This window comes from Pieris napi, chromosome 15, assembly GCF_905475465.1.
Source record: "Pieris napi chromosome 15, ilPieNapi1.2, whole genome shotgun sequence".
Classification (NCBI taxonomy): Eukaryota; Metazoa; Arthropoda; class Insecta; order Lepidoptera; family Pieridae; genus Pieris; species Pieris napi.
Genome location: NC_062248.1, coordinates 2,408,360 through 2,480,448, shown reverse-complemented (window position 1 = coordinate 2,480,448; position 72,089 = coordinate 2,408,360). Strand labels below are relative to the sequence as shown.

Here is a 72,089-nt window from a genome sequence, read left to right as displayed (position 1 = left end):
TGACTAGCGGTTGTTTGAAAAGAAACAATATACAAACAATTTCAACGGTCACAGCGAAACCAATGAAAACAGTTATATAAGCTCTGTTTACACACATTTAAAAACCTGATTTCTTAAATAAAAATGGCGCCAGAACCATTTAGGTCTGGCCTCAGATTTCAATATCAGTTTCAATATCGTTTAATAGGCAAGTAGGTGATCAGCCCTCAGGCTTCGTTTCATCACCATGTTTTCCTTCAGAGTACGAAGTGTTCAATGATAGTAGTAATGATGTAGATAGTCATTAGTACAGGTTCGAACCTACCGACCTCAGTGATGAGAGTCGCACGCCTAATCCATTTCGACAACACTTCTTTATTTCAGAACTACTTACAAGCACAAAACTTACTGCTCATACTATTAAAAAAAATTATACTATTTAAAACTAAACAAAAGGTCCAACGGCGAGCGTGCTGTTTGATCTCTCATCAGAAAGAGAAGTTGAAACAACTGGTTTACATTTAATGATAAGACATATGTAACTGCTTAGTATTATTACGAGTTAGGGGATCGGATAGAAAACGCCGTAAATCTCTTCAAGGGTTTATTTTTAAAATATCTGAAATACTCTCTTGAAACGCTTATAAATCACATTTCAGCCTACTGAAAACGTCTCTAGCTTTTGAAAAAGTCGAGAAACTTTTCAATTAACCCATCTTCGTAATAGTAATTTGTTTATTCTTCAAGAAATTTAATTAAATAAAAACAGCCTGTATTCGAGTACTACATAATTAGGATGCCATTACGTCCATATCATTCATTTAACATTAGTACACGACCTTCGATGTGAAGGCCTCCTCCAAATTCTTCCTTGCCACCATTTTCCTATGCTTCAAAAAAAATATAATACAAAAAAAATGAAAATAAATCTTAACTTAATATTAACACAACCAAAAACGTATATTAAAAACGCTAAGAGAGAGTAAAAAAACACGTTTTTGAACGATTATAATGTTACATACGAAGAATACAGATTATAGCAAATATGTTTTGTGAAATTGCTTAACCAATAAAATGCGGTGCACGATGCATTTACGGTGATATGAGACATAAGTGTTTTAATTTATAAAAGGGTTTTCTCTTTATAATTCAAAATATATTTAAAGCTATTCTCTGTTATGACCACCTTCTGTATGCAAATAAAACAGATGTTGATTTATACACCACCAATGGAAAGTTACAGAAGCATTCCTTTTTAAAATTTAGATTCTTACTAGTAGTTACTCGTTCTTATTGAATATCAATTGTCTTTGTAGTGGAATAGAGCTGGAACAATATTGAGATTAGCCCTAAGGTCAACAACCTCTTACATCGGATGTCATCATGGATAGAAGAACTGTCAGACGTCAATGCCAAATCCAATTTTGACGTCATATTTGGAAGCAGAAGTGCATAGCGAAGTTCAAGAGTTTAAATAGGTTTTTAAATATATGAAGTGAATGTGAAGTTTATGTATCTTCATCCACAATATTACTATTTTTGTTGTATATATCATCATATCCGTATCACATGATAGTAATAATTCTATTACAATTAATGAAATTTTGTAATAATCTTAGTAGTACAAAGTAGTACAGTAATAAGGTAAAATGAAATAACTGTATTTGTATTCATGTCTATGATAATAAAAGCCTTTTGTTAAACTTTATCTAATTTAACTTTATTTAACCAATTTCTGTAAAGTTGCATATAGTAGATAATTTTTCGAAAAATAAGGTCATAAAGAAGTTTCACTTCTTACGTGTGTACACCTATAGTCGTATTTTTAATTAGACGAAGCCAACTGACAGTATAGGTCTACCAGGATCTGATGGCAAAAAGGGAAAAAAGAAATTGACGCTAGCAATACCGGGGAAATTGGAGTAAAACGTTTTGATACTTTTTTTTCCTTATAGCGGCTGATTCTGTGTGTGATACATGCAAAATATATAAAAAATTATCCAATGATAATTTTTGAAAATGTGGCGAATGTGGGGTTTGAAATTTAGATGAAATCTCCAATTACTCTGTTCATGAGTTTATTAATTAAGAACTTGAAATTGGTTCCAAATACTGCACATCCATAAAAAAGTCTTCAACGCAGTATTTATAATAAACCTTTCGTCGTGCATCTCAATTATCCGATCTTGTTCTATGAACTTATTTTCAATTTTTATTACATGTTCACAAGATTTTCGCTATTCATCGATCCCTATTTGAGAGAAAGAAACAGTGTAAAACTCATTTATCTTGTTTCTGATCAATTCTAAATCTAAATTCTATCCAAGTTTATTTGTAGTATAAGAAACCCCTGAAATAAACCAAAGTTTAGTATAAGTACATAATATAATACACACGAAAAATCCCATAAACCAAAGTATCAAGACGTGTCATTCCTACTAACCAGTCAACGCTTGCACATGACTCAATATCGATGATTGTGTATGTTCTGCATCTTGTTGATCAAGTATTCTTTGATAAACATTGAAAACAATATGTCTTGCTTGCGATCGAAGAGGTTTCTTCGACATTTTCATCACTTTTTAAAGGAAATTTGAAGCCAAACCAAAAACAATTCCTCGAAATTTCAGTTGACAGATGAAATTTTTCTTTTATTGCCATATGAAAATCGCTAATTTTTAATTTTTTTTTTTGCCATCAGATTCTGGTAGACCTATAGCTAATGTCACTTTGTAAAATAATGTTGCCATATTTAAAGTAATAGTGATGCGTTCAGTTCATGTTTTTTTTCATTAAAAACTGACAACACCGTAAACGTCAGTTGACTTCGTCTAATTAAAAATTCGACTATAGTACACGCACACATTTTTTTATATTCTGATAACCTATATTACGTTTTAATTTTCTTTTATCTTGTCTCTCTGGTTGTAAATAAACAGCTTATCTTATGTTATTTTTCGTTTAATACCAATATATACTTTGGCTAGTCAGTAATGATAAAAATCAAGGTTGTCCCCAAAAATCTTATTTAAAAATTCTCGTGTCACAATGTTCGTTCCCATACTCCTTCGAAACGGCTCGACCGATTCTTATGAATTTTTTATGCATATTTAGTAAGTCTGAGAATCGGCTACCTTTATCTTTAAAACCCCTAAGTGATAAGGGGTGTCCACCCTAAAAAAATATTTTTTTTATTTTTTTGACAATTTTTTGTTTTTAATTCCTACAAGCAGACGATTTGTTTTTGAAACATGATATTATCAACCTCAATTGGGTGAACTTATTTGACTCAAATGTATAAAAAATTAACATATAATTAAAACCTACAAATTGATTTCGTTCAAGCAATAAATTCCATTTCCGCCAAGTATTTTGATAACAAGACGAAAAGTGTAAATTCACGAACAATATTTGAATTATTTCCAAAGCAATTCGACGATTCTTCAAGAAAAACTGACTAGAGCCGTTATATGTATTTTATTGTCCATAGACAACTTTCATTAGTACATATTAATAAATTTCGACTAATGCACCGTCTTAATTTAAGTATCATTATCTCTTTCCACCACAGCGCTAAAAATACAGACAGAATGAAACGCAAGATTCTTTTTGTTTATATGTTTTATTTACCTAATGACTGATGACATCACAAGTAATCTCTACACTCTAATAAAAAAGGGTGCGTGTACTTATGTACGCGCGTAAGAAGTTATACTTCTTTGGCATTATTAAAAATAGTTTTTGATTGCATGCAAATAATTAATTACAATTAAATAATCAAAGACTGGAAAAGGAGTTATATATTATCATTATAGTCAATAAAGTTCAGTTTACATTTGAAAAATTAAATAAATAAATATTTATTATTATTCTCTTACATTAAGTGTAACATAAATTCTATTATGATTCGAATGTTGTTTTTAAATCATGTCCAATGCCGTAGCATCTTCCGTGGGCAACTTCATTCTGTTAATTTTGTGTCATGGTGCGCGCGCATCGTCAAATTTCACTCTCATCAATTATTCATAACGCGCCTAAAGAAACTCAATAAGTGATTCCAGTAAATTTTTAAAGTCCTCAGAATAAATGAAACGCCCCATAGCCAATTGCAGCGAGTCAAGTACCTACGGTTCAGAAACGAGACGACACAACACTATGCAACCAGCTCACAGAAGTATTTCCGAACCAATTCGGCTTGAGTCCTTCAAGAGCGTATCAATTCTTAAAGGCAACGCACTCGCGAACCTTGTGACATTGAGTGTCCATGGGTGTCGGTATTACTTAAAATGCAATATAACGATAAAACTCGCCATCTTGATTTGAAATTATTACCATTTTTCGTTAATAACTTGGTCGTTCGAAGTTTGAACTGGAGTATTAGTTAATTTCTTAACACCAATATCTGTACTGTACGTATACATAATGTACGTAACATTATGTTATTATATACAATTATACATAGACATATGTTCTTATAATATGGCATTGTAAAAATTAATACGACATTTGCATGCCTATTTGGCTGGCTGTGCGGATTTTTGTAGTTGATCGATCTAATTATACCACTATCTTGGCAAATAAACGATTTATTATTATTATTTATTAATTCAAAATTACAAGATTAAGTATTGTGATGTGAACCATATTGAAAGACATCATAAACCAAAAAGCATATTAATACCGTATATGATATGAAATACTTGGTTATTTATATATCTTAACGTAAAATTGTAGAAACCGTTAGATTGTAATCTATCTCGCGAGATTATAAACTGTCGAAAGATTGTGAACCTCAGCTTACTGCTTACAATTTAACGTATTATTATTCGGTAGATTGTACTACACTAACTTAGTTATCATTCAAACTTCTTTAGTCAATTACAGATTAATTTTACTTTCCAACAATTTCATATAACTACCGAATAATAATACGTTAAATTGTAAGCAGTTCGTTGAGGTTCACAATCTTTCGACAGTTTATAATCTCGCGAGATAGATTACAATCTAACGGTGTTTACAATTTTACGGTGACATATATAAAGATTAGAAGCTGATACATAGGCAGAAACATAAGATAGTTGTTGAAGAACTAAAATGCACAATTATATAGAAGATTATAAGTATAAAAATGAGTTTAATTAAATATTAGATTAAATAACGACCTAGGTTCGTAAGGATGGCCAGACTATTAGCCGTCTAGGCTTTTAACTGAGGTAAAATGCATGTTTAACTTATCATTCGTAATTACAACGAGTCGTTTTAAATAATTTAGATTATAGAACTCGTCACACTGAGCTGTTTCATATATATTTTGGTGCAACTTTGCTCAAAGTATTATAATATAAAAAATACTTACAGGTATAATATGTACCATGTTATCATAATGCGTGTTTTCGAAGGGAAAAAACAATATTTAAGATCACCGAAAAACACACACACACACATTTCATATTCCTACACACACCTCAATAAGCAAATTATTAGAACATTGTTGTTAGTACATAATGTTCGTCGTTTATATGGTGTAATCCTTTGTATCGTTTATATGGTGTAATATTTTAATTTAATTTCAATATTATCTTGCTTTTTTAAAGTGTCTGTGGATTATCAACAAATAAATAACTCTAAAAGGAATTGATACGCCATATAAGTGTGTGTTAAAACTCGGGAGTGTGAGTGTGTCTTTAATTGGATTAACCTTTTTTGGGCCTTGATTTAAGCTGAACTAGGAAACACCTGCTTTTACGCATAGAGCATCTTTGGAATGTAATTCATTATATTCATCCATTTTGTGATAGTCAGGAGCTGTGTCAGAATATCAGAATATTTTAAATATGTACACTATAAGGACAAATCGACAATGATGGACAGTGTATAAATGTGTTCTATCAATAACAATTGACACGTGCAAGACGAAGATGTTATCAAACTGAACGAATTTGTTTGTCGGTCGTTCAACTGAATTTAGATTCCCCCAACTTCCAAATTCGAAATTCAAATCAAATATGTCCTTGACCGCAGATCGGGAAGATTACAGGTGAAAAATAGAGTCGATGTCATCATAGACAACATTCAATTTCTGACTTGTTTATGGTCATTTCCGTCATACTTGGATTCCTTTGTGTTGGATTGTTTTATCTGTGGGTTCTTTATGAAGTTTTTGTATGTGATTTTATAGATATGCTATAATTTGTAAGATATACACGGGACCGTGCGACATATATCAAGTCGCGGGGAACAAATACCTATTAATATGGCCACTATTTATAACCGCAAGGATTATGCTTATCACGTGTTAATTATTAACTGCTGCGGTTAACCACATGGCCCTATTATAAACTTCGCAGTTAAATTTAATCCGTATTATGTTTCTGTCAAAAAATCGCGAAATATATAATTTGTATACGTTCATAGTTCTCTTGGTATATTAATATTATTTAGTAAACACACTAGCAATACTGATGCGTGTGTATTTAGTATTAAAAATATTTCATTTGTTTTTAATAGAGTATAGTCAAGAAGACGTTGTTGACACGTATTCTAGAACGTCAATTACACTTAAATATACTTTCACTACTATTATTTCTGTATGGAGTTTGACATCTTTGACAGCGCGTTTTGACTGACTTCTATACTTCTGTGAGAGATGATTTACACAGGGTCAGTAACTGACTACAAATTCGAGGCAAGTCAGTGCTGACCCGAAAAAAACCCAGTGTAAACTGATTTGAAGTCAGTACAGTGGCTTGAAGTCAGCGCTGACTTGAATATTCGGACACGAATATTTTAAAGTCAGTTGGCGCCCCCGCCACCCGCGCACCCCCGCGCCAGCCAAATAAACCCCGTGTAAACAGACAAGTCAGTGCGTGGTTAGTCACTGCCGCTGCGTTGTAGAGTGACCACGTTTTTTTCGCTGGCGATAAAATGAAGCTTAGCGAAGGCGAAACCTTAAAATTGGTGCAATTATATGGCGAAAACGAGTGCCTTTGGGATATTAAATCCCTAAATTACCGCAATAAAGAAATGCGGTCAACAGCGTTGCAAAATATGGCTCAACAAATGCAAATCGAAGGGCTCACTTCTACTGAAGTAAAAAATAAAATTAAAGCCATAAGGGCTACATATTATTTAGAGCTCGACAAGATACAAAAATCCACCAAATCTGGCGCTAGTGGGAACGTATATGTCCCAAAAGTCAAGTGGTTTCAAGAACTGGACGGCTTTATAAAAAATGCTATTGTAAAAAGAAAAACAATGGTAAGTATTTATTGTAACTTATTTATTTTATTTCCATCCTAGGTACCTATACAAAATTAATGAATTCTATCCAATTGCCATGGCACACTTCCAGCAGTCATAAAGAAGTTCCTATATAGGTCTCTTTTTTCTTTAGCAGTCATGGAATGGTTGGCTCTTTGTTGTTCTGAAATGCTTGGTAGTGGATTTATTTCCGATCTCCATGTTCCTTCTATTATTTGTCAATCATTGTCCTCTCTGTCTACACAAGTAGATGTTATGTAGGAACTTGAACGCTTTCGCAACCAATTATGCAGGGCACAGGCTGCACAGACAATAGCATCAACTGTGTCCAAATGGGTTGGAATTGCTTTTTCGAACCTAGAAACCAGTATACCAAAAGATTTTCACTTATGCGCCTTGCACGCGACAACCTGTAGTTAAAGACTTTTTCGGCAGTACTTAGCTGCGTACCTGGATAGGGTTTTAGTAAATAATTCTTCAGTGGAAATGCTGCATCACCAACTATTACTCTATTTGTAGGAAGCAATCCAACCGACGATCTTCCAACCGACGATATAATGAGGAATTTTTGAAAACACCTCCATCAAAGGCGTTTCCATTCGCTCCAACGTCTATATATGAAAAACAATAGTCGTGGTCTACAAGTGCTAACAATACTGTACTGTTGGTTTTTTTATAATTATAAAATTCACTTCCACTATTTGGAGGAGCTTTAATTATAATATGCTTCCCATCGATTGCTCCATAACATGAAGGGAAATTCCACTTGGTATTGAAACCGTCTTCAATAATTTTCCATTCTTCTTCTCGTTCTGGAATCTGTAAACAAAAAAAAATTACAACCTAAATCGTTTTTACTTTTTTACGTTTACGTTTTTACTAATTACCTAACGTATTATCATCAACTAGTGATTTATTAAACATTACATTTTATTCTCATTAACAGGATAACTCAGGAACCAGCAACGATGACGCTGAGTTGGGTGAAGCTGAGGGTGTTGGTGACGGAGCTGAAAATGTATCAAGATCTACTGAAAATAATGATAATTCTACTGAAACGCCAACTCAAGCCATCCAGACGCCAGTTCGACATTCTGGGCCTCCGCGATCAAAACGCTCCAAAATATCTCAGATGGCCGCCATGATAAAGGACTTAAAAAGTATGTCAAATGATGTTAATATGTCACCATCTGAAGAAGAGTCTGACGCTGATATTTTCGGTAAACATGTGGCGGCTCAACTAAAAAAACTGTCTGAAGAACAATATGTTATTGCACAAGAAGAGATCCAAAAAATATTATCCAAAGCTAGATTGGCTGATATACAACAAAAGAAGTATACAGAAAATGCACAATCTTCATCCCCTAACTATTTTATCCCTAGTCTACACAACAACAAGCAGCACAAGTAGCATGGGATTTTACTCCCTGGAGCCCAACCCAATGACTGCATCAAGCGACAACACCATAACATTTTACCCGCCAGAGGTTGCCGAGCCTGCCACTAGCAACAGCTCTTTAGGATTTCATGCTTCCGATCGATCAACGAACCCCACATTTGTAAACCCCAGGCAGGTTATAATTACACCCTCAGTTTTGAATTACAGCACAACGAAGAAGCTGAAAGTGAAAATAACACTGCTGTTAACACGATTATGCGTGCCTATGAAAATTCTTAATACTATTTTGATGTTGTAAGAAATACAACATTTTCTAATAATTTAATAATAAAAAATTTCTTACCTTAATATGTGTTTTTAGTGCCGTATATATTGCCCAACACACTTCTGGTATTAATTGAGAAATTGCTAGTTTTGAGACACGATAAAAGTGACTAAGGAACCGATAGTACATTCCTGAAGCCAAAAATGTCGGCTGGTAAAGCTTTTCTCATGAATGTATCATGTCGTTGAATAGAGCTCGATATCATTGACAGCAATTCGTCAAAACTCTGTGGTGACATCCTGATAGCCAGTTTGTACTCCGCAGGATCTTCAAATTGCAATTGCTTCAGCAACAAAGCAGAGCCACCAGTTTCGTTTCTATCGTCAATCCATTTTCTTACCCATTGTCGTTTATTTTTAGTTATCTCATTTTCTACCATTTCTATTAACTCATTCAACAGCAAAATTGATAAATTTTTCAACAAATAATTAAAGGATGATTCACGGTACACCGTGTCGCGACCGGGCCGGGCCTCGGCCGGGACACGTCCACCGTGCGCCGGCCGGGACAGTGGTTCATGTTACACCGGGCTGTTTGGGTGTACGCACGTACGTGTTTGGACGACTATATCTGTTTTTGTCAAAAAAAATTAACCTCACTAAGATTTGACGTTGACTGCTCTGCGGGTGCCCGGGCGCCTACGTTCATGTTACGACGTGCCGGGGCCGGACCGTGCCGGAGCCGGGAAACAATACCCACCGACATTACAACGCCGTGCCCCGGCCGTGCCCCGGCCGAGCCACGGTCAGGCATGAATTACTTCATACAAAAGTATATCATTAATGTTAGACCGTGCCCCGGCCGGGGCACGGCCCGGTCGAGACACGGTGTGGCGTGAATCAGCCTTAAATCGTCGTTTCAGTTGTTTTCGCGTATTCATTTTTCCCACTGACTTCACACACGTGTGCTCATCGTAAGAAACGCACCACTACTACTTACTTCATGTAAACAATTAAAGTCAGTCGCGGCGCCGACATTGGCGCGACTGACTTGTCTACTGACCCTGTGTAAATCAGCCATGATATATAGTGACTTGTACCACTACTCTTTCGGTAATAATAAGTAGTAATAGTAGTACTAGATGTATTATATTCTAGAGTCACGGGGCCAAACGGAGGTTCATCTGATGTTCATGAGGTGAGCGTCCCACCCATTTGCCTATTGCCCATTTGTTCTATAAAAAAATACAGGTAAATTGTAATACCCTGAAAGGTAGCAATTGATTTTCCTACGGTTATTTTCCAAGGTTTTATCCAAGGCAAATGAAGTCAAGACATTATTTTTCGCATTTACATCTAATGGTGTCATTTCAGTGTTCTTGATAGATTGTCAGAATTAAGGAATGCTGTTCAGTGGGTTTGATATATATAGAGTTTGGTACTTCATTAATCTACAATTGAACAATTTGTGAATACTAAATTGACCTCCGTATTTCTACAACTGAGCGTTATTTATGACAGTTTTTGCCGCGTACCTACCACCATTATGTGAATTCTTTTAAATGTTTAAAAAGTTGACAGGCCTGTGAGTGGCCATGGGCACTCAATATTAGATGCTCCTCCTGCCCGGCCGCTGTGATATATAAAATTTGCGGGAAGAGTTTGATCCAAATTTGGTTAAAAAAAAAAAATTGCGAGGCTTATGACGAAGACGACTCAATCAAAAATTAATTACAACATTATTTTTATCGATATTTTTTTTAAATAGCTAATCTTCTATATATATATACATAATAAAAACTCGAAAATGGCTGTACCGATATGGCTAAATATGATGTTGAAATATTAAGGTTGGGAAACATAAATAATAAGTCAATAAATATACTAAAAACGACGATTGAAATCTTCAATCAAAACTGTTCCTAGCCAGAAATTTTTGATGTCTTTTGTCTTCAAAAATTAAATGTTTCATAGCAGTAGTATGAGGTCCGATCTCTTTGGTCATTGTCAAAAACATATTAAACCTTTTCGTTTAAACAGACGTTTGTCAAGTTTTGACAGAAACATATTATGCAGGTTCTATGACTGGAAGTTCATCCAGTGTTATATAAATTCATACGACAAGATTAATTATTGCTTTGAAAGCTCGTGTTATAGGTTTGTTTTCAATTAAATTAAAAGCTTTATTAAGATTAACGTACTTTCCTGCCTTTTAGAATGTGAGATGAAATCGTGTTGCGTGTCTATCGTTGGACTACTGATGGTGACCAATCACTGTCAAACGTAACGCGCCGTCGTAACGTCTGTTTTATATAAATGTTTATTACAAACAATATGTAAAATTGGTTAAAAATAACTTTACATTATGATGCAAAGATAATGGCGCGCTTTCGAGCTGTCAAACTGACATCGAAACTTCAAACTACCATAAAGTTTGTGCTTGTTACAAACTGTTTTACTTTTATGAAGCTATGCCACAGATTTAATTAGAAATTTACCTATTTGACGAAAACTGAATTTTCGTTTATCTATTTGTGGTGAGACAACTTTATCTTAAAGACATTTAGATGTTTGCATGTGAGGTTGTCGGCACGAACGGGTCCATATTATGTATAAAACATTATGTTGGACCGCGCAAAAAGTTCAAATCAGCATTGCAAATAAACGTTTAACCTTGAATCGTGAATGTGACCGAACGGCCAACAATAGGTACCTTTCACAAGATTTTACAGCCTCTATACAGAAGAAACTAGAAATCTAACGGGAAAATATTGTATTCGGAAATTCGATCTTTGATAGTTTTTTTCCGATATATATAATAGAACGAGGCTGTACTCAGGCTACATTTATTAAAATTAAGGGTTTCTTTAACGCTTCCATAGGGTTTGAAGACATAAAATATGTATTTATATACCTATTTTAAATCTAGTACTAAGTGAATACTAATTAATCATTATGTACCTTGATACATAGTGAAAAGGTCAATAACGTGATTTTATTACTTATATCTATTTACTTAAATATTTATTATGTAATCACAGGCTATATATAACATACCTAACGACAAATCTTCGAACTAATTAAAAATTCTGAAAACATTTGCTATGCAATTTTAATCTGTATACTACTGTTACGTCAAAATCGTTTTCCGACAAAAAAGCAAAATAAATTAGTAGCTCCACAACCTTTTTGGTCTGGGCCTCGGACTTCTGTATCTGTTTCATGATAATTTGTCAAACTTACAGGCAAGTAGGTGATCAGCCTCCTGTGCCTGACATACGTCGTCGACTTTTTGGGTCTAAGGCAAGCCGGTTTCCTTACGATGTTTTCCTTCACCGTTCGAGCGAATGTCTAATGCGCACATATAAAGAAAGTTCATTGGTGCACAGCTGGGGATCGAACCTACGACCTCAGGGATGAGAGTCGCATGCTGAAGCCACTAGGCCAACAGTGCTCTACTGACAACAACACTAGTTCTTATTTTTAGTGACAATGGCATAGTTTGATTAGTGTCAACTGTCAAATATGTACAAAGAACATCTACAGAACTATTTTATAGAATATTAATCTTAGTACAAATTTTATAAAGGGGAATGATTTGGTTGAAATGTTTGTAATAAATAAACTCAAAAGGAAGACCACCCTGGCTGAATTCCTGAGTCTAGACTATAATTATTATTTTAAAAAAATTTACCAGCAGTGCTATGCTCTCTTAACGTGAGCGTTTAAAAAAATGAATTGTAAAATATGTTACTAAGGAAAACTCGAACACGGCTGGACCAATTTGAGTCAGTTATATTTATTCCTTGAACTCGGTTTTTATGGTGAGAAAAAAAAACATTTATTTCGTACTTAGATTTTATTCTGTATATATGTAGCATAGTAAAATATACCATATAATGTGATGTAACTAAAAAAGGTTAAGTAAAATAACATAGGCGAAATGAAGTTTGCTGGGCTATTCCTAAAAAAAATAGTTAACTGGCCACACCCATTTTAATTCAAACGTTAAACAATACATAAATTCAGTATATTAATTAGTAAGTCAACGTTTAAAGGTGTGTCCAATGGTTGGAATTATGCGTGACAAAATGCTAATGTAAATTCCTCAATTGGTTTTGCGTTCCTCAACTCATGTTTGATAAAAATATATTGCTTTAATGCATTATTTAAACAGTAATGACTCACTTCGTGGCTTAGTCACGCGCTCTATTTGATGTTTATTCCGAAAAGGTTCCAAACGAGCCTACGGGTCGCCCAAAAAGAAAGGAGTGTCATCGCAGTTAATCACACTGATTTTATAGGATGCGTTGCCGACCCTTGATCCCCCAGTGGCAGGTGTTAGTGTTGAAGTATTTTTTTATAGTATAGGGGCGGGGGGGGGCAAACAAGTCTACGGGATGCCCAAAAATTAAAGTCATCGCAGCCCATAGGCACCCATTTTAGTGGGTGCGTTGCCGGCCTTTGAGGGAGGAGTATACTCTTTAAACAATTGGAGGTCGTATCTCCTAGGAAATACAGGCGCATGAGTTAAAGGCGCGGTTGGGAAAGATCGTAATAAAGAATAAAAAAAACAAAGTTTATGTTAGTTTAATTCAATCTTTATATAGTATATATAAAGCTTTTGTAATGAAATGTAAAGGACGTCTGTTGGGTCCGCTAATAAAATATAATTGTTATTCTCGTAAAACGTCATAGAATGCGCATGTATTTAAGTATGAAAAAATACCACTTCTGCGCATCTAATGACGCCGACTTGTTGCCTCTTTAGTCTATACTATTGAACTATGTACAAAATCTTAGACAATAGATATTTCGCAGCCAACCAATTGCTTCCGAATTATGTAAAAAGTAAACTAGTACAGTATGACTCTCACAATAGCATTGTCCTTTTTCACAATTTTGAGTTCTAATAATAATAATAATAGGACTAAAATTGTATAGCACGTGCATTGTAAACAATACGTGCAAAGGATTTGGTTTTTAGGTACAACTTTTATATATATTGTTATTTACACGCCCTTTTTTGCGTACGATCCTTAAGCCATATATAAAAATAATGAAACAGACCCAAACACATTTACCATAGAGAGTGTTCAGAGGGGCCTATAATACAGCTGCTGAGTTTCATCATCGGACGTCAAGGCAGACTACGAAATACCACCCGTATCATCGCGACGTCGTTCCACCACTATGTCCCCGAACCAATTGGACTTAGGGTCCTTCAAGAAAAGAGCGTACCTACCATTTCTTAAGCCGGATACGCACTTGCACACCTTCTGGCAATGTGAGTGTCCATGGGCGGCGGTATCACTTAAGATCAGGTGAGCCGCCTATCCGCTTGCCCCCTGTTCAATAAAATTTTAATTGTCATTGAGATTTGAATAAATGATTTTGCATAAAATATAAAATATAAATTCTCTTTACTAAATTTTAATTTTAAAAATAGAATTTCTATAAGGTAGTTCACCCTTCTCACTCTCTCTCAATCAGTCTCAATCGCTCTCTCCCTTTTCTTATTTCTTTCTTCGACAGAAACGCTGCACATCTTCGTGACGTACCGTAAAAAATTTACCCTCATGCGCCTAAAGAGGTTTCACTTCAAAAACATCTTTTAAGTCATCAAATTTATCGACTTATGAACATGGTGCGTTTTAGCGAAAATTATAACGTAGTGTTACATATTTGGTAAGATAGGACACAATATGTAACAAGAATATTTTTCGACAGTTGTATATTATCGTGGCAAATACTCTGAAAAATTCTGTATTTAATAGAAAATTGCATAAGCCAAAGCACGCACACATAAGAAATGTGTTCATTGAATAAATTAATCACTCGATTGCACATATTGCATAATAATTTCACTCTTCCCTTCGAAAATTCTAGGTAATGTGTAATAAGGTAAAAACGACTTTATTCCGTAAGATATTGAGTTTAATTTTGTTCGTAATAAGTAAGATTGCATCAGGATAATCCCGGGATACTTTTTGTGCACGGCCCTTTGAATGGGTCACGTACGCCACACCTGTGAGTTGTGACAAATATTTTTGCTCGACGATTATTTGCTATTATTATTACTTAATGTTAGCCTGTAGCAGTGTTCTTTTGAAGTGAAACTTCTTTATCGGGGTTGGAAAAAAATTTAGTGTAACATTTTTTCGTTACGCGTCACATTTTTCCGTTACGCGCCATCTTTTGAAGTGAAACTTCTTTATCGACGTATGGGAGAAATTTCGTAGCAGGTTGCCATGTTGCTTTTTGAAGTCAAACTTCTTTATCGGCGTTGGAAAAAAATTTACACACATTTGTCACATTTTTCGGTTACGCGCCATCTTTTTCTTGTCCCTACCACGGTTGATCCGAAGAGATTCGAAGCCATTAGTAACAAAAATATATAATAACGATAACAATGATAGTAATACTAATAATTCTATTACAATTAATGAAATTCTATAATAATCTTAGTACTACATAGTAGTACAGTAATAAGTTAAAATGAAATAATAATTGTATTTGTATTCATGTCTATGGTAATAAAAGCCTTTTGTTAGACTTTATCTACTTTAACTTTATTTAACCAATTTCTGTAAAGTTGCATATTATACATAGTAGATCATTTTTCGAAAAATAAGGTCATAAAGAAGTTTCACTTCTTACGTGTGTACACCTAGTACACGCACACATTTTTTTTGTGCCCACCATAGTTAAATTTTTACATAATTTTTAATACAAAAAATTGAATTGTTCACTTATGAAACTTAAATGATAGATTTGAGGAAGGAATTAGTAGGATATTGTTAACTACTATTACTAGGATATCTCTCTCTTTCGAAATTTAACGAATTAAACTGGATAAATGCAGTAGTGGGCTATTTCGAACCTAATCAGCTGTTTTGCTGTCATTTTTTCTGCTGTACAAAAAATTCTGTTTTTTTTAATTTACATTTTATCTTGTATCTAGGTATTTTAATTGTTTTGTGTAACATTTATGTTTACCTAAATTGTCATACATTTTTGATAAAAGAGTTTGTAACATATACATATATATATATATATATGACGACTCATTGGTCTAGTGGTTAGTACCCCTGACTGCGAATCCATGGGTCCCGGGTTCGATCCCCGGCTGAGACGAACATCGATGTGATGAGCATTTGGTGTTGTGCTTAGGTCTTGGGTGTTTAAATATGTATTTATATGTCTATCTATCTATAATATGTATGTATATCCGTTGCCCATAACACAAGCTTCACCAGCTTAGCATGGGACTCGGTCAATTGGTGTGAATTGTCTTTTTAAAAATAAATAAAATAAAATAAAAATAAATACCTACCGTAGATATAGTACTATGTACGACGTGGTAAACTTGACTTATTAATAAATAAAATAACTTCTAATTTTAACTTTTAATTTCAAATAATTTTGATAAATTTTCGAATATCCCTGTGGGGCCCACGTTAGGAAACACTGGCCTAAAGCCGGCTCCCTTATTTATATATTTATAACTATTTAAATAGTCTTTCATGAGCTGCCTCTAACGTAAAGGCGTAATACAGAGTTACCATTAAGAAATTTCTATGAAATGTTATATATATTTTATTAGTTTTCTAGAGTAGCAGACAGCTTTGCTTATATTTTGATTAGAATAAAGTTTTCATAATTCAGCCTTGAGATTCTGTAACTCACTTTTCGAACTCACACAGCGGTTTTCGCAGCGGCGCGGCGCGGCGGTCGCACTCAAATCAGTCGTGAAGCAGTCATTTTATGATTTGGCATTCTCTTATGGCCGATTTACACGTATTAAGTTGACTAAAAATTTACTAAATATTAACTTAATTTTAAGTAACTTAACCCGTGTAAACAGTGAATTTAGTAAGAAGTTGCAAGTTAAAATTTAGTTGCAACTAAACAAGGTAGAATAGAATTTTGTCTATTTTTCGGTTAAGTTGGTGGGCGTGGCTAATCACTTGACACGTTTGGACAGGCAAAATTTAGTTAAATTTAAGTGAAAAGCATAAGCTGGCGGAGTCATTGCAAAGCTATGCTTTTGCTTTCGGCGCTGGAAGCTCAAAAACATATCCAAAACTATTTGTCCGATATGCGTATACAACAATTAATGAACAGTAGTAGAACCCCTTCGCCAATGAATAATAGTAGCCGTTTTACTCCTTCGCCTTCTTCAAATACGTATTACGTTGAGTCCCCAGAACCTTCACAATCATGTATTGGAGCATACAATACAGTAAATCCCCAATCAGGAAGAGAAAATCCTATAATATTTTGTTCTGTGGTCGTCCATCTTGAGCGAATAAATGAGTTTAACTAATTATTTAGTATTTTTACGTGTAAACGGTTACTTAAAATTAAGTCACTTGAAATTTAGTTAAAATTTAGTTAAGACTTGGCAACTTAATACGTGTAAATCAGCCTTTAGGCGAATGCTACACGCTCGATATTTATCGTGATATTTATCTTGTATTTTTTTAGTATACTACACACTCGATACGAATCGCGTCAGTACGACGGTAAATTTCATTGAGTACACTCGTACGTTTCGTGTTATAATAATGAGTAACAATATTAAGAAAGCTTGCGTTGCTATTATATTAGCGATAGCATTGGTTTCAAGATAGAGAAAAATATACAGATCTGAATTTATTAAATCAAATTACCCTATCAATCGGCTTTTCATTTTTATTCAAAAATTTCAGCATATGAAATACCCAAGAGTTTGGATTGTATACATTTTCAGCTGCAGGACCCGATCGCTTCGAATCTGTTATTTTTTTTAATTCTTTTCTATAGTTCGATTTTAATGAATTGATCTTGGCAATCACGTCTTTAGCTGTCGCGCCTGGTTTAATTTTCTTAAAAATTTGAAGCAGCTGCTCATACGCATTCGCCCTTTTCACTTTATTAATTATGTTTGGATTTGAGCTGTCCCATATCTCAGGTAGTGTTTCTAATACAAGTATAAATTCTTTCAAGTGTTTTTGGTCGTTTGTTTGAAGTGCGGCGGGCGCCGACTCAATATGCGCGTCCTCTTCCATCGCTGGCAGAATTAATTGTGACGCGATAAATATCGACCAGAGACTAGACGCTCGATATTTATCGACGATAATTGATACGGATCGTGGATTTTTAGATTTCTAGAAATCCAGCGATCCGTATCACGTATCGTGATACGCCTGTACTACACATCGTGATTCTGGATCACGATCCAAATATCACGATAAGGAGGAAGCTTGTAGTTTAATGTTTATCAGAATGTGTGAGTTGGAGAAGTGAGTTACAGAATCGCAGGGCAGAGCTGGTGCTTTCCTCGCTCATCGAATAAGTATCGCAATACAGTGAGGAAATGCTAAGGTTTGGTTACTGTTTCTGGGACCAAACTTTTTAAGTTCTTTTTAATTTTCTATTTATCAATTTTTAATTATTATTATTATAGTAGGTTAAGAATAATGTAAATACTGCATATTTATATTTACATTAAAAAGTGAGAAGAAACTATTCACGATAAAATAGTCGTAAATTTTTGCGACCTCGTAAATTTGGAACAGAAAAAGTGTTCGTAGGAAGTGCTTTTGTTAAGTGCTGGGGAACAAAAAGCCATGGTATGTCTATAATTTTTGTATCTGTGATATTAATGTTCTAATAAATGAAGAATTTTTGGAATTGAGCAGTATCAGCGGCTCTCATCCCTGAGGTCGTAGGTTCAATCCCCTGTTGGGCATTATTGGACTTTCTATGTGCGCATTTAACATTCGCTGGATGGGTGAAGGAAAATGAGTGTGAGGAAGCCAACATGTCTTAGACCCAAAAAGTCTACGCGCGTGTTTCAGGCACAGGAGGTTGATCTTCTACTTGCCTATTACATTGACAAATGATCATGAAACAGATACAAAATTATGAGGCCCAGACCTTAAAATGCTTGCCACTGATTGTTTTTTTATTAGTTCACAAAAATTTAACAAAAAGGCAATTATCTTTATATTTAAGAAATGTACTGGCACCATAATACTGCATCCGATTTCATACTTATATCGTACAAAAATTGTATGTTTGTACTAAATATTAAGAACTATGTGATGTCAACCACACAGTATCTAGAATAAAGGCATCTTATCACTCCTAATTTCTTATCATAGATTACGCTATAAGCCGTCTTTAGGAGCAACGATTGTAGACATTTAAATATTAAAGTCGATTTAGAAATCACTAATATATACATTATACAATGCTATATCTTATTGCACATAAACTAAGGCTCAATCATCCAAACTCATAAACTATATATATCTCTTTATGTACATATGTATTTATAACAGCTTATTATTTATATAATGCATTATTTTACTGTCAATAACACAATTCATTCTATCTTTATACCTAAGCCTGTGCTATATATATCCATAACATGTAACTATATCGACTCGAAGGTTGTTCATCAAGATTATTTTGACAGCTCCGTTGGTCATAATACCATCACCTGATTTTTGTTTACTTCACAAGATTAGACTAAAGCAGAGGCCAATACTATTAATTGACCGATAAATTAATAATAACATGAAGTTGTTGTTCGTTATTGAAATACATACTTAATAATAGAAAAGGGATAACGTAGTCCTTTGTTTAGTTCAAATTATATAATAACAATTTGATTACGAAGGGTTAACATGGTCACGTAGGCCCAAGAGCGAGATGCACAGCTGATATTACTGAGGAGTAAATGGATTGTGTTAGAAGAGCTAAGTGCATGCTAGAGAGGGACAGAAGGGTGGCGTGACAACAAAAATGGCGGCGCCGGTTGCCGAATGCCGGCCCAACCGGCTCGATCGTATTCGGACCACGTGCGTGCTACGTCGTAATAATCTTCCGAACGTTGTTGACAAACAAATGCCCCAATATGAAGGTCATGCTATGGGGCTTTTTTTATGGTAATAGGAAGACAAAGGAATTTCTTTTAAAAGCTTATATTAAAGATGATTAAAATACGGGTAGATTTAACAGAAATGAATTTACTAATCCAACAAAGTTTTAATACGTTGATGAGAAGTGAGAATGTACTTTCATGTTTAGTCGTATTCAGTATAAAATATATACCTACTTAATTTTTTTTTGAGAATGAAGCTAAGTAATAATTTAGAATATAATAGAAACCGATAATACAACATATATAGTAATTTATCATTGGCTAATTTTTTTTCAGAAATGATAATACGTAATAATATCTTGATTTTAAGTTGTCTACGTGTCTCGAAAAGTCAAATTGGCGCTTACGTGTACCTCGTTAGTCGTCCATCAACAAGATGATGCAATGCTTACCTATACATATCTATGTAGATGTATATGTAATTAATTTTATATAATAATATATGCAATACATCATGTGTATATAGGATCATTGATATGTGAAACATTTGTAATGAGTCCAGTGCTGTGCATATTATAACATGTCCACTGAAAAAACTTAACAATAAAAAATGTAAACACGTCAGCGCTCGAAGTGAGCGAGTAGGCATGCGCAGAAGGGGCGAGTGAGAGGGGCAAGGGGAGGCCACAACAACGCACTCGTTGCGGGGAAGGACCGCGGGGTCGAGGGGGTAATGCGATGCGATGTACGCCGCAACCAGTCGAACCAACCGAAATTTCTTCAGTTGGATTTTAGAACATCGAACGGGCGGGCGTGTGTAGGATGGATCGTTAAAACTCAAAATAAAATAATATTTTCATTCCGCCTTCTAGCAGTGTTTGTTTATACCTTTGACACGTTTTCTGCAAATCCTTCTCGACCGTGGTGCTTTATTTCTTTTAAATTCGGCGTTTATTTTCTATTATACCCTTTATCAAAGCGCCGTTCCGATTTCTCGTCGAGAAGGCGGCCGCACAAGTTCGAAAGCGGCTTTTTAAGAGTAGTCCCACCTACTCGATAATTTTATTATCATTGTATCAACGATTCAAGCAAATATCAAAATGGTGAAGAAGATCTCAGAAGAAAGTGTGGATAGCGGTAAGTACTATTATTAATTGTTATTTTTTTTCACATCTGATAGGATTCCAATAGGGCAAGTAATTTTAAGGCAACATCTATCTAGCAGGCACTATCTTTTTCAAAATTGGGTGTTTTTTTAAATAAAGGTACTTTATTTGATATTGTCATAAAATAGTGCACGTTGCAAATATTCTTGAGTTGAATATTTATTTTACAAAGTATTTTTTATGTATACTGAGAAATGTTACTTCGATTTTGGCCGAAGAATATCAGTTACATCAATTATGTTGATTATGTATAACTTTAAAGTTTAAATACATCGTTGCAAATACAATAAGAACTACATTAAACGGTATAAATGATGTATAGGTATATGACCTTAATAATGAGAAAAGATAACAGGTTTTTTATAGCAATATTATTAATTCATGTAATGTACATTGCAGATCTAAAAGTTGCTTATAATTCTAGGTGAAGCAGAATAAGTACCTTTATATGTAGATAGCATTATCTAATTATTACACCACCTTGTAATTTTAGTTGTTTGTCTCTGATTATTACAGCTTTTATTTGTCAATCTCAACTTAAAGTATTTAAAGGTATTCAGAAAGCGCTAACTAGGACTCCAGTATGTCAAAATCCAATAGATTTTAGACGTATATACTTTTCTGAATCTCACCCTTATAAAATTAAAAAGCGTTGCTAATGAAAAAAAGACGCTACTTTCCAAAGGAAACGATATGATAAAACAAATATTTTAGCTGCACTTAAAATATTAGTTTTACTTTTGGCTTATATCTATGGAAACCAGATAAAACTTTTCATCATATTACAGAATTATTGACTTAAGCGATTTTTAAACAGTTGAACGTTCAAAATTCGTAAGAAAATTATTAAAAATAAAATTAATATCATTAGGTTGTAACTTGTAAGCCAAGTACAGTAGCATTTTAGTAACAGATAACGTTGTAAATGGTTAGTTTTGCACTAATTTAACATTAAAAAAAGCCGAAATCGTGTTATAAACAGCAAAAATAGAACTGAAACTAAATAGTCGATAAAAACATAGTTTAATTTTGATACCTCAACAGAAACTGAAAGTGTTTCGCAGCAAATCATGTTCCACCTAAATTTGCTGAATCATTTGTAACAGAACACTTTTTTCAATACGTCGGCCATTTTTTGGCTTTTCTAAACATATTTCAACTATAATAATCTATGATCAATAATAATATAGGTACCTTGTGTGAGAAAATAAGTTTTTTTAACACATCTTTATTGGTTCCTGTTTTTTAAATAGTAAATAGCTTTTTTGTTTGACTAGAATGCATTTCGTTATTTTCTGTTTTCATCGACTCAACATGGCCGCTGGAGCGCGACGCCCCTCGTTCATTGCCAAGGTCACCTCATAACACCAAACTGCGCACTAAGCTTTGATAAACACTATACTAAGTATCTGTTGCTATTTGCTAGGAGCTATAAAAACCAATGACGATTCAAAACAAACTTTATACGATCACTTAATGCTATTAACTCTCCGCTAAATATAGCATACTAGCTGATTCTGGTACCTATGTTGTCCGTTTTAAAGACATGTGACGACGTGAATTATTAGCGAAGAAATTCTTATTGTTTTTATAATAATAAATAAACATTAAGTCTGGATATCAATAGGATTACGATACGTTTTAAATTAATACTGAATAGACCATAAAAATGCTTGCGAACAATAATTTATTTATAATAATTAATTAATTATAATATTATAAAATTTAGTAGCAATGAGCACTTAGGTTGGACGTTCGCGTTATCGATACCAATTTAATATTTTTCACTATCAGCTCGCATGGCAGATGTTCCATTAACATCTAAATCTTCAGAGTACAATCTACAGAAATAGTTCCCATAATTATAACCTTGACCGCTACAAAGCTGGCAAACATAATGTAAGCTCCCCCTTCCAGTCTACCCCTTTGAAATCGATTTTTGAACGCATACATCGGTATGTGTACCATAGACGAGTACCACGCGTTATAGACAACGCAATTCTAGAATGTGGCGTTATTCAAATAGTTCCTTTATTACTGATGAATAAACTATAGACAACAATCAATTTATGTCTGTTAAAATTAGAAAGTTTTTATCTGTGATGATTTTATCTGTCGCAGTCAATGAGAATATTAGATAAATGTGTTTTCTGTCAATCACTTGGTTTAAGGACGACCTACTTGGCAATTTGTTTGACAACGGTCATTACGGATTGGTGGCAAACGTCATGCTAGTTGTGCAAGCTCATGAAAGTCATTAGCATGGTTTAGTCTTTCATCAGCATTTCATACAAGAATGTAATATGTATAGAAGTTTGATAGTTAAGAAGAATTTGATAGAAAGAACGTCTTAATAACGTCCAAATGATTCATAATAAAATAATTGTTTCAATATATAAATATCGAGGATTACATGCAGCTGAGTTTCATCATCGGAAGAATACAAATCCACCCATATCACCTCGTAGTCTGGCGTTCCACAACTGAGCCATTTTTAAGGCAATTTTTGCTGTGCACCACCACTATGTGGAACCAGCTACTCTATGGAGTTATATCCGAACCAATTCCACTTAGGCCGGCAACGCAAAGATGAACCTCCGACACGTTTGACCCCTGTTCTATAAAGGAGAGAAGACAATTTAGTTACTGACATAGAAAGTACACTTCACCGTATTTAAAGGCGTTCCTGTCAATTATGTTTAATTAAGAATTATTAGGTTTCAAGAAAGCATGGCTACGCTTTAATCATCTATATTTAATTTAATAAGTACATATATTCAAATCATCAGTATTTTGCTTGTGTGATTTTGAGCATCGGGCATAAGTCGCACAATTGTATCATTAGGAGACATTAAATTGAGTTAAGTCGGTACGAAGTCGAATCAGGTCGAGAGCACTTTTATATAATATTGTTATATATGTATTTCGTTATGGAAGTTTACCAACGCAGCACGATATAGCATTAGAAAGTAGAAATCACTTAGCCGAGGGCAAAATCTACTGGACAGTTTGTGCTATCGACTTCAAAGTATTTTTGTAACTTTTAAATTTGTGAATAAATGCGCTACGACCCTTAATAGAATATCTAATCAAAATTAAAGACAAAGTCAAATCATTTATTTCAATTAGGCCTATGAAAAGGGCACTTTTGAAAGTCAAAATTACAAGTTTACTTTTAAAAAAAAAGACTAGTTGACCCTTCCATATATGGATGGCCCATATGGAGAAGAATGGGCAAGAAACTACATACTTACACTTTTAAAATAGTTTTACAATATTTTATATACATTGATATTTGAAGCATTTAAGCCAAGGAAGAACTAGGGCCTGACACTTAAAACTTAAGGTAAGAATCTAAGTTTGAGTTAACACGTTTAAATACTAGGTTAATAATAACTAAAATTATACAGATATTACCATATGAAGAAATGTATGTATTACTGTATCAAAGGCCTGTCTAGGTTTTATTCAGCGTTTTAGTCATGGTTTTCTATTCACGTAACACCACGTGGTGCCACATACGAACTATCACGCGAGCAACATGTGACATTTAGAAGGCTTTAATGATATAACGATTCATATTTAACGATACGAAATTAATGATATAATGATAATCTCGCGACTCACTATCGGAGATTTTTACGAATGATTTCGTTGTGTTCAAGGTGAACCGTGGGCGGAATTCCTAATGGCACAAGAAGTAGGTTTCTGTATCACGTTGTCGTTTTTAGATTTTGTATTCATTCGTTTCCTAGTCTGTTAAATTATCATCGCTGTAAATGAGTGTTCAATTTGTATCACTTGATACTTTAACAACGCTTTTTGTAGCTAATATTTATTTACGTTTACGGCTTCATAATTTTTTGACACATTAAAAATAGTTCAGTCCAATTTCTATACTTATCACATTAGAGATGAGATTTAACGTAAGTATGGCTTATATGTGACCAGTGCTCACTTATGGTTCTGAAACCTGGCCTTTTAGCAAGAAAGACGAGATCTCCCTCCTTATTTTCGAGCGGAAGATTCTTCGAAGAATCTTTGGTCCTGTTTGCGACGACGGTGTTTGACGTATTCGCTACAATGAAGAACTATAACATCCTAGACGACGCCAATATCGTCCAAATCATAAAGTGCAACAGGCTCAAGTGGGTGTGACATGTGCACCGAATGGCGAACGACTGAACACCAGGTCCTTAATGAAATCACTACCCGGTGGCAAGAGAAAACCCGGTAGACCGAGGCTGCGTTGGTGGGATGGAGTTGTCAAGGACCTCGAAACAATAGGGGTTCGCAATTGGACGCGGGAAGCAATAGATAGATTGCGATGGCGAAGTGTAATTGAGGAGACTAAGGCCCACAAGGGGCTGTATAACCATTGATGATGATGATGATGATGGCTTTTATGTACTATATGGCTACTGGTTAGGTTAGGAAACCCCGAATGATCAGAAGTCCATTTATCGTGTGTTATTAACTCAGATCATGAAGGAAAACATCCTGTGGAAACCGACATGTGGTAGACACGAAAATCGTTGACGTTTGTCAGACACAGATGGCTGAATACGTGCATTAAGAATGTATATAAATTATGAAACAGATCAATTTGTTTGCTTAAAGCCACATTGTGACGAGACTACTCTTGCGTTTGTATTTGCGTATTTGCTAGCAGCTGTTAATTTACATCATTCATTTGAATGGATATTGAACCCTATTAACACAGAACATGTTATACAATTATGAACCATAAAATTAAGACAAAGCTCACAGGATATGTCAAAGTTAATGCGCAATGTATTCGCGATTGTTACAATCAGGAACATGGCGCGCCCACTTCGTTTCCTGTTTACAAAACATCACTTATAAACCTTTAGAACTAAAGCATTTTATCTAGAATTATATTGTCTTTTAACGACTTAATCTGTAGTTTTTATTGTCTTTTAATTACTACAGATTATCACCCTTATTCATAAATAACCGAGTCGGATTACACTCTTAAATTCTCTCGTCTCTTTCTGACAAACTGTGTTTACGTGTTAATGAAAGGGACAGAAGAGACTAATGTTAAAACAGTACAGTTGTTAAATTATAGCTTTCTTATTATGTAATAAGCTACATAGATAGAAGCATACTTAAATATATATACGAAGGTTTTAATAGTAAAATTACTAATATATTAAGTACTAGAACTGAATTAAATGAAGTCACGCGACGACCTTAACAGGCAATAAAATAAAACGATTTTATTATAGACTTGTTTTATAGTAAAAACGTAGCCTAGTTACCATCATGCCTTCTGGAAATACACGATGTGATCCAAGGGCGTTGTCGGTTGATTATCAAGATTGCCAGTAAGAGTAGGACGGCCCTGTAATAGAATGGCGATAGAACCTTTTTGATAAAAACTATTTCAATAACCGCCAAATTAAAAATAAAATAATGACGTAAGCATTGTGAACAGCATTGAGGCAAACAATAAATTCATTGGTATTCAAGTATGTTGTAACAAAGGACTCGGAAGATAACGCTGGTATTAATAGAGTCACTTCCGAAGACAATAATTGTTTAGTAATCTATTTAGCTCTGTAAAATAGTGCAGCGTAATACTCTCATCTCTGAGGTGGCAGGTTCGAGCCCCGGCTGTGCACCTATGGACTTTCGTTTTATTTGCGCATTTAATAATTGCTTGAGGAAACCGGCTTGACTTAGACCGAAAAAGTTGACGGCGTGTGTCAGGGACCACCTACTTGCCTATTAGATTTGTCAGGTCATGAAACACATACAGAAATCTGAGGCCCAGACCTTAAACGGTTGAAGCGCCACTGGTTAATTTTATTTATAAAATCTCATAATCTCAAAGAGCTTTAAAAATCATAACCAGTTTAATTTGGGTAACAATTCTATTATTCTCTAAGAATGCGCCTAATTTCAAATGAGAACCTTATTCCCTTCAGTTAAATATATCATGTTATAGCGACGCATACGCAGTGGGCGCGGCCACAGGTCGTTGAACTCGCTTTGTTTGCCAACTCAGCTGCAGTCACGTATCAAAATAATAATATTCTATCAGCTGATACACTAGCTCGACTAATGCATCCTTTGGTTGTTTGTGGATTCTTGTTATAAAGTTCACATCTGCTGAAACATATGTTACATGTCGACATGTTTAAATCTTACGTAAAGTATTTAGTAAAAAATTACGTTCCTCTTTAAAATTCAATCAGCAAAAGCGATTCAATAGCATCATAACAACTCTAAAATTAAAATAAATATGTGTTCGATGTTTGCTATTTTATTGTAACTGGCAACCGAATTTGGTAAATCGAAACGCTTGAAAAAATTTAATTATTTCACTGTGAAGCATAAATTATTATCTATTACGCAAGTAACACAAAATAGTTACACAATTCACTGTATTGTGAACCAATTCCTTCAAAAAGTGCACACCAATTCTTAAAAATCCGGCCACGCACTCGCGGCCTTTCTGCCAATGTGATGCTCTTTTTCCATGGCGGTATTTCTAACACCAGGCGAGCCTCCTGCCTGTTTGCCCTCTGTTCTATAAAAAAAGTGTGAATTACATTAATGTATCTAGGCTCCATAGACTACAAACGATACAATAAAGCAGATTATAAGATAAGAGAACCGTGTCCCAGGAAAAACTACTTATAGATTTAAGTTAAGCATTTTAACATATATATTATGTATTTATTTATAATCTTGCAGCTTGACATATACATATTATAAAAACAAAAACACTCAGACAATATACAAAGCCAAAACAGATTAAATTGATAAACAAAATATACGAAACAGAAAGCATAGGTCAATTAAGTACATTGATAGATAAAAAAAGAAATACGTAAATAAAACATTAAACAACTCAATATTTAAAAAAAATTGTTACTATAGTCAGGTGGGGTAAATGCATGAACGGGGCAAATGTAATACCACAACTTTAACTGTTTACACACAAAAGAAACTAGTGCTGGCATCTCTTATACACGTAAAGTAGTTCTTGCACTACACTCTGACAACTTATTGAATCTGATGGATTGACAGACTTTTACCGATCTTGTTGCAATAAAAACCAAAGTATATTTCGATTTGCGTATTTTATTGCTATTACCCCAGATTAGTAACTATCTACACTATATTTTAAATTTAATTGTTACATTTACCCCTTTACTCCGGGAAAATGCAATAGAGAGTTAATCTGTAATCATCCATAATTAAATATAAGTAATTACATCAAACAAAAGCCTAAAACATGTTTAAAATTCACAGTAAAAATTATTTGTAAATTGTAAAAGACCACAAAATAACATATAGATGAATGTGTCAATTTAGTTATGGTACTCGCATTTACCCCACCTGACCCTACTGCTAAACATTTCAACCTTCCCGCTAAATAAAATATTTCCTCCCTCTGCGGTAACGTGGAAATATAAATTCGTACTAAAACCTAACAATGGTTGAAAGCGGAGAGAGCTATCGACACGACATTGTTTTTGATGCACGTAACTCGTAAAGATCGGAAGACAATATGGATACATCATTATGCTTTCACACTGTTGCTACTGCCAAAGGAATTGATGCGTCATGATGATAAACGTTTTTGTTATAAAACGCCTTTGTTTATATAATACAGGTTACCTCTTTAGGTGAATTTATTAGATGTTAAACTTTCTGTAGGACTAGTGTTGCATCTTTTTTTATATATAACTATCAGACCCGAAAGACATGCATGCATGATATTAGGATATTAAACAAAGTATGAAAGTGCCGACCGCAGCGCCATCGGCCGGGCTGATTTGTGATTAAAAACCATCCAGAGCTCCATCCAATTAGTCCGTTTAAGAAGAGTTCAGTGACATACACACGTACAGTATAATTATATGTAAGCTATCCTATCTTTTAAGTTCAAGTATCGAACTGCACACGGTGTGCAAATTGATTGAAATCGGTTAAGTAAAATCGGTTAAGTAGTTTAGGAGTCCATAGAGGACAAAGAACGTGACGCGTAATTTATATATATTAAGATTTGTTTGCACCGGCTTAACAGTACAAAAAAAAACATGATAAAAGATTACAAAGAAACAACAATGAACTATATATGTATTATATAAATTATACTCATTTATCAGCTTTATCAGCTTTAGTGTTATCACTATAAACAAAAAAACTTTTTTATCTACAATTGACGCAAATATTGTACGTAGTGTAGAATTAATAATAAAATTAGGTAGCTTATTCATAAACTTTTATTCCTATATCCCTAGAAAATTAATTATATTTCTACATACTCAATATATTCAGTCTTCTCTCAGCACCTATTCACAAACGAAACTGTCATATGTCAAAATCCAAAACATTTTTGACGTATGGGTCGTAGTTCTAAGCTAACTTTGACACTATATTCAATGTATGAGATTGTTCTAAATAGAACGGACAGATATTAGAAAATTGTACTTGTAATAACGTATTTTGAATATAGAAACGGATGTAAAACCAGCAACAAATAAAAAAATAATTAAAACGAAACTCCTTTTTAAAAACTTACTGACATTGACAATTAACTGAGAACTGTCAAAGTGATTTCTATTCACATCTCGGAAGAAGTCCACGATGAAACAAAATTACAAAATGTATAAAACTGTTTTAAAATTAAATAAACTGGTTCTTTCAAGCTTATTTCTAAAAGTAAATTGTGCAACACGTGAAAAGAAATACGTCTTTGCTACCAATTGGATTAAGATTGTGGCGTGATTGCATAGAAATGCACATTTGTCTACGAAGAAAAGTGGATAATACCATAAAAGTCTATTTGCAGCTTAATTTGCTTAATTAAGTTTGTACTGAGTATTTATTAATGCCTAAATGGCTTGTACACAAGTTTGGATCCACAAGGGACGGAAGAGACTGGCCAGTATGTTTGCTTTGAGTAGTTAAACAGTCCTTCAAAAGAGCGAACCAATTCTAAAAATCAAAAATAAAATTAGGACAATAGATAAATATAAAAAAATCAATTATTTTTTATTCATCGATTTATCATGCTAAAAAAACTATGCTAAAATAGATTAATTAAAAAACGATTTTTTTATGGAGAATGTCACATCTCTAATAACCAATAGAAAAGTAGAAAATGTTTACGAATTTCAATACATTAATACACAGAATTTTAAAGAAATTTTTTTAAATACTTAGACGCAACTCCGGCTGTAAAAATCACTTGGAGGTGTTCCAATCCAATACCCCGGTACATAATCAGTATCATCAAATTCGGGTTTTTCCTACCTTCTAATAGGGTAGACATATTTCTGCGACCGTTTCAGTTTTCATTTATGGCCAAGTAGGTGAGCAGTATTGTGTCTGACATTGATTTTCGATTCTTTTCGAACACAGCTACATTACAGCTCTATTTGGAGCCTCTGTAGAGAGGTATCCAAATGTTTTAATACAGTCATAAATATATGTCAGATTTACATACGAATCGCAATAGAAATTTAGTAACAACTTCAAAAGTGGTTCTTAGTCCAACCATTTTAGCATCATGAAACAATTTTAGCGGTTATTTTGATACAAGCCCACTTGAGAACGCTTCCGCCTGTTTAATAAAATACCTAAATATTTATCGGCTGTAAATTTTTATCGACCTCGTAACAATTTCAATGTGATTATTAAAAGGTCTTCTATTTTTATCTACTCTGCCGTGGTTTCCTTTTGGAAATAATGGGCTTCGTGTATAAAAGTTAATTTCGATTTTATTGAGTATGTATAGAGATACTACGAACATTAAGTTATCTGCAGCTCTCACTGAACAGGAGTTATTCCATCTATTTCTCTTTGTAAAAGTCTTACATGACTGCACGACAGTATTACTCAATCTTGTAACATAATATATATATTTTATATTTTGTACAGACATATTAATAAAAGTTCTCTATTTCCAGGCGTCGGTCGCGGCAGCAGTCAGTCAGGGAGCGAACGGGAGATAGAAGTACCCCGTGGTTCGGAGGCGTCAGCACCTGTAGCGATCCCTGACAGTGAGGACCTCCAGCGCCGCAAGGAAGAGGCCCGCAGGAAACGCCGCAGGAAGAAGCGTTCTGGCAGCTCCGTGGTTACATCATGTTTCCAAGGTATAGATGGAAATCGTATTTAATTTAAAGATCTGTAGACATAACCTCTGAAGCCCCAATATCAATTTCTAATATAGAATCCAATTCATTTAGTTTCCGATATAATCTTGATAAATTTAGAATTGTGTGGTACTCAATATTAAGGACCTATATGGTCGCCAAACTCCTAAAATGTACATTGTTTCTTTCCATTTTCCGACATCGTTTCTTGGAGAATGGAAAAACTTGACACTTTGAATTCATTTTATGACGAAAATGTATCGAACATGATTTTGAAATTTACACGATATATTTAGTCGCAAGCCAAGTAAACCATATCAGGAAGAAAAATTTATAAAATTACATTAATGTAATGTTTTACATAACTAATTGTTATTACGGGCCGGTGCGCCTCAGTGCTCCAGCTCTCCACTGCGCCACCCCGAGACACTGATTCAGCAATTCGTGCTGGGATAGGGCCTTAAACACTTTTGGAGTGAGTCTTACTGATGTATGTTTTCAGACCTGTACAAGTTGACGGGCGAGGTTCTCGGTGAGGGAGCATACGCTTCGGTACAAACATGCGTGAACATATACACGGGGCAAGAGTTCGCTGTGAAGATCATAGACAAAGTACCGGGGCACGCCCGCGCCCGGGTTTTCAGGGAAGTGGAGACATTCCACTATTGTCAGGGCCATCCCAACATAATCCAGCTCATTGAATTCTTTGAGGACACCGACAAGTTTTACCTTGTCTTCGAAAAGGTTTGTAAAAAAAATATCATTTGCGGCATTGGGGGCCATCCATAAAGTACGTCACACGTTAATGGGGAGGCGTCACACGGTGTCACCGAAGTGTGACACCGTGTGACGAGGGGCATGGGGGGGGTCAATACTTTTGTGACGTCACAGGTTAAAATTTAAAATACTAAAACGCAAAGTTTGGATGTGAATAAAAAATTTTAAAAATTTACGAACTTGATCTATATTTATTAATAATTTAGCATTCTCGCTATGCGATAATCTCTCATGCAACGTCATTTAACTTCAAGACCGACGTTGTAATGCAAGTGAGACACTCAAATTCACGAGAATTTTGAATGGTAAGGATTTCAAGATAAATTTAAAAATGTGTGACGTCACATCAGGAGGGGGGGGGGGGGGGGTTATAAAAATGCGACAACCTGTGACAAGGACGGGGGGAGGGGTTCAAAAGTCCTAAAATTCGTGTGACGTACTTTATGGATGGCCCCTTGTCATAATTGTGTCTGGGTCACGTGGCTTAAGTTTTTAATAGGCTTCGGGTTAAAGTATTCTGTGAAGGATAAATAATATTTACGTAAACGTTAAAAAGAGTGGCGCTTAGTTTATTGCCAGTTCTTCTCTTCTGTTCGCCCTTGATTCGAGTACTGGCAGTAAATGTAAAATTAGAAGCAGAATATTTATTTCGTTTTTGACGTTCATAAGTGTACATTGTGTTACCTATATGAATAATGATTTTGACTTTTTTTGTGGAGATTACCTTTTGCAATTCTTGCATTTGCCCGGTTATATAAAATAAATATACAACTTACAGTACATAATATCCTGCTTCCATATAAAGAATTGCATCATAGTAATGTACTACAAGAACATGTATATATAATAATATGTAGGTAACACAATGCACAAACAAAGATTGTTTAGCATTCTTGACATTGTCAATCTACAGTTGGATATTTTAAAATGATTTTTAATGAATAATAATAATAAGAACATAACTAACAATACTACACTTACAATTTTAATTTATACTAGTAATTGTTTGCTTAACAATGCGGATTAGGTACCAGAATATTTCGAATTATTCAGAATATTTGTCACGCAACGTGAGTTTTAAACCCAAGTATATAAATACATCGAAAACTGCAACGTCAGTCTGCAGTTGTAACTTATATGGACTCTTATGAGCTTTGTTTTAATGCTGACTCATAATATTCTTACTTTGTTTACAATATCATTTACATACAAAAATATAACGAACCAGCTACAAACATATATATACAGTTATGCAAAAACAACCATTATGACCAAAAAAACAAGCTTTATTAAAATATCTTTTTCAATACCGTAACAATGCTACTTATTATCATATTAATGATTATTTTCGTGAAACATTGTAATTATTTGATAACGTATATATTTTATTAATTTGATGATGTAGTGATAAAGAAAATAAGAATTGTTTAATTATATGACTCATAATGTAATTGTAATTTATATTCTACCTTTTAAGAATATGTAGCAGAATATACAAACTTTAGATTGTTCATGCAAATATATTATTATTACAATTTCTTCTATAAATTGATCCAAGTTTTAAATTTCTTAATTAAATACACCACACGTATGTAATGCATTTCCTACAGTATATTATGTTACAAGCTATCTATTCTAAAATACATTACAATTTGTTTTAGAATAGATAGCTTGTAACTTGATAATTAGGAGAGTTTATTGCCAGTTCTTCTCTTCCGTTCTACGCCCTTGATTTGAGAACTGGCACTAAATGTAAATTTAGAAGCATTTCATATACATTTCTTTTTTTTTTTTGATGATCATAAGTGTACATTGTGTTACCTATATGATTAAATGATTTTTGAATTTTGAATTATATTGAACATAAATTTTACAAAAAATACTACACTTAATTTAAGTTTATACAAGTAATTTTTTGCTTAACAATGCGGATTAGCTACTAACCAGATAGGCACTTCATATTGTTTTTTTTAATTGATCAGCCCACTACCGAATATATGAAACTCTCGAGTTTATTCTGAAATATTCGCTAATATACAATGAGAGGTGCCTGAACTCCTAGGATGGTTTAAAAAAAAAAATACAAGAGCGGGGTTTAAAATCGTTTATTATAGGCAATTAATATATACACACATATTTTTATGGTGCCACATATTTTTATGGTGCCACTGGCGGTATTGTTGTGTACCGGGTTGTGCAGCTCCCTTAAAAATGGTTGAGCTGCATGAGCTATTCGGGGCATGCTAGCCGTCTGCTGGCACAGGCTTGCTCAGATCGATCTGGTTCTTTCTTCCAAAGACCAGTCCAGTAAATACTCTGCATTTGTTTACACCAATTTATTAATTTATTATTGTATTATCTGGACTATAAAAGAGACTAAGACCCCCGAGTTTGTTTCGACATTTCTTCTCAGGGCAGTCAGTTAGGAAATGTCGACTTCATCTAGTTTAGGATGACATTGTAAAAGTGATTTATATAGTCCTACTTGCAAGAATAAACTATTTCATTTCATTTCATTTCATTTCATAATTGTCGCAAGGCAATGGAGCGTTGGAGAAAAAATATCTCTCCTTATCAATGTTTATATATGAAAGGTTATTTGCGTAATTACGGGGTTAAGTGATCATCTGATGTTGTTCCAAATGGTATAGAAGATTCTCGTTCTGTATTTGTTTAGTTTTGACCCGTGTCAAATATTATATTATATTTTATACAATCTCCTAACCTCTTATGGGAACAAAATTTTACGTTTTTGTTCCTAAATAAAATTTTACCTGAAATTCACACATCTTTAATAACAATCAAATAAATGCGATTAGTGCAGTCTGGAAAGCCTGAAATCTATAAAAAAGAATTTCCTACCTATTCATAAAAATAAATCGGCCTCATTTTTACTTGCGACCGGGCACGGCAAGGCCGGTTACGCACTTGAGAGCCTTCTGGCAATGTGAATGTCCACGGGCGACAGTATCACTTAACATCAAGTGAGCCGCTTGTTATATTTTATTGAAGTTATACTTCTTTAGGCGCGTTATGAAAAATTGATGAGAGTGAAATTTTACGATGCGCGCGCACCGTTACACTAAATTAACAGAATAAAGTTGCCCACGGAAGATGTTACGGCATTGGACATAATTTAAAAACAACATTCTAATAATAATAGAATTTATGTTACACTTAATATAAGAGAATAATAATACATATTTATTTATTTAATTTTTCAAATGTAAACTGAACTTTATTGACTTATAATGACTCCTTTTCCAGTCTTTGATTATTTAATTGTAATTAATTATTTGCATGCAATCAAAAACTATTTTTAATAATGCCAAAGAAGTATAACTTCTTATGCGCGTACATAAGTACACGCACCCTTTTTATAATAAAATAAATACTTTATAAAGAGAAATGAGACAATTTGACAGAAACAGGCGAAAAACTGTCGTGGTTAAAAGATTCTAAAAATCGAATAAAGTAGTAAATACATATTTATCCTTTCAGATCAACGGCGGTCAGTTGCTCGGGCGCATACAAGAGCACCATTACTTCTCTGAACCGCAAGCTGCAGAAATTGTACGCGAAATTGCGAATGCGTTGCATTTCCTTCACGGAAAAGGCGTGGCCCACCGCGACCTGAAGCCGGAGAACATTCTATGCGTCTACCGAGATAGGCTTTGCCCGGTGAAAATATGCGACTTTGATCTCGGTAGCGGCATCAGCTTTACCTCAAGCCTGTCCAGTCCACTGGCAACGCCGCAGCTTATGACGCCGGTGAGTGTTAATTGTCAATCTCAAACTGTCACATGTAGATCATAGATTATTTTTTTTTTTAACTTTCCCTGAACTTCAACAAATATTTCTAGAAAAATAAGCCAAATCGGTCCATCCATTCTCGAGCGATGCAATTGAACAGCAATTCATTTTTATATATAACAAAATCTCATTCCCGATTACTTTACGACTACTAAGGATAAAAAAGGCATGATACGAAAAATATGTATTTTAAAATGCAAATGCAAATAAATTCGCTTAAAATAGCTAATTGCATGCAGGAAATTTGGTACTATAGTTGATAAAGCCGTAATAGAAATAGACGTAACATTTATAACTAACACACACAGAAACACACAAAATGATAATAATCAAGAAAGAGAAAAAGGAATCTATATTTTAAGTGTGTAATTTGTGTGTGTTGTTATTGTGACTGGTCCTGGCTCACCATTATGCTGTAGAGCAGACGTGTTCCACAGCGCTGGTCATTCTGCCAGAGACCACAACAGGTTTGCGTCTCACGTCACATAGTAAAAATTAATTTAATAATAATATCACTTGCAAATTCAAATAAGCTAAAAATTTAACTCCTTAAGTGTTACAATCGGGCACCAAGGTCGTTTTATGAGGTCAAATTGATCCAGACACTTAACAATAGATGTATGAATTATTTAACACAAACCAGAATGTGTGTTAATTATTTATTAATTAATTTGAGGATGACTATCGGAACACAAGGTTAATTAACGAATGCTTCTATTGACATTTTGACAGCGTAAGGTCAAAAATGTGTCAAAATTTATAAATTTAGCACGTTCACGATTATTTTTTAAACAAATAATTTTATTAATAGACCATAAATTATAATATTCAATCAATTTTTTTTATAAGCAGCTTAGAATATTGTGCCATGCATACAGAGATGACCAACTAAACTAAACGAACTATCTATACCGATAATGTATATTTTGTTGAGTTGAAAAAGATGTTAAATCTTTAAAAGGAAAGAAAGATTTTCCTTTCTTTGTCTTTTCATACGTACCTACGGCTCGCTTATCTGCTATTTTTAATGGTCCAGTGAATAGGCTCTATTTTACAACTTGATTACTAACATTGATGAAAATATTGATATATTTTACACCAATCTTCCAACTTTCCGTAACTTTGCTAATCATCCTCTTATTGAGGTTTAAGTTTCTATTTAGTTTAGGTGGTTATTATTAATTTTTTGTTGTGGTTCTTGTTTAATTTTTGCCCTCGCTAGCTTGCTTATGTTCGAATATAATTGATGTGTAATATGTGTGATTTCATATTTTCTTGTATAATTTTATGCATACGCTTTGTTTTAGAACTTAAAAAAAAAATTAAAAAAAATCCCTTTTTTAATAAAGCTTATTGTTTTAAATCATGTTAGTAATAAGGTTGGCTATATGTAAAAGTCTCTATAAGTCTTTTAACATCTCCGTAAGACACGCAGGCACAATACTTACTGCCTATTATAGAGATTAATACTCCGTCTTAGGCCGAGAACACACCCACTTAAATAGTCAGCTAAGGTCTTTTATAAAATACTAATTCATTGACGATTTCAGGTTGGCAGTGCCGAATTCATGGCGCCTGAGGTGGTATCTCTATTCGCTGGGTCGGCCGCAACGCATTACGACAAGCGATGTGATCTGTGGTCGTTGGGGGTGATCGCATATATTTTGCTCTGCGGTTACCCTCCATTTAGGGCAAATTGCGGTGCTGATTGTGGGTGGGAAAGGGGGGAGAATTGCCGTGCGTGCCAGGATTTGCTCTTCACTTCTATACAGGTAAATTTTCATATAATCTTGAGGTTTTTAGACTGCTATTACACACCATGTGTTTGTTGCCCATTTTTGTATATTAGAGTTAAGTACTACTTTTTTTGAATAATTGTATAAAGCTTCATTGATATTTGTTTGTTATCAGTAATAGTTTGTTTTTAAGCCAGCGTCAAGTATAAGATTTTTATAATTCGTGCCTTAGAAATTCGAACACGTCCTCCATGTACGGCTTAGGCACTCGCCCGGTACCGCACAACCCTCCCAAAGGCCGAGAACAAATTTTAAATTAAATTAAAACTTGCTCACGAACCGGGAATCGAACCCGGTACCCCTCACCTAGCTGCCACTAAACAAGACCGCTAGGCTATGAGGCCCCCAAAAAAGTTTAGCGTTATCCTACTTAAAAATGCTATGGAAACTTCAAAGTCCTATTTTGTTTCATAGGAGGGCAGATATACATTCCCCGAAGAGGAATGGTCGGAGATATCGCTTGATGCCAAGGACCTCATCCAGCAACTGTTGGTCCGAGAGGCATCTCATCGGCTGAGTGCTGAGAGAGTTTTGAAGCATCCATGGCTTCGACGAGCTGATTCCGCTCACTACCCACCACTGCAGACACCCATTAATATCAAGCGGTTAGTATTTTATTTCATGTCTATGTTAAATTGATGTCCTTATTTTGTTTATAGTTAAATTAAAAAAAAAATATATAATTAGTGGCGCTACAACCTTCTGGGTTGGGCTTAAGGCTGTCTTTCTATAGCTATGTCATACGAAAATTAAGGGTTGTATGTATTTTTCTATTTTGTATCATAAAATAAATAAAAAAAAATTTTTGGGGTGGACGGGGTCACTTAAAGCTGATTCTCAAACTTACTGAATATGGTTTCGGAGGAGTATGGGAACAAACATTGTGACACGAAAGTTTTATATATATAGAGATTGTTTATTTTGTCATGTTGTCCACACATTACGTCACAATATATAATAATAATCTTGATAATATAAAGCCAATGACGCCTCGTCGGTTTTTACCGCACAGACTTTACCATAATTTTTTTTTTTGAACTAAGCAATTTGGCAGATGTTATAACAAATTTCTCCCCTTACAGCAACCTATCGGCGCGCAACCTGTCAAACTTCGCGGAGTCAGCAATGGCGGTGAACCGTGTGATTCAACAGCACTTCTCTATGAACTACTCTTACATGGAGCGTCCTACACTTCGCGGTACCAAGTCCTGCAACCCTGCCGCCAACCTGATCATCGAGGAGCTGCAGAACATGACGGTGGCCGATAGATGCGGGGACTACTGTGCCCCCTTTGGCCTGTCTCCTCCGACCGAATCGCAGTTATTGCGTCGTCGGCTCCAAGCCGATAAACCCCTTCCTGTGCATTAGCCGTACTTTATGGGCGTATACTCCGGAGATATCACCAATCAATATCACTCAACTAATTCCGAACTAAAGTCATGAATCAAATGGGCAGAAGTTGAGTTGAGGGTATACGCCCAATGCCGGTATCATCACCTCATCGCTACGTTGTTTGAGAAAATCTAAACTGTAGTACATCTACCGTCTCAAGATTACTCGGGGTCGGCCATTCGAAGTGATGTCACCGGTGACTACCGCCGATTTGCCAGACAATATTGTGCGGCAGTTCTGGATGTGACACGAAATTTGCTTCAAATTAAAATTATGGATTTTGAAGAATTAAATTTATGACGATAGTAGAATTGAAGCAAATTCCGTGTTATATTGGAATTGTTAGTCCACCTTTTTCAAAATTTAAGCAGAGTGTGCGCAGATGTTCGGCATAATCGGGGCTCGACGCGGCTGCGCCCGTCACATTCCTAGCACAGGTCCAACTCCCTGTGATAGCCCAAAGCCGAGTTGCAAACCGGTCGGCCTACTAATCGTACGACCGGTCGGGCGAATAATTGTGTGACCAGTTGGGCGACTAATCGTGCGACCGGTCGGGCGATTAATTGTGTGACCAGTTGGGCGACTAATCGTGCGACCGGTCGGGCGATTAATTGTGTGACCAGTTGGGCGACTAATCGTGCGACCGGTCGGGCGAATAATTGTGTGACCAGTTGGGCGGCTAAGCGTGCGACTGATCGCACGTTGCGGTTTCGACGAGAGACTGTGCCAATGGATATTCCACCAGTGATAGATCCGATCGCAATTACTGTGAACGGTACTTAGGACTGTAACAGTTTTATTTGAGCCTTTTAAAGATATATTTTTATGAATAAATAAAAACGACTGAATAGTTTTTATCGATGTAGAGTATTTTGTGAGTTTATGTTGAGGCGGCCCCCGCCGAGACCGTCCCCGGTCGATAAAATCGTATTATATGGAGATAGTTGTGCTGATACATACTTTATTACTGCTACAGATAAAAATAATATTTTTTTTGTTGGATTTATAAAATCCTCTATAATAATTTGAGCTTGTGTGATTGCCTTTGTTCGTGGCTTATCCTTGCAATAAATTTTTTGTTATGTAATTTTGAATACTAGTCTGTATATTATGTGATGCATTTTTACCAACAACGGAAAACGTTTCTCACTATGTAAGATTCAATCGAGTTAGGTTTTTATACGAGTGTTAAGGGCAATAAGTGACATTCCAGCATTTGGCGGATAAATTATGACAGTTCTTATTAATTACAAACTAATTAGACAAGTCTATAGGAAAGTAATGTATGAGGTTCTTCCTCATAGTTTGTCCGACGAAGGCCTAGTGTGAAGTTCAGTGTAATTGTGCAAAGATCTATAAAAGTACACGAACATCATAAGTTATTAATAATTGTATGAAATGTCCTAAATTATTGACTTAAACTGTTGGTTAAGAGTCGCATGGGGTTCCATGGGCTGCCATAATATTGTGATCAGTTTGAATACTTTTATATTGCTGAAAGATTGTACCTAATGTTGAGGTAATGTTAAGTGTAGACTTGCTAGATATTCCTGCGTACACGGATTGGAGAAAGTAACACGTAGCGATACATTCGATGATATTGATTTAAATGGATAAAATTTGTTAAATTTATTTACCCTGCCTGGTGGCTTTATCCAATCAATTCTAATACTACGCAGATCTTGTTAATTTTTTTGTTTACGACGAAATTTTTGATTTTAAACTTTATTGAAATACAAAATGTTTGAATTTCATCTGGATTTTTATTTATGCCCTCTGCGTCTATACGAGATTTTTCTTGCCCGATTAGTGTTTAAAATGTGATATGCGTAAAAAAAATCATTTTTCTCATATTGTGTTGACGAAATGGTTCTATACGGTGCTACCAGTAGGCAGTAACGCAATTATTAAAACTCGATCAACTTATACGTTACCTTGAGCTACATAAGAATAAAGAGCAGTGTTGGCCTAGTGGCTTCATCGTGTAACTCTCATCCGAGAGGTCATAGGTTCGATCCCCGGCTGTGCACCAATAGACTTGTGCACACGTAAACATCGTGAGGAAACCGGCTTGCCTTAGGACCAAAAAGTCGACGATTGTATAATAGAATAGAATTGACAAAACATGAAACATATACAGAAATCTGAGGCCCAGACCTAACAAGGTTGTAACGCCATTGATGTTTTTGTTTTTTAAATAATTAACTATAGACTAGCAGGCTTTCACAAGCCTGTCACGAATGTCTCGTGATCTATTGTGGAATTGAGTAACAATAATTTATCGATGATCTCTGCATCGCCGATTTATGGTAAAGATCAGTTACCCAGTAATCCTAGTAGTTACTGTCATAATGTAATACAAGTTAAAACATTTGTATAGTCGGTAAGAACTGGAACTTCGGAGCCTCATATGAAAGTATTTTTTTATATACAATGCAGTTAAGAGTTTTTTTGTTTGACTGCTGCATTAATATCTTCATAAAATATACTGTAAAATGTGCCATCTATACAAATATTTCAGAAACATTGTGATTGTGTAAATATTCATTTTAATTGTATTGTTTATAGTGCCATCTACAAAAACGTATAAAAGTACTATGAGGTTGTTTAACTTAAGATTATCGTTTCTCTAATGATTTAAATTATAAAACACATTAATTGTACTAAACTATGACACCGTTGCCACATAAGTTGTGTAAAATAATTTATTTTATTGACTTTAATATTATAGGCTGTTGAGTAGGACGCTGTGTAAGCGAAACAACGGGTTCGATTTCAACTATGACGATTGACGACAAGGAATGACAGCTGACATTTTAAGTACAATCAGTCAATCAATTTCGACCTCCGCTAGAGGGCGTGTTCTCTGGCACGGCCACGTAAGTCAGGGTCGAAATTTTCTTCGTTTTACAATTTAATCGCTTTTATTTTACGTGTTGTGCTAATATGTGAGAATGGTATAGGTGCAAAAATTGTGAACAAAGTTTTTGTGTTTCTTCACCTCACCCACGCAACGGTAAGTAAAAAAACTAACTTACACTTCTGTCAATTCTAATGAATTAGCGTTAATTAAACATCCTCTTTAATATCACGTTCATTATGTAAATACAAATAAAATCATTGTTACAAAGGATTAATATATCATTCAGGAAGATTTACTAAATTATTTTTACACTTTCAGATTATCAAGTTATGGCTAATATACCACCTAACAATAGCAGCTCTGGGCCACCTAATACGACTTTAGGCCCATATCAGTTCAATCAAGTGCCACCTAATCAATTTACGGGATCTGTAAAACAAGATGCTAACTCGAATATGCCTGTACCACCTCCTGCATTTAATAATCAGGCCAACCATTACAGCCAAAGTGCAAGTAGCTCACCAGCTTTTAACAATCCAATGATGATGCCTCCTCAGAACATGCAATCATCACCTATGAGGCCCCCTATCAAACCATTAACAAATCAAAGTCCAATACCAAACCTCCAGAACATTCCATCCAGTTCAGCCAGTCCTCATCCAATGTATAACACTAATAATCCTTCTCCATACCCTCCCAATCACCATCCACAGCAAATCAATGATAATGCTCCACCCCTAATACCTTCTAGTCAATATAATCAACCCATAAATGGCCCAAATCCTACTAGGCTGCCTGTTAGTCAATATCCACCATCTTCAGCATCATTCCCACCTCCGATAAATCAAAGACCACCATTTCCTCCATTAAGCCAGCCAGCTCCATTTGGTAATCAAATGGTAGGGCCTCCAAGGAGCAATCCTATGGTGCCAGGTAATTCAACATTGGGTCCCAACATGATGGCACCACAATTAGGGCCTTTAAGAAATAATTCAATGAATGGCCCACCTACAGGTCCACCTCTTACATCGTTACCTGGCCCAAATCAAACAAGTGGACCCCCATCGCTGCCATTGGGTCCAATGCCTCCCATGAGGCCACCAACAAACCAGCCTATGACTATGGGACCACCAACTCAAGCTATGGGCTATTCTAATAATTTAAGTGGGCCTCAAAGCTTACCACCATTGTCAGCACAACAACCAATTCCTGGACAACCTCCTATGCCTGGAGCTATGCCAGGTCCACCAAAGCCAAATATACAAAGCCGATATCCTCAGATGCCACCCAGTAACTACCAGCAAGGGCCCCCAAGCCAGGGAATGCCACCTCAAATACCCCAACAAGCCATGTACCCACAAATGAACAAAATGCCAGGGTTGACTCAGCAAATGGGGCAATTAAATGTAACTCAGCAGGGCTTTGACCAACTATGGGGTCAACAAATGGTGGATCTAATGCAGTCTAAGCATATTCTTTCTGAATATCCTGAAGATCCACCGGAAATCAGACTAGGTCCTAACTTTGCCGATGCTCCTAATTGTAGTCCTGAGTAAGTATTGACTGTTTCATATTGCATGCTAATTACTCAATAGCTATAAATAAATTTAATTCTTCTGACAGTTATAAACTTTCCACTATGTAGAAATTATAAGTACACTAAAAGCACAACAAAAATACACATTTCATGCTTCAATCAATTTAAAATATATAATTGAGTGTCTTTTTGATATATGCACTGACAGATAAATCTTAATTTAATGTTTTGTAAATAAATTATCATTTTCATACATGTGTTGAAAGATAAGTGGAATGTCTTTTGTTTGTTTTCCATATAATAGAACTCTTATGTGAATAATTGTATTGCTCTTGTTGTTTTAAATAAAACAACAATTTGGGTCCATCTATAGACTACTAGGATGTGCCATTAACAGAGAATTCATTTTTTATATGGAAGACTGAATATAATATGATGATAGGTTTCTAAAACCTTTCCCTAACTAAAAAATTTAAAATTTTAATATGAAAACACTTATAAATTGTACTTTATTTGTTGATTATGTAATCCTTTTCCAAGATCACTCATAGCTTATGTTGATCACATTACCTTTATGCAAGTTTTGCGTTTAATGTAGATACTCCATTACATTGTGTAGTTATAGAAGATTGTCCATACATATTATGTACTGATTCATAATTTACCTACATCACATTACACTATTGAGCATGTCTTTATGTCAAACTGTTTTCATGTTGGGAAAGAGACACAAGTGTTTAAAACTTTAATTAAAATTGTTTTTTTATATAACGGGGCCAGAGTAACTAAAATATGCTTGTCATATTCCATTACACAGTAGAACTGTTATCTTAACTTTGTGATAAAAATCACCTACTATAGTAAGCAAAGGCTATCTCTGAATCTATACAATGTTGTAGCGTTTTATCATAAAATATTCATTTCATTTGAGAGGACATATTAAATAAATTGTAAGATTAGATGGTATTATTGTTATAGATATTGTAAGATGAGAAAGAAATACTTTGTTAAACCATCTCTGTGCTTTACTTGCTAAGATTTGACTTCAGCCTTGTGTTCAATTGTTGAAAATTTGTTGTTGATAACACAAGAAGGTTGATAACACACTGACTATATAAAAATGATGATCCAAAGAAATGCAATAGAAACAAACTTCAAACATTTATGTTCCATGCTTAGAGTCACATCTATAAATCAAAGAATGAATATGCATTGCCCCTGTTCACACACTTATGTTGTTGAATAGAGGCCATTCCAAAAGTTTCTTCTCGAATTTGCACAAGAAATAATATTGTCACCAGGCTATTTCAGATTTAAATTCCTTTAACATTGAACTTTCAAGGCATTAACATTACTTTCCTGCATGTTTTATCCTTAACACACATACAATACTATAAATAATAGCAAACAAGACTGTTAATTTATTAAAAATAAAAACGTGTGGCACTCGGTAAAGGTATAATTATTTATTTATTTTTTATTTAAGCAGTATTTGTTTTTCTGATATTAATTCAAGTTTTTTCTTTGATATTATTAATTCAATCTACCACTCTACTAGACTCAGTCTAAAACGCCGATATAGCCTGTCTCACTCTAACGCGTACCGGCTGTACCGGCCGCGCTCACGCTACGTCACCGATCTCGTCAGAGAGATGGGAATGCGCAGTATTCGTTCTGTCCCACTCTAACGCGTATTTGCCGCACCTATATTACGTCATCGTGTGTTAGGTTTTTTTCGTTACGGAATTTCTTGATTCGGTCGCCGCGCTCAAAGCCCGCGATAAATCTATGCAATAGCTTAAAATATTAATAATTAAAGCATACGTTACTCGGAGCTAATGTATATATAACTTTTATATAAAAATCTTTTCTCTTATATTAGTATAGATGAACAGTTATTATTTTAATGTTACAGAATATTCCGGTGTACAATTAACAAGATACCTGACACGAATACATTACTACAGAAGTCTAGACTGCCTTTGGGTATTTTAATACACCCTTTCAAGGATTTGAATGTAAGTAAATATTTTGATTAAAAGGCTGGTTAGTACTCGCAATGCCAAGTGGCATTGTGGGTACGCAAAATAACAACGTTGTCCTATGAAAAGGACAACCTTAGTAGCTACAACTGAACAATTAGTTCCTAAATTATTTACATATATCAATGTATTATTACACGGACTTTAATATATATCAATGTATTACGTAGAAATATGTCAGCATATATTTGGGAATATACAATATCAAAATTTATAGAATTTTTGTCTCGTTTATTTATATACAGTGACACAAGAGTAATAAAGACACAACATTAAATATGTAAGGTTTTAACGTTTTAAGGTCACCCGTCTTTTTTATTTATTTGGGAATTTTGCATACAAGTTAGAATTGGTATAAAAAGGATAGATTTAGTAAGCGGTTTAAAATGGTGGCATCGTCAAACATCGCATTAAATTATTTCATAACTTAAACAAAATAACACGGTTTTAACTAGGTCTTTTAGTTAATCTAGTATTCGTTACCAGGCCATAAAATCTTTAAAAATCTATTGCGTTTCGTTATCTGTGTCATAAACAGACTAGCGATTACAGTAGTAAATAAAAGAAATAGTGTAACTAAACCATAGATAAGAATTAGAATTTGTCCTATGAATAATGTCTTGTCCAAGTAATACTGTAATACTTCGGTATTGACAAATCATCGTGTTCCGGTTGTTAAACACGTCTTATCAGAGTTTTTGTCCTATAATGACGTGCATTGTACACAATTAGATGCGAAGAGTTTATTATTGACCCTAAAATAATTTATGATATCCACTACAAATTTACTTAAGGCGTCTACACGGCTCTGAAATCAGTGGCGATATCACGATCATAGTGGTGGGGATGAAATCGACTAGTAGTTCGAATCGGCAGTAGCATACGAAATTAGGGTGCGATTTGCCTACACACGTGTCAAGTCAAGTCAAAAATCATTTATTCATATAGGTAACAATGTACACTTATGAACGTCAAAAAAGAAATATACATTAAATGTTTCTAATTTTACATTTACTGCCAGTTCTCAAATCAAGAATACCATATTCTTGCAAATAAATGATTATTATTATTATTATTATTATTATTATTAAGGGCGTAGAAAGGAAGAGAAGAACTGGCAATTAACTCTCCGCCACTCTTTTCAATCGCCAAGTTTTTTGTTTTACACAACGTTTGTTAGCTGCAATCATTACACCATGTTCCACATGACATCTTAAGTAATAAATTGTAATAAAATAAATTAAAAACAAAGATTTGTCCTTTATCAGCAGGAGGCATTGTGAAATAGGAGCACGCACTTACATTCTCGCGATCTAGGGTGCTCCCCACCACTTCCCCGATATCCTCTGATTTTAGGGTCGTGTGTATACGCTTCAAGGGATATCTGACGTTACGTAATACGTTCTTCTTCAAATAATGATTAGTGAGCCGCAAGTATAATGTGCGCACTTTAGGTTATGTAGTAATATTTCTCTGTCTTAAAAATTATTGTCTCGAGAAAATGTCAAATGAACACTGGCCTTTCTAACCTTTTAGGTCTGGGGCTCAGATATCTCTATCGTAGGTAATCGGTTTTGGGCCGTCGGCTTTGTGTTTAAGGGTCCTTCAGCGAGAGTTCAATGCGCACATAGAAAGTTCATTGGAACTTACGTACTCAGTGATGAGTGTCGCACGCTGAAGCCACAAGCCAACGCTGCTGTTCCGGGGTTTTAGTTGAGAAATGTACCTTGAAAGGATTTACGTATCAAGAGTCGTAATGCGTTTATTTAATTGTTAAGACGGAAGTTTTCTACTCGTTTTTTCTCGTATATTAGAAAGAGACAAAGTATACAACTATAACTAAATGTAAATAACCATGAATAATTGTAAATACCGATTAAATATTATAAACCTATTTATACAGAGTTAGGATTCGACAAGAATTGTGTTCTGTAAATGAAAATAAAACAATTTTAATCAAATCAAATTAATATATTAAAAAAATGTTGGGCAAGTTGGAAAAGTATCTGATAAATCAACTACAATTGCGGTTACAGATGATTCGCGTAACATAAATCCATCTTTCTCACACCTTCCTGGAGCCGGTACCGTTTTTTTTAAAGCAAAAGCAATCTCTGCTTGTGTCCATTTTACTGATAATGCATTTTAAAACTTTAATTGTATTTTACAATTAAAAGAACAGATGACTGAAAATCACAAAAATATGTTTACACCTGGCAACCTGAGTAATTGAGAGCTGACAACTATTGTTTCTTTTTTAATAAAAAAAAAACAGATGCATAATAATTGAATGAATAATCTGTGATTTTGTGTCTTATGTCTATGGTTTTAATGGCTCGTAACGTTTATAACATTATCAAGTATATTAAACAATAATAATTGCAATGCGGTTTTATTAGAAATCAATAAAACCGACCTATATGAAGTTAGGTGTTGCCAATAATAATAATACATCGTCGAAAATAGTACATTCAGATTGATTAATTATAAGAACACACAATCAGCCATATAAAAAAGGCATGCAAATGTTTTATTAATTATCATAATGTCATAATAAGAACGGTTAAATTATTTGTAATTGTTGTCAAAACTTATGGTCTAAATATCCACACTATAAAGGCACCTTGCCTTTAAAACTAGTCACCTTCCCCTTGAATACACGGCAGTAATCTGGGATTAAATAGATATCCCTGGATAGATAATTTTTAAAATACATCATCCAATATGGTACCCACAGCCGTATTGGATCCCTCGGTAGATAACCTATGATTATTATTAAATGTTTAAGTATGGTTATATTTTTTTACAGTATTTACCAGTCATACAATGTACGACGATAGTGCGTTGCCGCGCGTGTCGCACTTACATCAATCCGTTTGTATACTTTGTCGATGGAAAGCGGTGGAAATGCAATCTGTGTTATCGGGTCAATGATTGTGAGTATGTTATTTATAATACAGGAAAAATATTTAGCAAAATGCAGTTTGCACTCAAAACATTGACTGAGCATTTTAAATTTAGGCTTTTTAACGCATGGTCTGTTTTTATATGACAGAGGACATAAAAGCCCATAGACATCGATTTATAACATTAAATGCTTTTTATAAGTAGCTGTCAATCAGGTTTTTTTTTGAAATAGCGAACCTATAGCGTATCTAATAAAAAGGTTTACTTTTTGACACCACTGTAAAGTGCAATTGACTGAGATTTCTGTGACAAAAGAGATAATGCATTATTAAGATGCTTTTATTTAGAGCAGTGTTGGCCTAGTGGCATTAGCGTCCCTCTCATCCCTAAAGTCGTAGGTTCGATCCCCGGCTGTGCACCAATGGACTATATTTCTATGTGCGCATTTAACATTCGCTCGAGCGGTGAAGGAAAACATCGTGAGGAAACCAGCTTGCCTTAGACCCAAAAAGTCATTGGTGTGTATCACAGGAACCTACTTGCCTGTTAGATCGACAAATGAATAGAAATCTGAGGCCCAGACCTAAAAAGGTTGTATCACCACTGATTTATTTTGTTTTAATAGTACCGGAAGAGTTCCAATACGACCCAGTGAGCAAGTCGTATGGAGATCCAACTCGTCGGCCCGAAATCAAATCCGCAACTATAGAGTTCATTGCGCCCAGCGAATACATGCTGCGACCCCCGCAGCCGGCTGTTTATCTGTTCCTGCTTGACGTCTCTCAGATCGCCAGGGAGTCTGGATATTTAGAAGTGAGTTTTTTTTTGTTTTTCTACTTTAGGTAACATTCAGATATGTTAGCGCGTATACCGTATGACAAATCCAAAAATTTTGACGTATGGAGTCAATTTTAGCGCTAATCACCCTTAACGAAGTGAAAATAAATAAAGAAACCCCTAGACATCTTGGTTCTCCCGAAATTTGGGGAAAATTCTCAAGTTGGCATCACTGCTTTAACACTCGCTTGTACGGTGAAGGAAAACATCCCAAGGAATAACGGGAACCAAAAAGATGTGTGTTAGGCACAGAAGGCTGATCACCTACTTGACATTTTTTAAATATTTATAAATATCATTCTTTTATATAATTCCTCAAACTAAAGTATTTTTTTTTTATTCGACTGAGTTTAATATAATATTTTACGTTTGCAGCTGGTCTGTGGAATAATTAAAGAGCATCTGGAACAGTTGCCCGGTGATGCGCGTACGCAGATCGGTTTCATATGCTACGACGCGCACATACACTATTACGTGATCAGCGACGGACTCACGAGACCCCAAGAGTTGACCGTTTTGGATATTGATGGTAAAGTTTATCCATTTCGAATTCAGGAAACAATTGAAATCTAGTCTTGATTAGTTAAAAAAGTTAATAAAAAAATGTGTGCGTGTACAAGGTGTACACACGTAAGAAGTGAAACTTCTTTATGACCTTATTTTTCGAAAAATGATCTACTATATGCAACTTAACGAAATTGGTTAAATAAAGTTTAACAAAAGGCTTTTATTATCATAGACATGAATACAAATACAATTATTTCATTTTACCTTATTACTACTAAGATTATTACAGAATTTCATTAATTGTAATAGAATTATGTATTACTATCATTGTTATCGTAATTATATATTTTTGTCATTAATGGCTTCGAATCTCTTCGGATCAACCGTGGTAGGGACAAGAAAAAGATGGCGTAACCGAAAAACGTAACGATTTGCTACAAAATTTCTCCCATACGTCGATAAAGAACTTTCATTCCAACGCCGATAAAGAAGTTTGACTTCAAAAAGCAACATGGCGCGTAACGGAAAAATGTGACACAAAATTTTTTTCCAACCCCTATAAAGAAGTTCACTTCAAAAAGCGTCTTAAAAACCTCTGAACGGATTTATGGTGAAAAGCAGGACCTCCAAGCCATGGAAATCACAAACTGAAGACAAAAAGCACAAAACAGAAATGGATGAGGTTCTTACTAGATCAGGTCAAGGCTCGATGATGTTGAAACTGAACCGATTTAGGTAGTGTTCAAGTATTTCGTAACGGAAGTTTTGGAGATTTTAACTCCCCCCCCCCATCCCCCATGTAACGCGCTGTTACGCTTTTCTTTACCCCCCTAAAACGTTAACATCAAGTGACAATTTTTACCTAAAAGGCACAATTATGTGGCTTAAAGTACCGGAAAGTCGCTGAAATACCTTTGTTATTTTTTTAATTGCGTTAATGTTTTTAAAAACAATGCGAAATGCAAGTTTTAACCCCCCCTTTCGCCTCATACATAATACATTGTAGTGTTTACATGACCCCTGTCCCCCCAAATTCGTTACGTAATACTTAAACGCTCCCTAAGCTGATATTACATATCATACTTTTTTTGAAGTTGGTTAAGAACGGTTTCAGTTAAAATGAATGTGCCTTACAGATATTTTCCTCCCATCACCCGAGTCGTTGTTGGTGAACGTGGGCGAACAGCGGGATATGGTGCGCGAGCTGCTCACTCAGATCCCCAGGAGATACTCCGTACCTGGATCACCTGCTTCCGCCCTCGGGGCTGCATTGCAGGCTGCTTATAAACTTATGGTGAGAGAAGCATAGCCTTTTTTTACAATATTATTTTATCGCACGTAATGTTTAAATTTTTGTTTTTAAATATTTATTAATTGCTGATGACAAGTGACAAATAATTTTAATTGACAAGTGATATTCAAATTCAAAAATCATTTATTCACGTAGGTAACACAATGTACACTTGTGATTCGTCATTAAAGAACTAAATATTAATGCTTCTAATTTTACATTTACTGCCAGTTCTCAAATCAAGGGCGTAGAACGGAAGAGAAGAACTGGCAATAAACTCTCCGCCACTCTTTTTAATCGCCATGTTTTTTTTTTTACACAACGTTCGTAAGGAGCTGCAACCATTACACCATGTTCCACATGACATTTTAAGTAATTAATAATAATAACATAAATAAAAACAAAGACTTGTCCCCTATCAGCAGGAGGCATGGTGAAATAGGAGCACGCACTTACATTCTAGTGGGAACAACACGCAAACACATAGTCGAAATAATTAACATCACCGCATACACGAATTCAAGTACGACCAGTCACCACGTTAAATAACGTTAATTAGCATCCAATAATTAGTATACGGACTAAAAATGGACTGGACCTACTGGAAAGAGACGTATAGGACGACCAAGGGAAAGATGGACAGATGACATTGTAGAACTAGCGGGGGAAAACTGGATGGATGTTGCGCAAAACAAAGAAAAATGGAAAATTATGGAGGAGGCTTTTACCCTAAAAGGGGCCATACAAAAACCAGATATAAAAAAATAATAAATAAAATCTAACTTAAATTTTGTTAAAACTTACTAACTTAACTAATACTAATAAAATATTAAGGAATATAAACTAACAATTGTTGTATGTATGGATTAAATAAAGCTTTAATAATAATTAGTATACGGTGGGAGAGCGTTTATTAGATTTGTTCGGATTGAAACCTGTAGAGCAGAGTTTCCCAAACTTTTTTGTGTCGTAGACCCCTTGCCATGTTATTCCGTGTTGGGAAAAACATGGCAATGACAATCTGATTATGTTATTTTAACATTCACACAACACAGATTTAAAAAATAATAATATAATATTCCAGTCACCGACCGGAGGCAGAATCACAGTCTTCCAGACATGTTTACCAAATATCGGACCTGGAGCTTTACAATCCAGGTAAGATTTGTATCTTTTAGTTATCACATATAGTATATGCAGCTAGCTTATGTAAACTATAAATTTCCATAATCTTTGACATATGATGTTAATAGATGAGCTATAGACAACAGATTTAGAGATTTAGAAAGTACTTATGAACTGTGTGAGTGCTTAATATAGCGTACTTCATTTAGGGTGTGATTTATTATTTTGTCATTATAATTGATTCGATTAGGAAATTTGACTTTTTCTTTTGGATAAAATTATTTATTAGTAATAATAATCAAATATACAGTATTTACAATTTTCCTAATCTACATAGTAATATTAAAAATTAATAATTGAAGTTGAAGGAAAGAGTCTTATATGAGTTAAATATATTGGTACAAATATATTATTTAAAAAAAAGTTTTTTTTTAATGGAATACCCTCTTGCGGGTTGACTGGAGGGTTATGTGGGATTTAGTTCAACATTATTCGACTATTATGATTGGTTGTTACAAATTAGAAGCCTAATTGCAAAGACCGCTAAGAATTACATCTGTTAGTCTCAACTCTGAAAATTATTCTAAATCTTCCAATGAATCTAGACTTTAGAGTCTGTAAAAAGAGAATCTTCGTGCGATTATGAGGTCTTTCAAATGATAAATTACCTTTTTTATGTTGACGTCATTATATACACTAATCTTGATACTTAAAGTGAAAATATTTAATAAATAATAACATTAATCATCAGAGAGGACCCCAACGCCCGGTCATCAAAAGAAGTTGCACATTTGAATCCGGCCACAGATTTCTACAAGCGGCTTGCGTTGGATTGCAGCGGAGCGCAGATTGCAGTGGATCTGTTCCTTCTGAGTTCGCAGTATTGTGATTTGGCAACACTCAGTAAGTATTCATATACACGGGGGCGATAGCGTATCTAATAGTATATTGCATATATTTATAAAATGTTTATATAGCTTGGGTTGATAATTTCTTGAAGTAGTCATTAAAAACTTAAATTTAATTTTGACTTTACTTGAGTTCGGTGGCGATTGTTAGAGGGATGTTCAAATAAATGAAACTCTTTGTTTGAGTGTTAAAACGTGAGCTTATAACTAACAAAAAATTGTGACTTTACTTATGTTTGGATTCTTAAAACACACCCCTTATGTATAAGGAAAATAAGTGATGTGTTGTACATTCTCTGAAACGAGAATTTTACATTTTTATTTATTAAATCAAAACGAAAATATGTAACTTAACTAAGGTTAGGTCACAAACCTCCTGCCTTTGTTTATGAATGAATAGTTTAATTTTAAAATGGCTGGAATATTTGTAAGGATCAATAAATCTAAATCGAAAATACATTAACTTGCTATCCGTTACTGGTGCTTTTAGCTTGCCCTTTTACTAGATAAAAAACTTTAGAGGTGTCAAGGGACACCCGGATGGAACGAAATTCCTTTCGATTAATTTATATGTTAATTGGTATCATAACAGTATGATAGATTTTCTCGACACCAATCTTACGACGAAAAAAAAAAAAAGCCAACATCACGAGGTGTTCTCAGGCGGTCACCCATCCAAGTACTGACCTCGCCCGACGTTGCTTAACTTCGGTGATCGGACGGGAACCGGTGTATTACAATAGACAAAAAAAGTGTCGTGACAACTTTTCGTAAGAATTTTTTCCGTCTAGCCCCCTTTCACAACGCGCGATAAGGAACTTCGTTCCAATAAAATTATCATTCTCTTAATTTTTGTGTTGCCAATAAACATGTTAATTTAGGGGAATAGAAGAAAACAAATTCAAACTGTTTATTTCCTCGTAATATCTTTATTTTTGATTATAAACCAAATTATCAAAACCATTCGATCTGAAGCCTCATTGAACATTTTCAGCTTAAATTCCAAATTTTCAGAAATACAATAACAACAATAGATAACAATTGAGGGTACCTAGGCAAAGTCAAAGTCGCCTCGACATAATTTTTGTGATTAAAAATAGAATAAGTGCATAAAAAGGTTCAATAAAGGAATTATAATAAACTAAGCTATCGCCTACAACATATATCGTGTAGAAGCAAGCAAAGATATATGTATACTGTAATTATTCAGTTGTGAAAATTTTTTGATTAACCGTCATACTTCGTTGGGAATAATTGGCCATCATACTTCGTAGTCTGAGTCATATCATAAGAACTATAGTGAAAGTGAAGTGTCGTCTGTTTTAGAAGTGATTTGTGATAATCAATACTTTGATTATAAGACGTAAGAACATTTTTGAATAACTTAAGCTGTGTTATGTTCAATTTATTCGCAACATTTGTCGGCAACTGATTGGCACCTGTCCATAGATAGCTCTTTGGTATCTTGATCTGAAGTGTAATAAGGATCAAATCTTAGTTTTTTTTTATTTTTTTATTGTTTTTTAATTTTTCTTTTTCGATTGGACTCATAATTTGAGTAAATATAAATAAATAACAAACAATGCCGAAGTGTATTGCTTGCGTCAGAGACCTGGATATAAGTACACAAATCAGGTGTACAAAATGCTTCAGAGGCTGTCATATCGAATGTGCGAATATTGCGTCGGAGACATTAATTAATTCCTGGATATGTCCTCCATGCTTACGCAGAGAGGATCGCGGTCAAAGTATTTCACCTGAAAATATACGTACATCAAAGGCGCGGCGTAATAAGAAGGATATAGGATTGAGCGACCGTTGCGTGTCAAAAGATGAGTTACAGCTGTTCATAACAGAGGGTATTAAACACGCAATAGACTCCAAACTTGAACACCTAGAATCTAAGCTGATAGAATCTCTGAAAATGTCTCTTCTTGGTGAGATAAGGGAAGAGATAAAATCAATCGTCACCCCATTTGTGAACGAGGCTGAGCGTCTCAGGGAGGAAGTGAATATTTTGAAAAGTGATGTCCAAAACAATAATACCCTTATTAAAGAACTGCAATCTCAAATAAATAAACAACAGCAATGGAATAGGATGAACAACCTCGAGATTGTTGGGTTACCCCATTCCACCAACGAATCCACACACGCCTTAGTGAAAAAAATAGCAAAGCATGCAAACGTCGTATTGCAGGATGAACACATCGAATATGCTAATCGCGTTCAACCGAAACAACCTGTATCTGGTAAACCAAAGACAATCGTAGTGCGCCTAAAATCACGTGATATTAAGGATAAAATTTTATCTGGCTTACGTCGAAAGTGAGGCATTCAAACACTGGATATAGGATTGTCAGGGGAATCGAAAAAGTTCTTTGTCAATGAGCATTTGACCCCAGAAAACAAGCAACTTTTGAAAGAGGCAAAAGCTCTTGCTATAAAAAAAGGTTTCAAATTTGTGTGGGTTCGCAATTGCTGCATTTTTTTACGCCGGAACGAAGAATCTCCTGCTATATCAATAAACATCAGGCGCGATTTGGAGAAAATCTGTTAATTATATGTTCTTATATTAAGTACCCATATTACACAAAACAAATTAAATTTTACATAGTAGCCTTACTACCTAATTTGAGCATTCATAACCACCATTCATACACACAAAATCACATGAACATTATACCTACTCATAAAAACACTCTTCTACATAAATACAACTTACACACCTGCCTATGGATATTAAATGTAATTAAAAAATACAAACATTTGCGCCGGTTAAAACCTCAATATTCTGTGCTTAAACATCTCGGGTCTTCATCGCTAGTACTATATATAAATATATGCATACACTTTTATACCTTCACACTTAGTAACAATGATTACAAATAACCTAAGTTTGTTTTATCAAAATGTCCGTGGATTGCGCACAAAAACACTAGATTTAAAACAGAACATACTCATGAACGACTTCGATATTATTCTAATCACCGAGACTTGGTTAACTTCTGGCTTTTACAATACTGAATTATGTGATGACCGATATGATGTGCTCCGTCTCGATCGGAATTCTAAAAATTCTACTAAAACGTCGGGTGGTGGTGTTATGTTGTGTACGAAAAGGTCACTGCATGCGCAAGAGATGGCCGAGTGGACGTGCGACGGCGTTGAGTGCGCCTGGTTGACTATTCCCGCTAGTACGCTCGCGTCGAATGAATGCAATAAACGCGAACTACATATATGTATTGCATACATACCACCTGACGATTTGCAGTCTGTAAGACTTACAGCGTTTACAGACTTTCTCCTATATATTTTCTCATTACACCCAAATGATCATTATATCATAGCTGGCGATTTCAATCTACCCCACATAGGCTGGTCTCCTACCTCTGATCCCACCTTCCTTAGGCGTGGTACTGTAAACCTACAAAATGCGGGTGCAAAGCTTATTGAATCATGCAGTAGTCTAGGTTTCAGTCAGTATAATCTTCATAAAAACTCCTCTGGAAATATACTAGACCTAGTATTTAGTGACATATACATTGAGGTGTCTAAATCTTGCAGCTATCTCGTTAAAGAAGACCCGAACCATCCATGCCTGGAACTGAAATTGACGGAATTGATGACGCCTAGTATTAAATTAAAAAAGGAGATAAGATATAACTTCAAGAAGGCTAACTACGATAAATTAAATGAATATCTTAACGGTATAGACTGGAATGACTCTCTAAGAGGCGACACCATTGACATAATTGTGCAGAAATTTTATTCAATCCTCCACCGTGGAATTGATCAGTATGTGCCTAAGACTACCTTTTATGCTCATAACAAATATCCGGTCTGGTATACTAAGTCGCTCATACACATAATACGCGACAAACGAACTGCACACTCTCGATGGAAAGCAAGAGGAAACCCACGAGATTACGATGAGTTTTCCTTACTTCGTTCAAGACAGAAGGCAGTCCAAAAAAAATGTTTTAAGTTATATATGCAAAAAATACAAACATCGTTAAAGAAAGATCCAAAGAAAATCTGGTCTTATCTAAAAACCTTACGAATTAATAACACTGGCTATCCAAATAGATTACAATTAGGAAGCAATATATATAATAACGAATCGGAAGCATGCACGGGATTCAGTACTTTCTTTGAGAGCGTATTTCAACAAGCAGCACCTTCATACCATGAAATTCTGCAGACTAATACGGAAGTAACCGACAACATTATATGTAAACTAAATACAACCAAATTTGATATATTGAAGATACTAAATTCATTAAATGCGGAAAAAGGAGCTGGGTATGACGGTATACCACCTATTTTTATCAAAAAATGTGCTCAAGCTATTACAGAACCACTGTACATAATACAGAACTTATCCGTGAACACATTTGGCATTTATCCTGATGTATGGAAGATAGCTAAAATAATACCTATTCATAAGAGTGGCTCGCGGTTGAGTATTGAAAATTATCGACCAATATCGATACTTAATACTTTCAGTAAAGTCTTTGAAAAGATAATTTATAAAGCCATCCACAATATAATAAGTAATTCACTTCCCGATGAACAGCATGGTTTTATCAATAAACGTTCTACGATAACCAACTTAACCGTGTTTACGAACTATGTACTGCAAAGTATGGATGGTGGTGCACAGGTTGATGTAATTTACACAGACTTTGAGAAGGCTTTCGACAGAGTGGATCACACCATCCTATTACATAAGCTCCAACTTCTAGGGATACGTGGTGACCTACATCGCTGGTTTTGTTCATATATAACAAATCGTAGACAGGCGGTTGCGGTTGGCAGTGCTAGAAGTGACTTTGTTCGTATAAGTTCTGGAGTTCCTCAAGGATCTATATTGGGTCCCCTGTTATACAATGCATATCTTTATGACATAAATAGTACCATTAAAGATTCAAATTACCTTATGTTCGCTGATGATAAAAAGATATATTTAAAAATAAACAAAGAAGGAGACTGTCACAAAATTCAGGCCGACCTAAATAACCTTTCCAATTATTATAGACAAAATCGAATATCGGTTAATGTTTCTAAATGTGTCAAAATAACATTCACCAGAAAAAAAAACAAATTTAACTTTAGCTATCATATTAATAACAAATCTGTAAAAGAAGTAGATTGTGTTCGTGACTTAGGTATATGGTTAGACTATAAAATGACGTATAATAACCATATTGACACAATAGTTGACAAGGCCTATAAGCAGCTTGGTTTTGTAAGACGTGTTAGTGAACATTTTCATGATGTCGACTGTATGAAAGTGCTATACTATACGTACGTAAGAAGTATTCTCGAATATGGTTGCTCGGTTTGGTCACCTAGTTACACTGTACACAAAGAAAAAATTGAAAAGATCCAAAAAGACTTCATAAAATTTATCTCCTATAAGACTTACAATAAGTTTAATACATATAATGACGCGTGTGAACATTTTAAAATTAATACTTTAGACTCTCGACGAAAACAATATGATTTATTGCTACTACATGACATCATCTCAAATAAAATTAATTGTAGCTCCCTTCTAGAAAAATTGCCCTTCCTTGTTCCTGCCTACCAGACTCGTAATCGTGCTTTGTTCCATGTTCCTCACATTAACACTAACTATGCAAGGAACTCAGTTCTGTATCGCGCAGCCCGGACATACAACGACCAATATTTAAGCCTCGACCTGTTTAAGCTGTCGCGGAATATGATTAAAAGAAGTATTAAGAATATCCATAGCGCAAAATCACCTGCATCATGAGCATACCCCACATACACACCTTCACGTACTTACCCTCACTTTTACACCATCATACAACACAACCAAATTAGGTACCACTTAGATAAATGTATTGAATAGTTTTTATTTGTTTGTTCCCTTTTATAAATTCTTGAACCATTTTGTAGTTAATTGTATTATTATGTATTCCATATTTGGCTATATTTTTAATGTAACTGTTTGTAATTGTATATAATTTATGTTAGCTGTAGGTTTACAAATAAATAAATAAATAAATAAATAAATAAATAAAGGTGGTGTTACAACCTTTCAAATCTCAGATTTCTATTTGTTTCGGGATCGATTTTTCTAATTGGCAAGTAGGTGATCAGCCTTCTGTCTCCAATACGTTCGAATCTATTCAGTAGAGAGGAACAGAGTCGCACGCTCAAACCGCTAATTTCCTCTCTCTCTTCCTCTCAAAGTCAAATCATTTATTTCAATTAGACCTCCTAAAATGACACCTTTGAACGTCAAATAAAATATAAAGAAGATTCTAGTTGCCCCTTCCAAAAGGTAGTTTCGTGTGGAGAAGAATGGGCAAGAAACTCCACACTTGCTCTTTTAAAATAGGTTTACAATATTTTGTTACATTTGTTAAATAATTATATGTGAAGACAATGTACTCTTACTCCAGGTGGTATGAGCAAATTCAGTGGGGGCTCAGTTTACCACATCCCGGTGTTCAACGCGTCCAGGCCTAGACAGGCTGCGCACCTTAGGAATATGTTCACGAGATATCTTACAAGGAAGATTGGCTTCGAAGCTGTTATGAGGGTACGGTGTTCCAGGTGAGTGAAACAGAGAGTCTTTGTTTCTTAGAAAATATTGTAGGGAAATACAGATGTATCTTTACGAACTATATAAAAACTTCTTAACAACGAATAGTGGCCGATCCTTGAAAGAAAGAAAAACAATCAAGTAAAAATACAATTTTATTTGACTAATAATTTTTTTTTAATTTGATAAATATTTGTTTTAAACATTTATAGTCCAGTCAATTTAGGTGACTCGTAGGAAAAAAAGTATTGACACATTTTTCATAGATAATTTTATGATCTAAATTTTTGTCTCAGGTATTTTTATGTTAAAACTTACCGTTTTGCTGAAAATCGCGAAAAACCTTTGACATTGAATAAAAAAAATTCCATACACGGGAATGGGGAACTTTTAAATATTATTTATAATTATGTTTTGAACAATTTTACTGATTTCTTGGGGACTTTATGTAACTTCACTCTCATTTTTGGTCTAGATTGACCGGACTATTATATTTTCAAGACTTTTATAAAGCTACTAGCGACCCGCCACGGCTTCGCACGGTATTTAATTGGATAAGGATTAATGCTGTTTTGGTTTAAATCGCTTCGAAAATTACCCATTATTTGTCGTAAAAAAAAAAAAAAAGACAAATCACAAAAAAAAGTATTGTGGGATATCCATAAGAGATAGACCGTCGCGAAGTTTTCTGTAAACCTTTTCAATGTGTACAATACTTTACTAAGTATGTACTCATTATTTTGATAAATCTCGTTGGGTTCAGCCTGCGTTTGCAATGCATAATTATTTACGACAACACATTAGAATCCTCAAAAATAACAGTATTTCTCCATTATTTAATGGTTGTTATTATACATATAAACCTTCCTCTTCAATCACTCTATCTATTTAAAAAAAACGCATCAAAATCTGTTGCGTAGTTTTAAAGATTTAAGCATACATAGGGATATAGGGACAGAGAAAGCGACTTTGTTTTATACTATGTAGTGAAGAAGATGTATATATAATAATGAACTACAATCCCTTCAGGGGTATAACGATACACACATTCCACGGAAACTTCTTCGTGCGTTCGACGGATCTGCTCTCGTTGCCCAACGTGTCCCCGGATGCTGGGTTCGGGATGCAGCTGACCATCGAGGAGTCCTTGTCCGACCTGCAGCAGGTCTGCTTCCAGGCTGCCTTGCTCTATACCAGCAGTAAAGGTGTGATATTTATAATTATTATGAAATGTTATTTTTATATTGACAGGCTTTAAATGAATGTACTCCACCAATTTAAAGCATGTTTTATAAAATTTATATTATATAAAAAAAAATTAGGTCTTGGCCTCAGATTTCTGAAACTGTTTGATGATCATTTTTAAATCTAATAGGCACGTAGGTGATCAGCCTCCAGTGCCTGACACACGCCGTCGACTTTTTGGGTCTAAGACATGTCGGTTTCCTCCCTTTACCGTTCGAGCGAATGTTAAATGCGCACATAAAAATAAACTTCATTGGTGCACAGCCGGGGATCGAACCTACGACCTCAGGGATAAGAGTCGCAGTCTGAAGCCACTAGGCCAACACTGCTCTAAAGTCTAAACCAATGTCAAACATATAATATTTTTTGTGTGCTATTTAGCGTGGGAGAGTATTTAGATCCTTTGTTTACATCAATTATAAATTACTTAGCTTATTATTATTATTATGACATAATGATAATCAATATGACATTTGCATGCCTATTTTTGTATGGCTGATTTTACTAACCAATCTGAATGTTTCACTTTCTTTGCAATTAAACTATTTATTGAAGTGAAACTTCTTTATCGGGGTTGGAAAAAAATTTAGTGTAACATTTTTTCGTTACGCGTCACGTTTTTCGGTTACGCGCCATGTTCTTTTTTGAAGTCAAACTTCTTTATCGGCGTTGGAAAAAAATTTACCGTCACATTATTTATTATTATTATTTATTATTTATTACATATTTATTATTTATTATTTATTATTTATTATTTATTATTTATTATTTATTATTTATTATTTATTATTTATTATTTATTATTTATTATTTATTATTTATTATTTATTATTTATTATTTATTATTTATTATTTATTATTTATTATTTATTATTTATTATTTATTATTTATTATTTATTATTTATTATTTATTATTTATTATTTATTATTAACACTTCAAGATTAGTTTGTCACTGAAGTTTTACTTCTGACATGTGTACTTTGTACACACACACTTTTTATTTATTGTTAATGTTAAATTTCCAGGTGAAAGAAGAATACGAGTTCACACGATGGCTCTACCAATAGCGACCACTCTCACTGACGTACTCCACGCCGCAGACCAGACCTGTATTGTGGGACTTCTCAGCAAAATGGGTGAGACTATTGCAAAAATACATAATATATAGGCGATATGTTAATTTTTTTTGAAAAACTTGTTTTTAATCATTGTTTACTCGATTTCAAAAAACGAGTATTTCTTGTTGTACTTTGTACAGTTTTACTCTTTATCAAATGTTTACATTGAAATTAACGAAATTTATCGCAAGAATTGCATCAAAACATGTCTTCTAGCAAAAGTAATGGAAATTATTTAGACATAAATGACTGACTCCGTACGATTGGCTACCTCTCTGTCATCTTTTAAAACTCTTCTGTATAATCATTTCTTAACCTTATCCTATCCTCATCAATCGTGACTTGTATAATTCTTATGTTTCCTTTTACATCACTATTCGCTGTTCATGTATTTGTAAGATTAGCTTTTAAGTTTTTAGTTTGTATTACTTTAGATTAAGGATTCTGCACTTCTCGCACGCATCATGTTTCTTTTTTTTTAGTTTTTCTCTTAACTAGGGTTGCCTGGAAGAGATCGCTTATTAGCGATAAGGCCGCCCGTTGCATCCCTTATAATTTTTATGTATTGTTTTTCTTTTATTTGCAACGAAGTGTAAATAAATAAAATAAAAATAAATAAATGTCAGAAAAATTTAAATCTAGTTTTAAGAACTGGTTTAGACATATGAATTTGAATATGAACTTTAGAAAATATTTTTTTTTCTGCATAATACGTCATACAGAGATTACATGAAATATCGAAATCTATTTTTATATTAAATATTTCAGCCGTGGATCGTTGCGTGACAGCCTCGATGTCTGAAGCTAAGGAGGCCCTCATAAACGTGGCGATCGATGTGTTGTCGGCTCATAAGCTGTCTCAAAACCTTCCAGCCGGACCGGCTTCCAGCTCACTTATGGCACCTATGTCGTTGCGGTTGCTGCCTATGTATTTATTGGCCTTGATGAAAACGGTAAGGTTTTTTGAATAATTATCTCCGGCGTATAGTTTTGTTAATTACGTAATATTAATAAACAAAGCTATCACCACCCACCATTAAAATCCATTACAAATTACTAGATTATAATCAAATTTCAAATGTGACTCGGTCTGTAAATGGCCTATACGGCTATAAGAAACATTTTTTTTTAAGACAATTCACACCAATTGACCGAGTCCCATGCTAAGCTGGTGAAGCTTATGTTATGGGTACTAGGCAACGGATATACATACATATTATAGATAGATAGACATATAAATACATATTTAAACACCCAAGACCTAAGCACAACACCAAATTCTCGTCACATCGATGTTCGTCTCAGCCGGAGATCGAACCCGGGACTTATGGATTCGCAGTCAGGGGTACTAACCACTAGAACAATGAGTCGTCGGTCTAGTGGTTAGTAGTAATTTGACAGTTTTAGTATTTTTTTATAATTCCCTTATTTTTTTTAATTTCAGAAAGCATTACGTACGGGCACGTCTACGCGGTTAGACGAACGCGTTGCCGCCATGTGCGATCTCAAATGTCAGCCACTCGCCCAGTTATTGCGGACGGTTTACCCGGATTTATACCCGATACATACATTGGAACAGCACACGCATAAAGATGAAGTAGAAGAGGAAGTTAATCCCGACCCTCCAAGATTGCAGCTTACTTCGGAGAGGTTAGTAGGAAAAAAATGATATAACACCATTGATATACAAAAAACCCAAGATGCACAGTCTCGAATAAAAGTAACGCTCGAAAGTGTCCCGAAACACTATTTCTGTCTCTTTCTATAACAGTATGTCTATAACAGTATATGTTACAAGCATATATTATTGCAAAATCAACCTTACGCGAATTGCTTAAAGTTGTTATTACAACGCAGTGTATACGTACATAAAGAAATAAAATTTGACGACCGACCGTGATCGGTAGGACAAGGTATTGAGTGGAGTCGAACATGACTTTTTTATTTACAACTATTTAACATAATTTTAAACTTATCCGACTTTTCGGGTGCTTTACAGCGTGCGTGGTCACGGTGACTGAAGACAAAAGGTGTTGGATGTTAAATAGTTGTAAATTTATAATAATACATAACTTTAATCCGGTTAAAAAGTTTTTTCTTTAAATTAAAAAAAAATGTTAAATTGGCTACCTGCTGACCTACACTTTATATAGCGTAAATATATTTGTCAAAAACTACACACAAAAAAGTTCAAAAGTACATAAATTTATTTATAAAAAAAAACACAAATAAATAACATCGACTCCACTTATTAGACGCGAGACTATTTGAAATGAGCGCACAATTTAGAATGTTCCGCTCATTTTTTGAGGACGTTTTTTAGACGTTGATTGTGCATCTTGGGTTTTTTGTATATCAATGTATAACACCAATAAATACGCCCCAATAGTCATGTGGAGGAAGGATGGTGTACTGTTCCTCCAACCTAAAGGGAGGATCTTCGGACAGTCTAACCACTGAATGGTTAAACTGGAAGGTCTAGAAGTTTCAAGTTGAGTTTCAGAATATGACGTCATCGCAGTGTTTTGTTTTATTGTAGGGGTAAACTCAAACTCAAAATAACTTTATTCATATAGGTAAACAAGGTAAAAAGTACACTTATGAACATCAGAAAACAAGTTAAATTAATTGTAAAGTTACATTACTACCAGTTCGCAAGTCAAGGGCGTAGAGAGAAAGAAGAACTGGCAAGAAACTCTCAAGTTTTGAGTCACACAAATTGTTTGTACTGGAGCGAATCAATCCCAAGAATTAGGATCATTTAAATATTCGTCAAATTTATAAAAAACTTTATTGATTAATTCACGTTTACGAGAGTTTTTAATAAAGTATGATATATGTACAATACAAATAATATGAGACAATTCTCAATGTCAAGTCAATACTTTAAGTAATAATGTAAAAATCCTTAAGACAAATTTGGCCGCCATTGTGTGTGGCAGAATATGCGAACTTACGATTGTACCACTTTACACACTTTTATATTATATTCTTGCAATAAATTATTATTATTATTATAAAATTTTCATATTCACAAAAACTTAAAGTTTGTTGAGTCACTTAACACAAATTCTGGATCCACTCTTGATTGGTTACACTAGCGTTTCTGTCTAAGCTTAAGGGACAATTTGTTAACAGAAATAAATAATTGATAAATGTATTTGACTCGGCAAATGTTTTGCCTAAACCCAGTGTAATTTTTTTTTTTAAATAAATCTTAAAATATATTTTGACTTTCCAGAATTAACTTAAATGGCGCATATCTCCTAGACGACGGAGAAACAATGGTCATCTACGTTTGTAACGCGGTCAGCCCCGCGTTCCTCTCTGAGATCTTCGGAGTAGCGGCATTCTCTCAACTGCCGGATGAAGCCACCACTTTGCCTCATTTAGACAATAAAAGCAATGCTATTTTACACGCCTTCATAGACAAACTCAACGATGACAGACCTTACCCATCCAATTTAATTATACTCAGGTAAAGATAAAAACCTATAATTTATGTATTCTTTATACACTTAGATTAATTAATTAAGAAATTTTCTTGATTTGGCGCTACAACTTTTTTAGGTCTGGGCCTCAGATTTTTCTATCTGTTTCGTGATCATTTGTCAATTTAATAGGCAAGTAGATGATCAGCCTCCTGTGCCTGACATACTCCGTCGACTTTTTGGCTCTAAGGCAAGTCGGTTTCCTCACGATGTTTTCCTTCACTGTTCAAGCGAATGTTAAATGCGCACATAGAAAGTAAATCCATTGGTGTACAGCCGGGGATCGAATCTACGACCTCAGGGACGAGAGTCGCAAGCTGAAGCCACTAGGCTAACACTGCTGCTGTTTTTTTATGTCTGTTAGGTAATTAAGTGTAAATAAATAAATACAGATAAATGAACACCAGCTGCTAAAAAAACCTGGCATGATTCTGAACATTCATAAAATAATTAGATTATTTTAAAAACATTGGTGAAATACTCTATTATAAGAAATGGATGGAATTTTACACAAAAAAATCTTTATTAGATTAAATTGTTTTTAACAAAAGTTTGAATATTTTTTTTTTGTTTCAAGTTTTTTTGTTTTTGTTAGATAAAAATTATAACATATAATTTCATTTAACATAAAATCATAAATTATGTTGAATGTTTCATCATGGACTCTGGTATCACTTTCCAATACATAAAAATGTCAAAAGAAATATTTAGATAATCTTAAAGTATATTTATGATTGATACTACCAAAAAGCAGTGTTGGCCTAGTGGCTTCAGCGACTTTCATCCCTAAGGTCGTAGGTTGGATCCCCGACTGTGCACCAATGGACTATCTGTCTAATGTACATGTTTCACATCCGTAAAAATAACATGGTCAGACAGAAAGCTGATCACCTGCTTGTCTATGAAATAAAAATGATCAAAGAAACGGATACAATCTGTCAAGATCTATGAAGGGTTGGAGCGCCGCGAGTATTTATACCTAAATTAGTTAAATTTATGATATAACCGTTGTTGTAATAATTTTTTTTACAGAGATAACTCGCCAACTCGGACGAAATTCACCGAGCGTCTGATAGAAGACAGAGTAGAGTCAGCCTTCTCATACTACGAGTTCTTGCAACATGTCAAAAGTCAAGTGAAGTGAAGAAACTAAAGTGTATATTTTAGTGTAAAGTGACAAAGTGTGAAAGTGTGAACGGTGTAAAGGCAGAACGAAAAGCAATGGTAATTACATTAAGTATTCATTTTAATCCTTTCTATGAACAAGTTTCACTTCGCGGATTTTATTGGTAACAAAAACTCACTGTTGATACTCAAAATTAAATCATTTTATTGAATTAACAAAAGCCATTACATGTTAGTTGATCGCAGTGTAAACACAAAATGTAATTGAGTATTATAATTAATCAGAGTAATTAAATTTATTAAAATCCTATTAAATTAGTATTTATATACCAAATGCAAATTTAAAGACAAAACAAATTTTCAACACATTGTTAAATAAATTTAGAATTTTAAAATGCATTCCACAAATCACAGTTTTACAAATATAAATTTAATACTTGTAGAATATTTAATCTTCTAAATTCTTTAATTTAAAAGACACTTTTCTAAATCATGTAAAATATCACAATTATAAGTTTTTAAGTCGATTTTTCAATGTAATAATTATAAATTATGATTGTTATCTGACAAATTCTTCAAAATTACAAGGGGAATGAGTAGCTTTAAAATATGGTGAAACTCTTCTTCTTGCTCTTGCTCAAGCATTTGATAACATTAGAACAATGCAGGTTAGAAATGCAAATTTTTAAATACCATAAACAATACAATACAACTTGAATCTCTTGTACCAAAAGCACTTGAAACCTATAGGAATGTGGTAAAGTTTATAAATAAAATCCATTGAAATTTAAGAGTTTTTGTTACTACGCACGCTTTTCGAAATATTTCCTATACATTTTTAAATGAGTCTTAGTAATCAAATTGACTAAAACAATCTACCTAAAAATCTAGGCAAGCTTTGTGACACTGCCCTCTGTTGGTCTCGATAAGACTAAGTAGCTTTGGTGGTTTAATGTATTTTGGAACTTTTTTATAAAGGTTGTCCCATCTTTATATGAAGTATAAAAAGTATGAAATTTTGTATGAAGTTTTTGAATTAAGATTTGTGTACAATAATTTTAATCATTACTTTATTTCAATATTTCATAATAATTTTTTACTTCAAGACCTTTCCTACAACTAATTTATAAATAATATAATAAATCTTAATCAAGTATAAAGAATTTAATTTTTACCATTAAAACTCAATTTTTGATGATTTTGAAAAAAAAAAATTGTTTTACTACAAGGGAGCATTTTAAGATCATCTTTCTAGCGAGAGATGAACATGTATGTGGTGTGTTATATGAGACTTGATGACTCTAAATCCAGCCTTCCAAGCTTGGGACAACCTTAAAATCCTGTTTAATAATTATTTATTTTAAATTAGATAATAAACATTGGCTAGGAACACGTTAAAGAGGGTAGATATGAAATTGTATGTGCGTTTGCTTTGTATATAATATCTAATGTGAATTATGTGGGCGCCTAATGTATGTGAATTCTATTATTATTGAAAATGTATTGCAAAACATAGAATTTTATACTTAATAGGAAATGAGCTGAAATTGTTGTATTTAAACTTTTGGTCAATTCTTGATTGTAATGTTGAGTTGATAAGAAAATTTAAAGCGTTGCTGTGGTGACTGAGAGCCACTAGGAGTATAGGTCGGTTATCGAAAGCTGGCGGGTTCACAGTACTCACACTAATGCAATTTCACATACGGTATGTTTCAAAATATGATTTTTTTGCATTGCTATACATTTTAGTCCACTCATACACGACGGACAGTCTATTCATGATGTATTTATGATTGTATTTCAGTTTGACATCACGTCTCGCGCTTATTCACAGACACTACACAAGCACAAAGTGTAAATGTGTTGAAGCCGTCAGCTTTAGATAACATACCTATACACGCGTTTTATCTTAACTTATGTTATAGTGAATTGACAAAAAAGAAAGATGCTCCAAGTAATGTTATTTTTCAGCATCAAAACTGTCAAGAAAATATTACTGATATATTTATATTTAGGAATTGATTGAATAGAACAATTTTACTACCTTGCAGTTCTCTTTTGTAAAACAACCAAGTATACTCTTCTACTAAATAAAGTAAGTTTAAATATGAAAGTGCCTCCAGCCCTGGTACTGTGTAAAAGTTTTCAATTTCCGATGATAGACTCAACAATTATAACATTGAAACTAATGACAAAATTTAATTTTGTAACGTGTTACGAAAATATTGAATTTCAAATTGCTGTTATTACAGGGTTAGCCTACTGATTCCAAAACATATTTTGAACTAGTCTCGTGTATTGTAAAAAAATGTGAGAAAATAGCTTTTAGCTTTTGAATAGTTTGATTTACGTTTATAAAACGCAAAATTTCGATATTTATCTATGATTGGGCGCCTATGACTGTACGAATATTATGTGTATTATTGTGACTTTTGTTATAATATCTAGAGGCAATATATTGTACAGATTAAATGATCGAATAAATGGTCTATTTATATTATTTTGACTTTTACTTTCCGCGAATAGGGAGCGTTCAAGTATTACGTAACGCAATTTTTGAAGATTATTGACCCCCCCCCCATGTATCTCGCCGTAACGTTTTTCAGTACCGTAGTACAGTACTGTACTCAAGTATAGTAAAACGTTTCGTGACCACCTTGTCTCTTTAGTTACTATTATGTGATGTAAGTCGAAAATAATATTAACAATAACGCGTAATTCAATCCCCGCCCCGCATCGTAACGTTTTACAAAAGGAAAACGCGTTACGTAATGCTTGAACGCTCCCATAGACAGTAGTTAGAAAAAAAATATTTTGAGGGTAGGTGGAAAAACCGACAGCAAAATAGAACAGCTATTATAGTCCAGTCAGTCAAGACAATTAATTCATTATAATTCCAAAAGTTTTCAAATTTTGATGTAAGGTCGGGAGTGGTATTAAAACAAACTATAAAATTTTGCAACCTGCTCTGCGGTCCGGAACATTGTTAAAAATGCAATAAATGATAATTTGCTCAGTTCTTGAGACCAAAAGTTCTGCAAAGTTGGAGTGGTGTTAAATATATTATTTTACATCACGTGTCAAATTTGCAACCAATTTAAGTGTACGGAACATTTTTTGTTATTAAAAATTAATGTTTTTCTTTATTAAACTGAAGGAAACGTTCCAAAAGTTCTGCAAATTTGACAGATATATCGAAAATAAAATAAATAACAAAAAATGTTCCGTACACTTAGGTTGGTTGCAAATTTTATACGTGAAATGAAATATTATATCGAAAACTTCCCCAAGTTTGCAGAACTTTTGGAATTTTTTTCACGACCATACAGCAAAAATTAATTTAATTGCAATTTTAACAATGTTCCGGACTGCGGACAAGGTTGCAAAATGAGATTTATTGTCTTCCCAATGTACCATTCACTTGACCCAAGTTTGAAAACTTTTGGAATTATTATCAAATTTTCGATTTCGAATGTCTATAAAGGTGATATCAGACGGTTCATGTTTTGTTCATTTTCACCTTTCATTCGGTACATTTCACTCGAAATGAAATGTCTGAACAAAAAATGAAACACGAGTGCCGAATGAATTCATTAGTGAACCGATCCAACAGTGTTGGATATTGGCATCCGGTATCTTTCATTCCCACTCCGAATGAACTAGAAATGAACGGTCTGAACACTGAGAGAACGTTCATTCGGATTCGGCCATTTTGTTTCGAGTCCTGTAGCCGACGGACATCACGTTGTCGGCGAAGTTATAACTTTTTTTTAACTATTCTTCAAATTTACTTTCATCCATTCGAAGATGATTACAATATGAATCAGGATCTTCAACGGCTAGTTCTCTCAACAATGTATTGGAAGCTCCTAATAAATTCCTTCTTTCAATCCATAGTCGCACCCACCACCGTGGAAGTTTTCTTTGTTTCTTTTTTGTCAACTATTTGATTAAATGATCACAAATTAAACTAATTCCAAGACGTACGACTTCATTCGATGACATATTTAAAAGAAAGAACAATGAATGTTCATTTCTGTATCATTTCGTCTAAGCCGTGTGAACATAGAATGAAAAAAAATGAAGCATTCACTCGAGTGAACAACCGTCTGATATCACCTTAATGACTGGTCTATTAATGAACAAGTAGTGTTTGATGTTGATAAAATTATCAATTGTTTTTGAGGTCAGATGTACTTTTAACTACTGTTTGACTAACACTATTTGACAGGTGTCGGGGACAAACGAAGAACATTCTTATTTATTTTACAAATAAGTATGTATATCGAAAACATGATAATTAAAAACAAATATAGGAAACCAGGCCTTTGTCTTCCAAGTGGAATAATACAGGGGTTAACATATTTGTAAAGAAAAATATGTGATGCAATTTGTTTGGAATTTACTTAGTAATTGTTGGCCATACAGATTATATTTTCTTTATATTAAAAGTGCCATTTCGTACTACCAAAAGAACATATGCATGTCGACCACTTCAGGGATTCCGACTAAAGCAAACAGGGCCGAGTCCGATTTTGATTTCTCCGTAAGACTTAAGACTAATCTTAGTTAGTTAGTTAGCAGGAGTTTCACTACTTCTGTTAATTAAAGGATATCGCTTCCCTCGGGGAAAAAAGTCGGAAAGCACTATTACGACTGTTAGAATGTTATCTCATTTTATATTTAAAAAAAAACACAAAGTTGTTTTTTTTCTACGGATTTTACGAATTATTTTGTGCACAATGTTAGTAATACTCGTTTACTTAATTTTACTTTCCTGAAATAGATCGCAACAAACATAAAGATAGTTTTATAATTTAAAAGTTATTTCAAAATAAAAATTAATTTTTGAAGGAAAATTATTAATTGCACATCAAATAAATAATCGCATATTAATATATTTTCCTCATTTACATGCTTTTTTACATCAATTAAATTACTTCAAAAAAACTAACGGTCTTACTAATAAAGATTTATGCACATTGTATAAGCCTGTTATAAGAAAAATGTTACTAATAATAATTCCTGAATTGACAAGGTTGATGTATACTGCTGTTATAACAAGTGTCTGGTTTGTATGAAGACTTGTACAATGCTTATACAACGCAGAGGCCTAGTTTAACGGGTGTATAAGACAAAAATTGCGTAATTTTATCTGGTTTCGCGTTTGACAGCATTTTTTGACTGTTTAGTTCAAGGAAAGATTTAAGTTAGTAGGTATTTGTGTTTGTTGAAAATAGATTTTATAGATCAAATGGAAGATTTAGATAATATTGATATGCAGCTAATACATACGATTGAAGATTTGCCGCCTCTAAGGAAAGTCTAAACATACCAAACTCGGTGCAATCCGTTATTACTTTCGAATGGCGATTTCTAAACAAAATACCGCTTTTCAAAGAAGTATGTTATGAAGATCTGTGACATAGTGCGAGCTGATGTCGAAAAGAGTAATAGAGGTGGAGGGTTTTTGATTTAGGTGTCTTCTTCATGGCTTCTCAGTGTCATTAGAAAATGCCAAATTATATATAGTAGCACTGGCCATCCTCCACAATATTGCTATTGATATCAAAGAAGACCTTGATGTTACGTATGATGACACTGAGAATGATCCAGAAGAACCAAGGCCAACCTAGACGCCCCCAAGCAATCT

At 34.3% G+C, this 72,089-nt stretch overlaps 3 protein-coding genes, 1 long non-coding RNA gene and 1 pseudogene across 4 annotated transcripts; 3 read left to right on the top strand and 2 right to left on the bottom strand.

Moving 5' to 3' along the window:
- Window positions 1-1,936: 1,936 nt before the first annotated feature.
- On the bottom strand, window positions 1,937-2,656 carry LOC125056656. The gene is made up of 2 exons (XR_007118084.1): window positions 2,423-2,656; window positions 1,937-2,329 (listed from the first exon to the last, which is right to left on the bottom strand). It is a non-coding gene; the product is annotated as an uncharacterized LOC125056656 (long non-coding RNA).
- A 4,006-nt stretch (window positions 2,657-6,662) lies between these two features.
- On the top strand, window positions 6,663-8,986 carry LOC125056822. The gene is made up of 2 exons (XM_047660122.1): window positions 6,663-7,236; window positions 8,186-8,986. Exons 1-2 carry the CDS (start codon window positions 6,904-6,906, stop codon window positions 8,648-8,650), a joined length of 798 nt encoding a protein of 265 aa, XP_047516078.1. The 5' UTR covers window positions 6,663-6,903; the 3' UTR covers window positions 8,651-8,986.
- Window positions 8,987-20,552: 11,566 nt separating this feature from the next.
- LOC125056762 (MAP kinase-interacting serine/threonine-protein kinase 1-like) lies at window positions 20,553-40,615 on the top strand. Its single transcript, XM_047660042.1, has 7 exons — window positions 20,553-20,915; window positions 30,898-31,083; window positions 31,586-31,827; window positions 35,362-35,631; window positions 37,224-37,445; window positions 37,884-38,074; window positions 38,552-40,615. The coding sequence occupies exons 1-7, from the start codon at window positions 20,879-20,881 to the stop codon at window positions 38,835-38,837; spliced, it is 1,434 nt and encodes a 477-aa protein (XP_047515998.1). The 5' UTR covers window positions 20,553-20,878; the 3' UTR covers window positions 38,838-40,615.
- A 1,076-nt stretch (window positions 40,616-41,691) lies between these two features.
- Window positions 41,692-66,725, top strand: LOC125056479 (protein transport protein Sec24A). Its single transcript, XM_047659591.1, has 16 exons — window positions 41,692-41,877; window positions 42,043-43,276; window positions 45,177-45,279; window positions 48,113-48,239; window positions 48,836-49,023; window positions 49,423-49,576; window positions 50,691-50,848; window positions 51,930-52,003; window positions 52,722-52,873; window positions 59,313-59,466; window positions 60,485-60,660; window positions 61,728-61,838; window positions 62,589-62,773; window positions 63,265-63,470; window positions 65,062-65,298; window positions 66,344-66,725. Exons 2-16 carry the CDS (start codon window positions 42,054-42,056, stop codon window positions 66,453-66,455), a joined length of 3,360 nt encoding a protein of 1,119 aa, XP_047515547.1. The 5' UTR covers window positions 41,692-41,877; window positions 42,043-42,053; the 3' UTR covers window positions 66,456-66,725.
- Window positions 53,517-53,635, bottom strand: LOC125056987 (annotated as a pseudogene).
- Window positions 66,726-72,089: the final 5,364 nt, after the last annotated feature.

Coding starts and splice junctions, on each gene's coding strand:
- LOC125056762 (XM_047660042.1), top strand. CDS start 20,879: ATGGTGAAGAAGATCTCAGAAGAAAGTGTGGATAGCG. Junction 20,916..30,897: donor AGAAGAAAGTGTGGATAGCG/GTAAGTACTATT, acceptor CTCTATTTCCAG/GCGTCGGTCGCGGCAGCAGT. Junction 38,075..38,551: donor ACACCCATTAATATCAAGCG/GTTAGTATTTTA, acceptor CTCCCCTTACAG/CAACCTATCGGCGCGCAACC.
- LOC125056822 (XM_047660122.1), top strand. CDS start 6,904: ATGAAGCTTAGCGAAGGCGAAACCTTAAAATTGGTGCAATTATATGGC. Junction 7,237..8,185: donor TTGTAAAAAGAAAAACAATG/GTAAGTATTTAT, acceptor TCTCATTAACAG/GATAACTCAGGAACCAGCAA.
- LOC125056479 (XM_047659591.1), top strand. CDS start 42,054: ATGGCTAATATACCACCTAACAATAGCAGCTCTGGGCCACCTAATACG. Junction 48,240..48,835: donor GTGTTATCGGGTCAATGATT/GTGAGTATGTTA, acceptor TTGTTTTAATAG/TACCGGAAGAGTTCCAATAC. Junction 59,467..60,484: donor ATGAGGGTACGGTGTTCCAG/GTGAGTGAAACA, acceptor CAATCCCTTCAG/GGGTATAACGATACACACAT.